This window comes from Mixophyes fleayi, chromosome 2 (assembly GCF_038048845.1).
Source record: "Mixophyes fleayi isolate aMixFle1 chromosome 2, aMixFle1.hap1, whole genome shotgun sequence".
Classification (NCBI taxonomy): Eukaryota; Metazoa; Chordata; class Amphibia; order Anura; family Limnodynastidae; genus Mixophyes; species Mixophyes fleayi.
Genome location: NC_134403.1, coordinates 17,452,721 through 17,524,809, shown reverse-complemented (window position 1 = coordinate 17,524,809; position 72,089 = coordinate 17,452,721). Strand labels below are relative to the sequence as shown.

Below are 72,089 nucleotides of genomic sequence, written 5' to 3'. Positions count from 1 at the left end.
GTAACACCATTTCTACAATATGCAGGTTTTTTCACAGTAGTAACTTCAAAAAGTCAAAATTACAAAGGTTTAACCTTGGATTTACGCTAACATATTAAATGAAATAGTACACTTATTTTAAACTAACACAAAATCTTGTTCATTCATATCTCCCTTTTTATAATTTATCACCTTCCATTGCCATTATCCCAAAATGTATAACTTTGTTCTATCAAACTACATATATGAATGTACCTTTAGGCCCATAGCAGTATTGGAAAGCAAAAAAAATAAAAAATTAAAAGACGATCGGATATTCCTTATCTAACAAGGTTCTATTCCAGCAGGCTTAGTTCAAGACACCAGTGTACTTATATTTCTCACTTTTTTTTCAGGAATAATATAACCCAAAAAAGATTCTTACCTTTTTACCAATAATATAATCCATCCTCTTAGTAGACTGACGTCTGTGATTCCATAGGTAGGGGCAAAAGGAAGACCGGACGAGCCCCCAATTAGTAAAGTGGATAAAAATGAATTGTTCGATAGAGTTACTTAAAGGGAAAATAAATACATTTATTAATACCACATTAGTTTAAATTTGGGATTACGCTGGTGCAGTCAAAGTTAACTTAAGAGTATTCAATGCTGAAATCTCTGTCTGTAGCAAGTCAGACCGAAGTTTCTTACTATTTCAACAATGGGATCAGTTCACTGTGAACTGATCCCATTGTTGAAATAGTAAGGAACTTACTGATTAACCAATAGGCTGATCAGGCTGCAGCGCAGCGTCGCCGAGATTAATTTTTTTCCCCTGCCATTTCTTCTTTTTATTATGGCAGCGACGTGGCTGGAATCATCAGGACCGCCCCTTGTCTAAAGGGGGGCGGCCCGACTGTCACTACTACATGACAGGCAGTCATTAGGACTTACCTGTTTTTCCTAGGCAACAGTCTTCTCTCCAGCGCATGACAGGCAGTCTGGCAGCGATCGCTGCTAGCTGCCTTTCAGTGTGGCCGCGGGCGCTACTTACTGTCGTCACGTGAGATAGGACTTCCACACCTCAAGTGACCAGAGTAAGAAGCGCCTGCAGCCACACTAACAGGCACCTATCAGCGATCGCTGCCAGGCTGCCTGTCATGCATAGCGCTGGAGAGAAGACTGTTGCCTAGGAAAAACAGGTAAGTCCTAATGTCTGAGGGCAGAGGGGCTGGTAACAATGCTAAAGGGGAAGGTGAAAAGGCTAATGCGGGCAGGTAGCAATGCTAATGGGGGCAGGTAACAATGCTAATGGGGCAGATAATAGTGCTAATGGGGGCAGATAAGAATGCTAATGGGGGCAGGAGAAGAGGCTAATGCGGGCAGGTAACTATGCTAATGGAGGCAGATAATTCTAAAGGGCCAGGTGACAATGCTAATAGTGGAAGATAACAATGCTAATGGGGGCAGGTGAAGAGGCTAAAGAGGCAGCTGACAATGCTAAAGGGGCAGGTGAAGAGGCTGAATGTGGATGAAGAAATGGTTGAGGGGACTATTTAAAAAAAATAGAGCAGCTTTGGGGGGAGGGCATAATCTTTGCATTGTGTGGTGGTTATGAGGATGGTCTCTGTGGTCCGTGGGTCATTAGAATGCTAAATTTTAGTCAGGTGGGGCTGGTAGAGGTTTACATTTCATTATAGCTCTTTAACAACAATTTTCATGCATTTATTGCCTACATATGCCTGTGCTATGGGGTAGTTTGATCTGGCCACAATGGACTGTTGTGTTTTGTAGCCTAATCATTCAGGATTTGTTAACATTTAACATTATAACACAATTGCTGCATATTTTCAAAACAGGACCCCAAGTTTCCAGAAGCCAGCTAGAAGACAACAAAGCTGCAAGAACAAGGAACAAATAAGAGCAAGAACAGGTAAGAGAGAATGCACAATCTGTCTAAATTTGAATGCTGGCGAATTCTCCTGAAAATGCATATTCAGGAGTATTCCTATATGCTTATATTGGGAGGGGGGGCACTGTGGCTGTAATAGCCTAGGGTGGCTAGAACCCTTAATCGGGCCCTGATCATCATATACTTGTTCTTTCAGACAGTGGTACAAGTGTGGAGATGTGCCCCGCGGTGCCCACAAAGAGGGCGAAGATGGATCCCGCTGCTGTGCCCGTGAAGAGGGTGAAGAAAGAGGGAAAGTTTACTTACCATTCCAGCGCCGGTGAGTACTTCACTTCTTTTTTCACCACAGGTCCTGGCAGCAGAGGGCAGGTGAGCCGATCAGGGCTCACCTCCCCCTGCTGGCCAATCGGCGGCCGGATGAGTGAGCCAATCCTGGCTCACCTCCGGCCGTTTAAATTATTGGCGACGCGGCGAGCCAATGAGCGCTCGCGGCGGTGCCAAGTGGTGACGTCGCACCGGCGGTTATTTAAGCCGCCGGGTGGCGCCATCTTGCCAGAAGTTTGCCAGCGGAGAGAGGAGAGGACGTCATGGGACGTCTGGAGTGAAGAAGTCAGAAGACACCGGCAGAAGTGGCAGGGTGCCCTTGTCAAGGAGCTACCCTGCTACTGAAGATCAGCGCCAGAGCCGTCGGTGGGGAGCCCTTGTAAGGGCTAGGAGTGCCTCCCACCCAGAAGAGATCCGGAAGACAGCGCCGGAGATGCTGGCAGGGAGCCCTTGTAAAGGCTGAGAGCGCCCCGTCCAGAGAACCACTGGAACCCCTGCGCCGAGCGGGAGAAGCCGCGCCGCCGGCTGGAGGGTCTGGAAGACCCGGAGAAGATGTCAGGGACAAGCTGAGTATCCTGCACGGAGCAGGTAATTATACTTCGCTGTTAGGTGGGGCACAAGGCCTGGGGGCATTGCCTGGCACTAGGCCCGTGGCTGCAGTTAGGGGCACAAGGCCCTAGTGTTAATTGGACACTAGGCCCTTTAGGTAGTGAGTTATGCTTTAAGCACAGTGACAGCAAAGGGTACAAGGCCCTAGTTAGTGGGCTAAAGTCCATAGTCAGGAAGGCCACAAGGCCAAGTTAGTGGGGCTTAAAGCCCATAGTTAGAAGGGCACTAGGCCCTAGTTAGTGTCAGAGGGGGCAAAAGGTCCATAGTCAGGGTACTAGGCCCTGTAGGTAGCGGCGTGAGAGCCCTAAGCTAGTGTAGTTTGCAGTCCCAGAGCGGTGTTGTGTGAATCTAGGTGATAGTCCTAGCAGAGGTGTGTACTCTGTGATCAGCCTTCTATATACAGTAGCTAAGTCTTATTGTAGCTGTGTGGTGAATACGGTATTGTGCATTGTATTTGGTTGTGCTGTGTGTGTTTATTTACAGGTGCAAGATGTCAGGCCCCTTTTAAAGGTAAGCTCTTGTTTCCTTACTGTACTCCTGTGATAATCTGTGTCTGTGGGGACAAGAGGTAGTTAGGAGCACACATACAGTTATGGAAGAACACACGGTAGTCTTCCCATCCCGTAGGTCCCTGGGGTTACACAGGTTTCCTAAGGCAGTGATTGGGCACCTCACTTGCAGTGTAGCACAACCCTTTTGAGTTCCAGGGGTGCGTCCCCTGGTTCCAATTGGGTGTTCCAGTCTAAGTTCCGGCAAGGTCCCTGGTGGTTCCAGATTGGGGCGGTGTCCACTTGGGTGAAGGAGGCCGTTACGAGTTCCGGTAGTGACAACTGGCGGTTCCATGCGGAAGCTGACACTCCGGTGGCGCGTTGCTCCAGTGAGCCCCGGTCGTGCAGGTGGCAACTGGTCCTTGGGATTCCATGAGTGACCCCTTAGTGAGAAGATAGTCTTCTTGGTATGACCTGGGTTAGGGTTTTAGAATCAGCCCTCCAGAGTAGAACGTGAACACTGGCTGGTGTTCCCCATAGGTAGAGGGAGGAGGCTAAGGGAGTACACTACACCCAGTTTTATAGCGAAGTTGCGCTCCTGACCATTAGTTAGTTGTTTGTTTTAGGGTCGGGCCGCCTGTTGTTAGCTAGTGTTAGTTGTGTGGGTTGTACATATTAGCCTTACTTGTAGAGCAGAGGGAGGATGTGTTGTTTCTGTCTTACACAGGTGATGGAGAGGAGCAGGAGAGCAGGGACCGGAAGTTGGAGTGCCCGGGTGAGTATAGCTCTCTATTCCCACTTCTGGTTAGGCCCTCACAGAAGGGTGAGTAGAGTATTTGGGGCGGGATTGTTCCTGGTCCCAAATACTCGTAGCCCCGCGCCCTTGGCAAGAGCAAAACGAGATGCAGACAGTGCTTTCCTGGTAGGCACGGCCTTTATTTCTGTTTCTTCCTTAGAGGGATGTGGAGTGAGGTGACAGAGGTTCGGTTGCTGGTCTGCTGGGATAGGAGAGCGGGTGGGGTGACTCAGAACTCAGAAGCGGACGGGAGATGGTCGTCGTTTGGAAGGTAAGTTATCTGTGTGCGTCTGTCCTGTTCTCTGCAGGCGTTACACAAGCACTTTATGGCCATCACAGGACTTTTATTTTGTCCTCAGGCTGAAATTAAGATATTAGGAATGGGATTACCTGCCACTGATATTGTTTATGCAAACCCCTGCAAACAGCCGTCCCACATCAGATATGCAGCCAAGCATGGAGTCAACAGGATGACGTTTGACTGGGAGAACGCACTGGTTGCAAAGTATCATCCAGCTGGCGAGTAAGTGAAGGACCACAGTCTAGAGAACCTGCTTTTTTAGAATATGTCCCATACTCCAAGAAGACGCACCCCACACTTTTATATTTTTCTGCCTTGACTAATGTACTTCCCTTCTATTTAAATAACAAGACTATCCCCATTCCAGATATCTACTCATCATGGGATTCCTTATCTGCTTCTCCATCCTGTTAGTCCTTCCTTTGGGTTTCCACACTCCTGTCTCTCCAAACAAATTACTAACCCCCCCTACCTTTCTATAATATAATACTTTGATGTGGATCTCTTACCTGGGACCCCACCATTAACAGCATTTAGCAGGGTCCCCACATTCACAGATAGCCGCAACCTCTGCCGATCCCCTTTGGTGATATTTTGATTTCACTACAGTAGGAGTCATGTGACCAATGTCCTCTAAATGAATGCCTAAGAGCTGCTGTACCGGATCTCTCCTGCTTATGAGAGAGCTGAGCCATGCTGATGGTGGTTGGCAGAGGTCTCGGCTATATGTGAGTGTAACACCCCTTTTCCCAGCTAGGAGGTGTGTACAGGTATATGTGTGTGTATTTTTATTTTTTGAGTATTCACCTTTTATCTTGATGTCTTCTACACAGTGCCTCCACCATAGTCAGGGTTCAGTAAGAACTTCGTTGGGTAATGTTGATGGAATAATAACACCAGAGAGAGACTAAAGAACCTAATTAGGACAACAGACACACAAATGCAAAATCAATACACCAAAAGGATCTTTAGAAGACACACAAGCTCAAATATTGGTGGGTATGGACTCCTAAAGTTATTTATAAGTTTTTACTATCAAATATTATATAACTCTAGTTCAAAGGAGCAATTGGGGGTAGTTTGTAAGCCTAGAGTAAAGAGCAATTATTTACAATGGTATATTTCTAAACTGTAGAAACATAGCTGTCAGGCAATATTCACAGTTAATTTTTATACAAATCACAATCCTCTATATTTCTAAGAGGTACCGCTTTCTCACTTATCCTAGCCAACTACTAATCTACAATTTTACTATAATCTCTAAACATGTTTAATATAAATAATCACATATCATAAACTAGCATTGACATCATAAACATATAATAGCAAGTATATTTTTCAAACTTGACTTTAAATATAATTCTCTATTTTGCTTCCTCAGAAACGACTCGAATCCACTGGTCAGAATCCACAGAATAATGGCATAGTCCTCTGACTCTCTCAAGTGGGCACAAATTGCAACTCCTTAATCATTTATTGTACAAATCCCACCTGTAATATTTTTCCTTCAATTAAAAACTTAGTCGCAAGATCCTATCTCCATTGTCAAAAGCTACAAATCTCATTTCAAACATAACATTCATTTACAGTTTCCATTCAATCCATTCAAATACACTATAATCCATTTTCACAAACTAGCTGATCCCTAATATAAATGGTCTTCGAGGCCACCTCTCACACACACAAACCTCCATTCCATTCAACTTACAGTTTCCGTCTGCTTTGAGCTGTATGTCCTATTATGGTGGGAGCAGAAAAGAAAGAGCTTATTTTCCTTGTGTTACATAAGATAATACCTTTCTTCTGGGTGGAGTCAGCCTTCCGCAGGAAGTGGCTCACGGCGTTTGATATGCAAATGCAACCAGTTTAAAAATTAAAAAACAAAACAAACAACGCTCAACCCCTCAAATAAAATCGGCACCAACGCTCTTAGTCTGGGCGATTTACAGCTCATCTAGGGGGTGTGGAAGTTGTATAATTGGATGAAAGAAAATATATTGATTAATATTGTTTTACCGTTCGATTGCGATCAGTACGCCACGTGTTACGTGTCATGGCGCGATCGCACAATAAAACACGCACGCATACACTTGCACTTTCACATTCATTTATTTATATATTTCATATTCATAATGGTTCCATTCCACAGTCATTTATGAGCAGATGGTATTTGGTTTATAGTTATATATATTATAAGGTTATATGTACACTTTTGTGATATTTAAGGTTTAGGTTACAGGAAACATATCATGTTTAGTATCATTCTAATACCCACACATTGTGTATGGGAGTTATAGATTGTAGGGAATAAATGATTAGAATGATATTGTCTGTGTAGTGTAAATAGACTATAGTTTAAACTGGATTCTGGGCGGGAAAATCGGAGTGCAGCCCCTGGAGAGCTGACCCCCACCTTTGGATATTTTCGTTTGACCTGCATTACACTGGACCCTCCTGAAGCCTGGACCTATAGAAGCAAGCACATCATCTGTATTGTTTTCTCTGTATCACTGAGTGTATATATACAACTCCCTGAGACCAGCTAAAACAGTTATCACTGACCACAGTCTTCTGGACTGAAGGACTGTTTAGCGGGGTCCAGCAGAGAGCGCAGCATATGTATGTTTGTATTTGGTATCGGCTGTATTGTACTTGTTTATTGAACTACTAAACCTTTTAGCTTTTTGCTAAATAAATTGCTTGTGCTTTGGAACCACATAAATTGCTTAGACAATGCTCATTGGAAAACAATGAAAATACTTTAATAATTTGGGGGCTCACAGTTGGTGGTTACGCTACCGGATGCAAACGGATTTCTGTTCCTCAACAAAGGGTGGAGACGCGTCATATACGGGAAAGAACGCAATGTGTTCAAAACCCGTTGTTCATTCTGTGTTGTGAAACCGAACGTCCGTTGTTGCATAATCTAAGGAGCACTAACTTGAATCTAGGGACAAGAAAGAAAACTGTTTTTTTGTATTGTCGTTTTGCGTTTTAAATGTATTGCATTGCATAGCGTATGTGTACTTCCTGCATTTGCGCATGGATACTTCCGGTGTTGTTGCCACGTGTTTAAACAGTCATTTTGATAGTTTGTTATATGTATGGTATAATGACTTGCTAAAGTCTCTGAAACGTTATTACTATTGTTTGGAAAATTGATTTTATGCGTAGAAAAGGTGTATATTGTGTGATTTTGTGATTTTGTGATTTGGATACACATAGAGTTGATTTACTGTTGAAAAGAGACAGAGACAAAGGTACTGGTTGAAAAAAGAACAGGGTATTGTAGTAGTATACGGTGTGGTTTTTAGCAGTATACGGTATAAGTAGTATACAGTATTTATTAGTAGTATACAGTGTGGTTTTTAGTAGTATATGGTGGTTATTAGTAGTATACAGTGTGTTGGTAGTGTACAGTGTTTATTAGTAGTATACGGTGTGGTTTTTGGTAGTATACAGTGTTGATAAGTAGTAATACGGTGAATTGAAGAAGTATACGGTTTGAATAAGTAGTATACAAGGTATACGGTGAAAACAGGTTTCTAAGCAAATGTTAGAAATGGTTGATGAGGTTAAGGAAGAGCCGATTGGTTCAGCGAGGTTCCTTATGTTTAAGAAATATGGTGCGTACGCAATGGCGTATTGCAACAAATGGGTCAAGATGACCAAGGATTGTGAGAGAACTTTTCCATAGATCGGTAGTTTCAATTCAGAGGAGTTGAATAATGTTACAGATAATGTACAGTTGATTAAATCAACAAAAACGAGAATTGAACATAATGTCTGTCTAAAATTGTGGCAACGAGGAGGGTACACGAGGCAAGGGAGCGCGTACACAGTGGAAGAAGGCATGGCGCAAAGCGCGCACACAGCAGAAGTAGCCATGGAGAACGTAGTGCAACCGCGCCCCCGCTGCCAAATGCGGTTGAGGTGGTAAGTACAGCTGATACCAAAAATTTAAAAAATTTAACCAGTAACTTGTATCCTATAATAAGGTATGTTAAGGATAATGTATCAAGAGAAGAAGGTGAACCCACCATCATTTCAGCCATTGCCCATGCTAGTAACATGCAAGAGGCACCACATGGACAAGGAAAGGGAACGGTCCCACCAGCAGGAGCAGCGGCTGAAATTGGTGAGAATAATGTAGAAATTAATAGAAAGGGGGACATCCATTATACTGCAACAGCAATTCCAGCAACTAGTTCAGAATGTAGTGATTTGGTAGGTTTACATCCTGTCCGCACAATAGCCGTTCCCAATGGGAAGGCGGACAAAGATGGTGTAGTTCCCATAAGACATGTAGAAATGCATTGTCCGTGGACTAGATCTGAACTGCGTTCAATTATGTCTGATTTCCCAGATCCTAGGAAATTTGTTAGATTTAGGTTCTGCACATGAGCCAACTAATAAAGATTGGCGAGTGGTGTTTAGGGCCTGTCTTCCTTCCGGTACTGATATACAAAAGTTTATTTAGCATTATATGTTGGAGGAAGAGAAGTCTTCAACAGATGATGATAATCAGGAAAATATTAAACGCATAATCTCTCAGTTGGCCATATACTTTCCTGTGGTAGTGCACTGGAGTAAAATTTTCACGATCAAATAACAGGATAGTGAAAATGCAGCAGACTATTTTTCTAGAGCTCTGATAGCAATGGCCAAATACACTGGGTTATCAGACATAAAGGATGATGTGCACTACAGGGAGGTAGCTGTTTCAGTCTTAATGGATGGCCTCAGGGAAAATTTGAAAATCAGGGTGCAAACTTCCATACTGAACTGGAGAGGAATCACTGTAGATGCTCTCAGGGAGTCAGCTATAGAACACGATAGAAATATAAATAAACAGAAAGAGACACTAAGTGATAGGTTAATGATGGTAAGTATCCAAGCACTAGAGGGACTGCACACACGACCACAGTATAATAACACCTGGTTTAAAGAAAAGAAACAACATGAGTTGAGGAAGTGTTTTAGATGCACTAAAACAGGACACCTAGTAAAGGACTGTACAATGACAAGAGAGGAAGCAAAGACACTTGGACCATCTAAGGGGAAATCACATAGATACCCACAGAGAAGGCGCACACAAGTCTCAGTGGTTTCTTAACAGTTGCCCGCACACCTCATAGCAGCAAATGCTTTGAGGGAGAACTATAGCCAACTCTAGAGGTCAGGTCATGCCTGTGGTTCTACAACCAGGCGGGGTAAATGTTAATCTGTGGTAAGTATCAGTGTGCAGGTTTAGAAAGAAATTGATTTAAAAGTATACTTTGATGTTATTGCTTGTTTGCTTTATGTTGTCTTGTGTTTGCTTTCCTGATCGCTGGCTGAGGGTAAGGAATGAAAATACTTGTTTTCTTTGTTGTTTGAAAATAACTATCTTGTTCTTCTCTTTTCATAGATAAGGACAAACAAAAGAAATATATGCTTAGTGATTAAGGGATTGGATAGAGAAGTACAAAATATTTCTCTTGAAAGACAAATTAACAATGGGTCATTGTAACACTCTGTTAGTTGCAGTGACTCATGATAATTGAAATGGCTGAGAGTCATTATTCAAAACAAGGTATGAGTAACTAAGAGTTAATTTTGCACTTCCCTATTGTAGTCAGGAAGTCTGTCACTAAGGTAATATAGTTATGATGATACCGAGTTCCATATGAGCTTAAGACGAACGACACTGTATTGGACGGGTGACGTAAGACCCCCCAGTTAAGTATAGGGAGGGGTCATAGTTTAGTGAATAGCTACAGGGATTAGTGGAATAAGTAGAGCCATTTTCCCATAGTGTCCAATCCAGCTGTCATGTTTGCTGTAAAATCTCCTTTTCTGCTTTTCTGTTTGTTTTCAAATCCTTATGTTCTTATTATTTCTTTGCTTTCCTATTTCACAGTCTTTACATCCCTTGTCAGTATCTCACTCTTTTCTTGTAAAGAAGATACCAAAACACATACACATGGTCTCATTCATTGGGCTAAGACATTTGTGACATGAGACAGTCAGGCATACACACACTAGATTGACATAAGTCATGGAAGCAGCTAGGGTTTTGTTTTTATGTGTATAGAAGCTGATGATTTTAAGCAGAGGTTTTTGTTGGGGAAAAATAATTCATATTTTATAGATTACATTTCTGCCTTTTTGTCTCCAGTGCAAAGTGTACCTTTATATATATGCACAAAGGGTGGGGACAGGAGACTAACTGAAGGTAAATTAAGTAGTCATACAGATATGCATTTCTGTGTAGGACATTGGAGTAGGATTTTTGCAACAAGACCTGACATAATGTGAAACTCTAAAAAATGTTTCCATGTTTTATATTTTTTCACTGTTAGACAGACATGTACTGGATACTGTTATATTTGAAGAAAGTGTTACAGACATAGACCCATTTGCCCTTCTCATTTAGCCAAGTAGCTGAATGTGTGGGATTAAAAATGGCATTTGAGTTGGCAGAGGGAAAATCAATTGATATACATTGGTCTTCAGTATTTTTCTAGTCTAGGGGGTGATATTGAGGCGACTGAAGAACTTTTTATAGCAATGGCAGTACATAAGTCGGACATTACATGGATGACTTGTGACAGTGACACAGTTACCAACTGAAGTAGCTGTTAGTAAAGTCCACACTTACACACGACTGTACATGACTGTCACAACAGGGCGGACATGGCTGTCAAATAGACAGCAGGGTTTTATGTGACAGCTGACAAATCTATGTTTTGTTTTGTTTTTCATTGTATTGTTTTAAAATGTGTACACACATGCACGCACACACAAATTAGTTAATATATTAGATTTGTGTTACCTGAAGAATAAACAGTCTGGAAGGTGAAGGGATGTGGTCAGGAGTCTTCTGGACCCTGGAAAGATGGACAAGCTTGACCAGTAGCTTCCAGAGTGTATCTTCCAGACCTAGCGGAGGCAGCACATGTTCTGGCTCAGCTGGGTACAGAAGGTATGTGCTAGCTGGTAAGAGTATATTGGGGTGCAGCAGACGTTTATTCTCAAGCTAGTAGGAAGGCAATGTCCTGTCTTGATTGAGAGAGTGTCAGGAAGATGATACCAATAGAGCCATCTCATACCCCTCCTACAGAAGTACTTTCTCCAGGTAAAACAAATCCACGTCATCCAATTATCACCTTGCAGGTTCCTCAAATATGTACTAGTGTACCGATGAAATATATCTGGGTAAAGGTGTATTGAAATGTTTCTAATGTATTACTGTGTCATACTCAGGACTTTTGTTATTCGATGTGGTATCCCTAGAGTTACAAAAGGTGATGGGGGTATTCATGTTTATGGTAATAACTGTATAACGTATGAGCAGTGATAGTGACATACATACTTTTGATTAGCCACCAACCAGTGGTAAAATAAAGTAACGGTACTAGCTAGAACGAATTGAATAGAATGAGGGTTGAAACTTGATTGGAGTAGCTGGTAGCTTTGGCCACTAGTCCTCCCAACTATCAAAATCACTCTTAAACTGCCTCTTAACCTGTTGTCTTTTGAAATGTTTTTGACTTTTTCTTGTGATGAGTTTGTAATGGAGAGACTGTTCTAGACCTTGAGAGGAAAAGCAAATACTGAGACAGCAACCAAGAACGTTCGAAACACTGTCTCCTGAGGTGTTACACTAGCTGTCAGGATGTTGGACTGGGAGAGCAAGTTGTGAAACTGTAATTTCCCATACTCAGGTTGTTTGACAGACAGGTACCAAGTGTTGACGACCAGCATCATGTATTTAGGGGTAGCAGAGAGACAGTGGTACCCATTCCATCCACTGCAGAGGAGCCAACACCCAGAGAAGGTTCCAATTACACTTGTGAATCTGTTCTGGGGGACCCCAATTGCAGTTAACAACATCTGAGCCAAGGACTTTGCAAAGGCTGTTGTCCAGCATGAAGTAGTAGTTATTCCTGTTTTTCCTGTTCTGTGTTTCTCTCTCTCATTCTCTTTTCAAGACAGTCAATTCTTTCAATTATGAACGAGTGACAGAGGCTAGTTCAGGTAGTGATATTGAGGAGTTGGGGATGAAGGAGAAGGTGTTAGCACAATCAATCCAACCAATTACTCTATTCAATTCAGGGGTAAAGAAAAATTTGGAAACTTTGGAGCTTGGAGAAAGTGCGAGGGGCTATTGTCTGAGGAGTATTACGCTCGTAAGTACGTTGACCCCATAGTTAAAGAGAGGTATAGCCAGCGATGCCAGTCCAGTTATATTCAGACTTGAGCAGGCATCCGTGAGAATGATCATTCTTGGGTGGGTAAGGTTGTAGACCAAACGGTGCTGGGTGTGCTCTCAAGTGCCTCAGAGATTATATCAAGTAGGACTAGTTCTCTTTCCACTAAAATATTCCTGAGGTACCCGAATTATGGGATGGGCGGTCACTAGGGGAAAGGTAAAAAAAACAGCTAGGTCCTTTAGTTTGAAGTCTCCCAATATTTGGCAGGCCAATCACTGTTTCACGTACAAAGAAACTTGAGTATTGGGAGACTGGGAAGACCGAACAGACAATATCCCGCCCCACAAGTGTTGATGAAAAGAACTGTTAATATTATTAGAGTGTATATACTAACCCAAGCTGATGGAGATTGTGTCACGTTACCAGAGAGACTTCAACTGGATCCTGATAGTTCAGCCGAGATTGACGTTACTTCAGCGAGGGGCGCGGAGTCTAACAAGTGAAAGGTGTTCACCAGGGATTCCCGCAAGGGAATATGGGCTTTTGCGGCTCCCACTTGCAGGTCGCGGTCCCCTGGAGAAGTTCTCAGCGAACACAGCAGACGGAGCGTAGAATCAGGTAGAAGCAGCGCTGTCACTTGATAGCGGTGTCACTCGAGAGAGAAAATATAACTGAGATGTTCAGCGAAGTAGTCACTAGGGAGCTGGTTAGCAGGAAAAGATAGTGTCGCCACTTGGAAGTGCTTTACCGGAATGCTAGCAGCGTAGTCACCTGGAGGTGAGTTCCCCGGAGAGACGTAGCTTGGAAGCTTGAGGGAATAGCAAAGACACAGGAGCTGTTTCCAATATTAAAGTCAGGGATTGACTGAAAGAACCAGCATTGAGTTCTGGTCAGAGGAAGTAGATATAGTGCAGTTCCAATTGACCAGCCAATAGAGGGCAGTGAGAACACATAAAGCAGTTAGACGGTTCTGCGCATGCGCAGAACCACTGAGCGCTGAACGGAAGAAGGGGAGAGACAGCGCTGGAGAGTTGCAGCAGCGTGGACCAGGTAAGTGAAAGAAATAGCGGGTCTTGGTGGGGATGGCCTCTGTAGTTAGCGGGTACACCCGCCGGCTCCCGGGGAGGCAGCGGGAGTCCGGTGCGTGACAGTACCTCCCCCTTTAGAGGTGGGCACCGAACACCTAGGACCTGGTTTCTTCGGGAATTTGGAATGAAATTTTTTCAGCAGAAGAGGAGCACGGATGTCTGCAGCCCGTACCCAGGAGCGCTCTTCGGGACTGTACCCCTTCCAATCCACTAAATACTTGATTGTTCCTCTAGAATTTTTGGAATCCAGAATATGGCTGATCTCGAATTCATCAGTTTGTTGGAGAGAAAGGGGAGTGGTAGATGTGACAGGAACCGAGAACCGATTAATGATGAGTGGTCTCAATAAGGAGATATGAAAGGCATTGGCAATACGTAGAGTGGGTGGTAGCCGTAGCTTAAAACACACGGGACTGATTACTTGAATGATCCTGTAAGGACCAATGTAGCGAGGAGCAAGTTTCATGCAGGGCACTTTAAGACGGATGTTCTTTGTAGATAACCACACCTTGTCGCCAACCTTCAAAAGAGGAATAGCTCTGCGTTTTTTATCTGCTGCCAGCTTGTAGCGAGTAGAGGATTTCTGAAGGGCCTTTCGAACTCGAGACCAGATGGATAGAAAGTCCTGTCGAAGAGTGTTAACTGCTGGAACTTGGGTGGGAGGGAGGGCTGAACACTCTGGCATACGCGGATGGCCTCCAAATACCACGGAGAACGGAGTGGTTGATGTGGATTCGTGAAAGGAATTGTTATGTACGAACTCTGCCCAGGGTAGCAAATCCACCCAATTACTCTGGTTGGCTGAAGAAAATATCCTGAGAAACGTCTCCAGATCCTGATTGACCCTTTCTGTCTGGCCGTTGGTCTGGGGATGATATGCGGAGGAGAATTTCAGACGGATACCCAGAAGATGACAAAGGGATCTCCAGAATTTTGAGACAAATTGTACCCCACGATCCGAGACAATTTCAGCGGGGCAGCCATGTAGTCGGAAGATTTCCTTAATGAAATGTTGAGCTAGACATGCTGAGGATGGAAGGCCGATGAGTGGAACGAAGTGTGCCATTTTCGAGAAACGGTCCACAATAACCCAGATGGTATTAAATTTATTAGCTGGAGGTAGATCAGTGATGAAGTCCATGCTAAGATGGGTCCATGGCTTGGTAGGTAGTGGAAGAGGTTGAAGTAACCCTTGTGGAACCTGGCGAGGAATTTTGTTTTGGGCACAGATAGGGCAGGCAGCCACGAAATCTTTAACTTCGGAGTGGAATTTGGGCCACCAGTACTGTCGAGAGAGTAGTTCGAATGTTTTACGAGAGCCAAGATGACCTGAAAATCGTGAAGAATGACACCAGTGAAGAAGGCTCTTCCGTAGATGAGGAGGAACAAATGTTTTTCCCTGGGGGGGAATGGGGTTTGAGGAAGTTGAGAATAATTTAATGCATTTGGAGTCCAGGATGGGACGTTCCAGCAAGGTGTCTGATCCCAAATTTTCTGGGAAAGCCCGGGATAATGCATCCGCTTTCCTATTTTTGATACCGGGTTTGAAGGTGACCCGCAGATCAAAGCGGGTAAAAAAGAGGGACCAGCGGGCTTGACGTGGGTTCAGGCATTGGGCTGACTGGAGATAGAGTAGATTCTTATGATCCGTGAAGATCGTAACCGGGTGACGAGCCCCCTCTAGAAGATAACGCCACTCAGTTAGAGCCAACTTCATGGCCAGGAGTTCTTTATCCCCAATGGCGTAATTACTCTCTGCTGGCAGGAACTTGCGGGAGAAGAAAGCGCAGGGATGGAACTTGCCTTGAATATTTTTTTGCGAAAGAACTGCTCCTACACCGGTGGAAGATGCATCCACCTCTAGGAAAAAAGGAAGGGAGACATCGGGTTGCTGGAGGATAGGTGCCGATGAAAAGGCTTTTTTGAGAAATTGGAACGCTTCCAATGCTGCGGTCCAATGTTGCGGGTTTGCCCCTTTTCGGGTGAGAGCTGTCAGAGGTGCCACCACAGATGAGTAACCAGCAATAAAGCGCCTGTAATAATTGGAGAAACCCAAAAAACGTTGAATGGATTTGAGTGTAGTTGGTTGGGGCCAGTTGATTATAGCATGGACTTTTCCCGGGTCCATTTGTAGACCGGAGCCAGAAACCAAATAGCCCAGGAAAGGCAACTTAGGGACCTCAAATATGCATTTCTCCAATTTGCAGAACAAATGGTTGGTACGTAATCTGGAAAGGACTTCAGCCACATGTAAACGATGATTGGGAAGGTCTTTGGAGAAGATTAAGATGTCATCCAGATATACTACGACATTGGAATATAGCAGATCGCGAAAGATTTCATTCACAAACCCCTGGAAAACGGCTGGGGCGTTACATAAGCCAAACGGCATCACTAGATATTCGTAATGGCCGTCCCGTGTATTAAAAGCCGTCTTCCACTCATCCCCAGAGCGAATCCGGATCAGGTTGTAAGCTCCGCGTAGATCGAGTTTAGTGAAGATTCTCGCACCTTTAATGCGATCGAAGAGTTCGGTGATTAATGGAATGGGATAGCGGTTTTTAATAGTGATGGAGTTCAGGCCTCTGTAGTCGATACACGGACGGAGAGCTCCATCTTTTTTTTTCACAAAGAAAAACCCGGCCCCGGCGGGTGAGGAGGAAGGTCTGATGAAACCACGTTGCAGATTTTCCTTGATGTAGAGTGTAGTAGCCTCTGTCTCGGGCAGTGAGAGCGGATAGACTCGACCTCGTGGAGGAGTTTTCCCCGGAATGAGATCGATGGGGCAATCCCAAGCTCGATGGGGTGGTAGACGCTCAGAGGAGGCTTTAGAGAAGACATCCGAAAAGGAAGAATACTGGTGCGGTAACATAACTGTGGTGGGTTCTGAAGGAATCTGTGTGAAGCCGAGAGGTTTGACTGGTGTTAGGCATTGGCGAGGGCAGGCAGGACCCCACGCAATGATTTGTGATGAAGGCCAATCCAGATGGGGTGAATGTAGATGAAGCCATGGTAGACCTAGGATGATTGGGCTGATGGTTAGTGGGAGAACGAGAAAGGAAATCTTTTCCCAGTGGAGAGCCCCAACTTGCATGGAGATGGGTTTTGTTCGTTTAAGAATACTTCCATTAGGGAGACGGGAACCGTCAATGCCCGTAGTAGCCAAGGGCTTTTTCAGCGGAACAGTGGGCAGCGCTAGCCTAGTAACCAGAGATTGTGACATAAAGTTCCCGGCTGCTCCAGAATCCAACAAGGCCTTGGACGACTGGGGCCCTGAAAGCAAATGTAAGGTGACAGGGAAAGAACACGTTAGATCTGGAAAAGAAGTTGGAGAGGAAGTAAGAGTCCCTAGACTGACCTCTCCAGTGCAGGCTAGGGTTTGTCGTTTCCCGAACGCCGGGTACATGAAGCCAGGAGGTGACCAGGATCTCCACAATATAGGCATAGTTTATTCTTCATTCTTCTCTCTCTTTCATCCGGAGATAAACGGGAGCGCCCCAGTTGCATAGGCTCATCCGTAGATGTAGGTGGTTGAAAACGAGGAGCTAGACGAAAGGTAGACCGTCTAGGAAGGTCTTTCTCGGACGATCTTTCCCGAAGCCGAAGATCTACCCGGTTGCAGAGAGAAATTAGGGCATCCAAGGTGGGTGGCAATTCTTGAGAAGAGAGGGCATCCTTGATTTTATCTGACAGCCCTTGCCAGAAGGCAGCAACAAGAGCCTCATCGTTCCACTGGAGCTCGGAAGCTAGGGTCTGAAACTCAATAACGTATTGAGCCACAGAACGGGAATTTTGACGTAGTCTTAGGATGCTAGTAGCAGCGGACGTCACTCGTCCCGGCTCATCAAAAATCCTCCTGAATGCCGAAGTGAAGGCGGAAACATCATTGAGAAGATTGTCATTACGTTCCCAAAGGGGCGAGGCCCATGCCAGGGCTTTCCCGGATAGGAGGGAGACCATATAAGCGACTTTTGACCTGGGAGTAGGAAAATTCTGAGGTAATAACTCAAATTGAATGGAGCACTGATTTAAAAAGCCTCGGCAAGAGGTAGGATCACCATCAAATTTGGAGGGTGTAGGCAAACGCAGAGAGGAAGCGGCTGCAGCAGGGACTTCGACTGCTTGTGGTTGAGCAGCCGGCTGAGGCGGGGTCTCCTGTAAGGCGTCTAAACGGGATGCAAGAGTTTGCAAACCTTGCAGAAGTTGCATCTGAACTGCATCCTGACGCTCCACTCTTCCAACCAGGTGTTGAAGCATGTCCTTGGCGGAAGGTTCTCTATCAGGATCTGACATGGCTGGTTCTTAATGTCACGTTACCAAAGAGACTTCAACTGGATCCTGATAGTTCAGCCGAGATTGACGTTACTTCAGCGAGGGGCGCGGAGTCTAACAAGTGAAAGGTGTTCACCAGAGATTCCCGCAAGGGAATATGGGCTTTTGCGGCTTCCACTTGCAGGTCGCGGTCCCCTGGAGAAGTTCTCAGCGAACACAGCAGACGGAGCGTAGAATCAGGTAGAAGCAGCGCTGTCACTTGATAGCGGTGTCACTCGAGAGAGAAAATATAACTGAGATGTTCAGCGAAGTAGTCACTAGGGAGCTGGTTAGCAGGAAAAGATAGTGTCGCCACTTGGAAGTGCTTTACCGGAATGCTAGCAGCGTAGTCACCTGGAGGTGAGTTCCCCGGAGAGACGTAGCTTGGAAGCTTGAGGGAATAGCAAAGACACAGGAGCTGTTTCCAATCTTAAAGTCAGGGATTGACTGAAAGAACCAGCATTGAGTTCTGGTCAGAGGAAGTAGATATAGTGCAGTTCCAATTGACCAGCCAATAGAGGGCAGTGAGAACACATAAAGCAGTTAGACGGTTCTGCGCATGCGCAGAACCACTGAGCGCTGAACGGAAGAAGGGGAGAGACAGCGCTGGAGAGTTGCAGCAGCGTGGACCAGGTAAGTGAAAGAAATAGCGGGTCTTGGTGGGGATGGCCTCTGTAGTTAGCGGGTACACCCGCCGGCTCCCGGGGAGGCAGCGGGAGTCCGGTGCGTGACAGATTGTATATGACATTGTTGATAGGCTTAGGATGATGTTATTGGTGAATATGCATTATTTAAATGTTGTCTGAGCTAAAAGACATGCCTTGGACAGATGAACATGTTAGGCATGAAGAACTGTTGTAGGATATTCTATATTGTTGATACATGTTCTATTGCACCCTTGAAGGGCATACAAAAGGTTATCTCCAAGCTCCAGAGTATATGTTCTATAGTAAAAGTAAAATTGTTTCTAGCATTATGACTCTCTTTTATGGTAACCTGTCTGGGATCTACAGAAAGCATGGTCATACACCAAGGGGGACTTACATTACAGAACATTGAAATGTGGTACTGATATCCTGCATATTAAATCTTTAAGGTGATAGTTTATTGTACTATCAAAGGGTGGAGCTGTCGAAGTTGTATAATTGGATGAAAGAAAGTATATTGATTAATATTGTTTTACCGTGCGATTGCGATCCGTATGCCACGTGTAACGTGTCATGGCACGATCGCAATATAAAACACACATGCATACACTCGCACTTTCACATTAATTTATTTATATATTTCATATTCATATTGGTTCCATTCCACAGTCGTTTATGAGCAGATGGTATTTGGTTTATCGTTATATATATATATATACATATATATATATATATATATTATAAGGCTATATGTACATTTTAGTGATATTTAAGGTTTAGGTTACAGGAAACATATCATGTTTAGTATCATTCTAATCCCCAATTTATTTGCAGACATTCGGTGCAATCACCAAATAGAACGCACATTGCGTATGGTAGTTATAGATTGTGGGGAATAAATGATTAGATTGATATTGTCTGTGTAGTGTAAATAGACTAGTTTAAACTGGATTCTGGGCGGGAAAATCGGAGTGCAGCCCCTGGAGAGCTGACCCCCACCTTTGGATATTTTCGTTTGAACTGGCCTATGACCTGTATTAAACTGGACCCTCCTGAAGTATAGACCTATAGAAGCAAGCCACATCATCTGTATTGTTTTTTCTGTATCTGTGTGTATATACAGCTCCCTGGGACCAGCTATAACAGTCATCACTGACCACAGTCTTCTGGACTGAAGGACTGTCTAGCTGGATCCAGCAGAAAGCGCAGCGTATGTATGTATTTGGTATCGGCTGTATTGTACTTGTTTATTGAACTGCTAAACCTTTTAGCTGTTTGCCAAATAAATTGCTTGTGCTTTGGAACCAGAGAGGGAGAGTAGGGGGACAGAGGCAGAAGATAAGGTAGGAAGTTAAGTGGGAGACAGAAAGGCTTTAAGAAAAAGGTGGGTTTTTAGGGCCCGTTTGAAGCTGGACAGATTAGGGGAAGTTCTGATGATGGCTTAGACAATGCTCATTGGAAAACGATGAAAATACTTTAATAGGGGACAAACAATATGTGGAGAAACCTCGTCCAACACCAGGCTATGGCAGATTGGGCTTGTCACACTACTACAGGGAGACCAGCAGCATGTGGGACGAAACCCATTGTGGGACGAAACCCAGCCTGGTCAACAGGAGGCTGAATTCCTTAGGGGAATTGTGCTTGCAAAAACTATGGTCTCCCCAGGAAAATTAGCGCTGTGATGAGCAGCATGGGGGTTCTTAGAATGTGAAAATATTTAAGTCTGTGGAACTACTAGTTCCAGCAAGCTAGGGCAGCCATTCCCAGATTTTCATTTTTCCATTGGATTCATCTTGGATTATTTCAAGACAGAAGATGAGAAGTCTATACACAGTAAAACAAAACAAAATTTTAAGTCTAAGAGTTTGACTTATATTTAACTATAAATCAGGCACTGAATCCAGAAAAAAATTCACCAGCTAGTAAAGCATTACGCCTGGCCAGGTGTATTACCTATAGAAGAATTGATACGCTATATTGAATAAACTCATTTACAACATACAGCTGTGTTCCACCTTCTTTTAACAGAAGATATTCACATGCTCATAGCTTACAGTACTGTGGAACAATAGGTATAATTCCACAAAGAACAAATAATTACATCTCACCCAATTAAATGCTTAATTGCTCGGTAGTAAGATGGAAACAGCTATGGAGAGTAGGAAAACCAACTAGAATACAACGTATCTTGTTAGAGATCATTAGTGTAAGATATGGATCAGCAGCTTCTGTTTTATAGAGGTTAGATAATACTTGAACAATGCCCTCTATAAATGAACTCTCCGCTAATGCTAATGTAGTAAGAACCTTCTTATAAAAAGATGGGGCGTGGAGTGTGGAGATTTATCCAAGTGTAGCATTCACAAAAGCTTCACCATCTCATAACTTTCTTCTAGTGATGATGGACTTAATCTTGACCAGTGCACTGGTCAAGTATAATAACAGTGTATTGATTAGCAGGGGGTCACTAATCAGTAACTGAGGGAAAATAGCATTTAGGAGCAAACATAAATGGACAGGATGTTCAGGTTAGGAGATTATTCAGAGATGGATGGATTATGTGCATAGTAAGACTGATATAGTAACTAATGGAAGGAGTCAAACAGGACAGGACAGGATAGAGAGTCCATCCCACTTATTCATATAGCAAAGCACTAAAATCATAACAGGTAGTCAGCCAGGCAAGGGTGACAGGACCGGAAGAGAGGTAAAAGGGAAGGTAGTAACTACAATAGGACTAGGACTTTTCCTCTTCTGCTCCTGCTGCCCTCAGTGTGCCCTGCTGTAGATCAAGCTTCCTCTGCTGTCCAATTCCTAGGGGCATTTGTGTGCCTGGCAACCCCACAAATGACATGGGCAACATACATATGGGTGGAGAGGAAGATAAAATGGATGGTGTCAATAGGGAGAGGACGATAAAATATACAGTGACAATAGGGGGAGAAGTGGACAAGATGGAGAGAGACAATAGGGGGAAGGATGAGGACAAGATGGACTGTAGCAACAGGAGGAAGGATGAGGACAAGATGGACCATATCAAAAGGGGGAAGGATGAGGACAAGATGGACCATATCAAAAGGGGGAAGGATGAGGACAATATGTACAGTAGTAACAGGGGGAAGGATGAGGAGAAGATGAACTATATCAACAGGGAAAGATTGAGGACAACATGGACAGTAGCAACAGGAGGCAGGATGAGAACAAGATGGACTGTGGCAACAGGGGGAAGGATGAGGACAAGATGGACAGTGGAAACAGGAGGAAGGAGGAGGACAAGATGGACTGTGGCAACAGAGGGAAGGATGAGGACAAGATGGACGGTATCAAAAGGGGGGAGGAATATAGTGGAAACTGGGAGGCCGGATGATTGTCTTGCACACAGAGCTTGCTCTAATCCTGTATACTGGATGTTAGGAGGAGGAATGCTGGACTGAATTCCGTACTGAAATAGATGACTGGAATCTGGACCTGATGGACTGGAACCTAAACGTGGGAACAGGGAGGACCTGAACACACGACCAGAGACTCAGTACCTCCAAGAACTCAGAAACTCAGACAAATATAGTACCAGAACTGTAACTGGGACGACTCAGAACTCAGGCAGAGAATATACAGGGGTGGCAAACTCCTAAACAGAATAAGCCTGGAACTGGCACTACACAACTCAGAATCTGGGTTAGGCCTGGAACTAGAAGTCGGTACCCCGAGACACAGAGATGGCTCCAGAAAGTGGATGACTCAGAACAACAATCTACTTCCCCAGATAGCCAATAGGAGAGACAGGAATAGATTGGTGAGAGGAGGATCCACACAGAAGGTAACAGCTAAAATATGTACACGAGCAGATAGAATGAAGGTGGATCCAAACGAGGAATAAATAGCCAAAGTCTTTATTTTTAACAGGCAGACTGAAGCCAAACTCACACAAAGGGTTAATGGTTAAAGTTTGTCTCACAGCAAGCAGAGTGAAGCTGAATTCACACAAAGGGTTAATGGTTTGAAATCCATATAACATCAAACAGGATGAATCTGAATTCACTCAGAGAGTAAATGGTTGAAGTCCACATAACAGCAACAGGATGAATTGGAAATCACTTAGAGGGTAAATGGTTGAAGTCCATATAACAGCAACAGGATGAACCGGAATTCACTCAGAGGGTAAATGGTTGAAATCTGTATACAGCAGGTGGAATGAAGCAGCAAACAGGTTGAAGCTGAATTCACACGAAGTGTTAATGGTTGAGATTTGTATACAGCAGGCAGAATGAAGCAGCAAACGAACAGCAACTGTGGTAATCTGGAATCAGGAACTGGGAAGGTGTTGCACTGGCAATTGGCTGAGTTTAGGAGGAGACTTTTATAGTCTGCAGAGGAAGCTAACTGGTGGATGAGATCATGTTTTCAGACTCAGCAGGATGTTTAGCAAATGTCTCACCCAAGATGGCAGCCTCCGATACTGCAGACAGAAGTCACGCTTGTCCCAGGATAGAATGCTGCATTAGACCAGGAGGGAGATATACGGTGATATTATACCGCAGAGAGGACTTGTGACAGGATAATAATATTTAAATGGTTTAAAAACAATGTAACATAGTAACATTGACAATTTAAAAAGAAACAGATTAAATAATTTTAGATATTTTGCAAGTGATTTTTGCACAATTATAATACCCCTTGTGTGTGTGCTGTCCCAGTTTCTGCCTGTATTGATCAGCAATAGATATAATCACTTACCTTTTCCACTATTGGTTTTATGCTCTTCTGTTTTCCGAACATGTTTGAGTATAAATGTTTGAACTGGCAACAGGGGAAAACATGTTTGGCAACAGGGGAAAGGAGGATGACAAGATGGACAGTATCAAAAGGGGGAAGGATAAGGACTAGATGGACTGTGGCAACGGGGGGAAGAAGGAGGACACAATCGACATTGGCAACGGGGAGGGGTGGGGAGAGGAGGACTAGATGGACAGTGGCAACAGACAAACTCCAGACATATAGCACTCACGTTGGCATCGAATTCAAGGCCATTCTACCACTTTTAAATTTCCTTACCACCACTTTGATCACTGGCCACATTTAAAATATATAATAATGTCTCTTTATTAATAATGTTCAATAAAGTTTATTTTGGAACATAATAAGTAAATTAAAGGAGTATATTTAAGAATATATAATCAGTATATGTTATAGATAAGACCGATAACATGTGATGCACCACCACAGTGAAAAGCAAAAGCTAAATAATCTGCAATTAGAATTATAAATGAAAACTTAAAATTAAAAAAAAGCCTAGAGAGATATATTGCTCAACTTGTTACACAGTTTCTCAAATATCTTTTATTTTCATTGCTGAGAATGTACTGCACATTCGGAGGAAGATATCCATTAAAGATGGTTCTCAGCATCATGTGATAATCTCCCATATTTTGGAAAATGATCCAATCCCCCATTTCCAGCTCTGGTAGCTCAATTTCTTCAATGAGTATATCCTTTTCTGTGCAGCAGGGTCCCCAAAGTTTACTGGGGAAACGTTCTGCTGAAGGGAGGACGTCCTGTGGGGAGAGAGTTATAAAACATGGTTATATTTATTAGATTGGATTATTACAATAGCCGGGACCTTCTCTCTAGGAAGTAAATTACACAGATTGGTAAATCCAATAGTGATGAGATTTGAATGACCTATTCAGAGTCGGTGGTTCTCCTAATCAGACGGCTTCCTCCACTGACATATAATAATTGAATCAACAAAGTGTTAGAATAAATCTACACACCGAAGGCTGGAAGCAATAAACCTTATATGCTCATCAGAGTCCCATTGTTATGTTATGGCTCAGGGTGGTGATGGGTTTCAAAAAACATTTACTGTTAGTAAATAAAGAAACCACAAGAAAATCCCCAATTTTTTAAACCCCCCCCCTTGCCCATCACAATGCATCATGTTTCCAATTTTATACACCTAGCGTCTGCAAGATATAACGGAAAGGTCTACAAAGTCAGGGCAACCCAATATATGTATGTATGGCCGACCAAAGGATGCACAGTGGTGTGAATAGTCTTATTGCACATCTATGGGTGGGGTGCAATGATACGATACAGGTTTCCACTGCTGTGTGATGACGCGTTTCACATCATGATACATCAGTGGGTGGGTGGTGATACAGAGCCAGATCTACAGCTGTTTTATATCAGTTTGGGAGAGAATGGGGCCACAATAAATTTGTTTCCTTATTGCCAGCCCTGCTTATGGTGTTTTCCACCACAATGACAGCTGACATGTGTTTCTTACATGCTGAATTGGTAGATAATATCAAGGCCTGTTTAACATATAGGGAAACTGAGCACATGCCTAGGTAAGACCTATTCAGTGGGCAGCAAAACAAATAAATTTTAATTTGCTAATTTTCTTCCCAATCCATCTATTTTATCCAGTTAAAAAAAAAAAAAAAAAATTCAAGTTCAAGTTCAATGAACTGATGCAGAATGTGGGACATGTTCACTTATGGACAGCATCAAGTTTAAATATGGTCCTGCACAACATTCATATAAATATCATAAGCACATAGTAAGTGTATAGCTATACTCCTATCATACAACAATCAGTTACAGGTGTTTATAAACCTAACATAATCACTGAAAGAATGTTTGGCACTAGGATATCTGATGGCCTGCAAGAACAGAATGTCTGGCATATCAGTGGTCTATGACAATGACAGCCGGGAAGTTCACATTCATATTCAGCAATGTAGAGGATCGAGCAGTCTCATATACTAGAGGATCGCTAGACCATTGTGAATTCACCATGTAGAGCACCCTGGATATTGTACATTATAATCTCCCCAAGCAGGGGAAGAGGAAAAGAACTGGATTTCTGTCTGCACTGGGACCAGTGCCCCCAAAAGGTACAACCCTCAATTAAGGACACAAAAATATTAATATTTAAATGGTTTAAAAACAATGTAACATAGTAACATTGACAATTTAAAAAGAAACAGAATACATCATATTAGATATTTTGCAAGTGATTTTTGCACAATTATAATACTCCTTTGTGTGTGCTGTCCCAGTTTCTTCCTGTATTGATCAGCAATAGATATAATCACTTACCTTTTCCACAATTGGTTTTATGCTCTTCTGTTTTCCGAACATGTTTGAGTATAAAAATGACCCAAACAACCCATCATTTAGATAATAGGAGAGTTTTCTTATTTCTTTCCCGTCAGCTCCTATAAGATGAAGATCATTGGTTATGGCTCTATATTTATATTACATGGGATGACAAATTGTGTAATAGAAGGATATTAGAGGTCTCTGAGAAGTTCCATGACCAAATAAAAATACAAGTCTACAGAAGCCAGTTTTTTTTTTCAGGGCATCAAACTGTGGGGTAAATATACTGTTATTAAAATATGGTAAGGTATACTTAAATTTGTGCTTAATTGTGTTATGTTGGTTTTAATGAAAGCATGGAAAGCTGCTAGACAGAATCGTATCACGAAACACAGTTGTTTAATTTGGTGACCAGCTGCTTGGCATGGGGTTGGGCATAATGTGGGCAGTGTAATCTCTAGCCAACTTAATGAACTGAAGAAGTGAGGAAAGAAACGCAGATGCCATAATTATTGTATAAAACCAGTGAATGAATATGTGCTAAGTATATTGATATCTTTGTCACATAAAGCAGACTATAGCGCAGACATTGTAGAAGTACATACTAATGACTACTTCTTGCTAAGTAAATGTACTCATTAGAGAATGGGGAAGGGGCAAATGTACTCATTGAAAAATGGGGAGAGTGGGGGTAAATGTACTCAATGGAGAATGGGGGTAAATGTGATCATAGGAGATTGGGGAAGGTAAAATGTACTCATTGGAGAATGGGGAGATGGCGTAAATGTATTCATTGGAGAATGGGAGATATATATATTTACTGGGGGGTAAATATATATAAATAGACAATCTGGTCACATGCCTATGTACGACCTATTCAGCAAAAAATTTAAATAAAATGAATAATGATAAACTTACTCATTTTCAGCATCTTGGTCTCCACGAACCACCTGTATTATCTAGTTAAAATAGGTTTATAGTTAAAGGGACTGAGGAAGTGCTGAGAATGTTGGACATATTCACTTATGGGCAGCGTCAAGTGTAAACATGACCCTGTGTGATATACATAAAATACAGACCTATAAATACCATAATAAGTTTACAGACTATGCTCATCCTATCCTACAACAATGGGGAATATGGAGTTGAACATCAATTCCAAATATACAATCCTAAATTACTTTGCTTTTTGATATATAAATAATATAATTGATATAATTATGGTTCGTACATTTTTGCAAGTAAGTTAAATTGTTTTGTTTTTTTTAGAATTTCTATATATGTGTTTGAGCATTAAAATTAAAATGACAAAATTACAGCTGGGATTGTCAGAATTATTCTTAAAATCATACCAACATGATGTTCACAGAGTTATTTACACTGGAATGGTAAAAATAGTAAAAAAATAAAAGGGTTATTCAGACCAATTTGTATTTTAAATGAAAATTAAAAATTGTGTTATTGTAAAACCATCTATCCGCATTTATATAATTATGTTGAAAGAAGCCCTTAAACAAGTTTTAAAAAAATTGTACATAAATTGTTTTCTGAATTAATTGCAAACACATTTCTAAATTGACTTTCATGTTGGAAATGCATTAATTTGTAATTCTTTATTAAATTAAAAATTGTTAAAACATAAATGAAAAACCCACTCACAATAACTATGTGAGTTCCACATTAAAGGGGTTTCCACTTTCAAGCCTTGACACTTCCCATATCCCCACACTAATACTTTGGTGGGCTCCTGTCATAGTCACCGATAAGGACCTCTTGGTGTCATAGAGTCTGGTATATTGCTATATAGGAGAGTTGGCCTGATTAAATAATTGTGGCTATTTAATAATATTATTAAATAAATAATTGATTCAATAACTCCCAAACAGGACGGATACTTCTAGTAGTGTGGATTTCACCCTTCTCCGACACTAAGAGATCATTATGTAGGCTTTCCACAGAACATATGAGTAACTGTAAGTACCAGAAATGGTAGTTGTTCCATGGAAATCATTAAACTCAAGCAAAGAGAAGACAAATATCATCAAAGTGGGTTTCAGATGAATGGTGAAAGTATAACTTGAGTGAATACTCAGTATATACACACATACACGCACACATACTAATTCTACTTACTGACCTTTCCCATAAATCTCTTTCTTTGTGATTATATTGACGGCAAGAGTAAAAGCAGAGCACACATAATATCTCCCGGGCTCTGCAATGATTTCTACGTCCTCTTTACTGGGAAAATACTGATCCAATGATTCAACTATCACAGCTGTAAACTGGTAAAAGAAAAGGAAATGTGATCTAAACCATGAACTTCTGAGCTGCCAACATACACTATAACTATATACACTACATGGCCAACAGTATGTGGACACCCGAACATCACATCCATATGTGCTTGTTGAACATCTCATTACAAAACCATGGGCATTAATATGTAGTTTGTCGTCTCTTAGCTGATATATCAGTCTCTAATCTTTGGAAAGCCTTTCAACTAGATCTTGGAACTTGGCTGCAGAGGTTTGCACCCATTCAGCCACTAGTGATTAGGCACCAATGTTAGGTGATAAGGCTTGGCTCACTGTAAGCGTTGCAAATCATTCCATAGGTGTTTGATGAAGTCAGGGCTCTCTGCAGGCCGGTCAAGTTATTCCACACCAAACTTGGGAACCTAATTTTTGATGGACCTCACTTTGTGGATGGGGGTATTGTCATGCTGAAACAGGAAAGTGCCTTCTCCAAACTTTTGCCACAAAGTTGGAAGCATGCAATTTTTTAGAATGTCACTGTAAATGTATCTTTACTGGAACTAAGGAACCGAAGCCAAATCATGAAAAAGAGCCCCAGACCATTATTCCTCCTCCAGTAAACATTACAGTTGGCAGAACGCATTTGTGTAGGTAGCGTATGCCTGGAATCCCCCATGTCAATATACAACTGTCTGCCAGATGGTGAAACGTGATTCATCACTCCAGAAGACTCCATATCCAATGCCCTAGAGTCCAATGTTGTGTACTTTGCACCAGTCCAGATGACTTTTGGCATAGCACATCATCATCATCATCATTATCATCACCATTTATTTATATAGCGCCACTGATTCTGCAGCGCTGTACAGAGAACTCATTCACATCAGTCCCTGCCCCATTGGAGCTTACAGTCTAAATTCCCTAACACACAAACACAGACTGAGAGAGACAGACTATGGTCAATTTTGATAGCAGCCAATTAACCTACCAGTATGTTTTGGAGTGTGGGAGGATACCGGAGCACCTGGAGGAAACCCACGCAAACACGGGGAGACCATACAAACTCCACACAGATGGTCGGGAATTAAACTCATGACCCCATGGTCAAGAATTGAACTCATGATCCCAGCGCTGTGAGGCAGAAGTGCTAACAACTTAGCCACCGTGCTGCCCCATGGTAATCTGAGGCTTGTGTGCAGCTGCTCACCCATGGAAATGGAATCCATGGAGCTCCCAATGAATAGTTCCTGTGCCAGAAGCAGTATGGAACTCGGTAGTGAGTGCTGCAGCCAAGGACAGACAATTTCTACACATTTCAGCACTCAAGAGTCTCGTTATGTAAGTATGTGTGGCCTACAGGTTCAATGTGCCTGTACTAGCGAGGTTAAGTGGGTCAGAAGTACCTCTTAATACATGGTTCACAAGGGGGTAATTGTGCCAATTGTGTTCAGTGTCTTTTAATATTTAAAGTGTTACTCTCATCCTACCCCTACCTCTTAAATATTGGTTGATATACAGAAATATATTTTGATAGTAAAACTAAGAAAAGCTTTAGCAGACCACGTCTTTACTAATAAATGTGGCTTCTAAAGACTAATCTGGTGTGGTAATATATTATTTGTGGGTGCCTGTGGTCTAGAATATGGGGGGGGGGGTGCAGCGTTCCTTGGTCTCTACAGCTGATAAAACTGCCTAACAAAGACCCTATCACACCAAGACCAAGATGGAGACACTGTACGATACGGAATACAAGGTAAAGATTTAATTCGCAGATAGGACACAAAAACTGATACATACACCCTAGCCGGAGAAGAGGGTGTTACATGTATAAATGTATATCTGTGTAAACTTATGTATGTAAATGTAACATACATGTAATATGACAAAAGTGTCACAAGTCAGATATATTTATTGATTTTGTACATTAAAAATCAGTATAGAAAAACGGCAATATATTACTTTTATTTTGCCACTTGGTAGGAAATAAGTTGAAGAAAATCTACAAATTTTTAAGAAAAATTATGTTTAAAGAGAGATTAGGTCACCTGTGCTGATAGAAATGGTGTTATTGCGGGGTAATGTTAATGGTAGAGGTAGGAAGTTCCGGGTCCTATTACTTTGTAGTACTTGAGGTTTCTGGGGCACAGGTTGGGGTCTTCTCATTTACACAGACCACAACCTCTGGTACGGAAACCTCAAAATTATTTTTAAACCAAGTTTAAAAATGCTAAATTAACAATTATTAAATTGCTAGAAAATGCCTATCTGTCTGTGGAGTAAGGCTGGGTTCATACAACAGGGTTTTCAGCCAATTATCGTACCAATGACACGATAAATGACTGTTCGGCTCGATATCGTTTTAGTGTGTACACTGCATCGTTGAAATATTATAGTTCCAAAGCTCATTATATTGTTTCATTTAGAATTTTTGAACCGTGCTAAGAATCTCGTTCAACGATGGAATGATCTCGTTCCAATTCTGCAATTTTTATGCACTCACGACCAATGGTGTCCATAGATCTCCACGGAGTGTGCAGAGTGACAATCATTTCAACCGATGATTATGACAGATGAAGAGCACAGATCTGAAGGTATGTTTTGTAAAACATATATAGAGTGTACTATATGTACAATATGTGTATCGCCATGATGATGGGTAATTTATCTTTTCAGTTGTTGGTAAAATACAATGGGAGAACTTTTCTGTAATGTGTACTCTGTCTAAGAACCGAATTGGACCAATTAAGTATAGTTACAGACCTTAAAAATGCACAAATATGTTTTCTAAAGATTCCACAAAAAAACAAGTAACTGTACATCTTCAAATAAATATGCCTTACTGTTCTCTTTTCATACCTATCAATTTACATTGATCAATATCTTTTAATCTCACCTCCTCAAATCTTGGTCGGAAATCAGGATCACCAGGAAACCCACCTCCAATATCCAAGACTTTCATCTTGTGTCCCAATGAGTTTCCAATCTCAAACAGACGTCTGGCATTCCCAATACACTGATGAAAACTCTGGGGGTTACTGGAGCTAGAACCAATATGGAAACTGCAGAAAGATGAATATACCACAGAAGGTAGTGAGACACGCACTTTTCTTTCATTGCTTAACTAGCTCTGGATCAATTAGTATTATCCTTTATTTACAGGACACCACAAATGGTCCGCAGAGCCGTGCAGAGGACAAACTACAAAACAGTACATGGTATTACAGAACAATACAGTAAACAAATAACAATACAATTCTTAACAAAGCTAATAAAAGCCTAAATGGCCAATGGGGTGCAAGGCGTCTATTCAATGAAACCTGTGCCCTTGAGCGTGGGTATGAAAAACCGTATCAGAGCCACTGATAGAGGCTCCAGTGGAGGAGTGAGGTCAAGGGCAGAGAGCCCAAGGAGGAGGTGCAAAATGTACCTGGTCAGCAGAAGTCATAGATAATGAAAAGAGGAGGAACAGGAGAGAAATGCTACCTGCTCATGAGAGCTTATAATCTAAAGCTAAATTGTTAGCTAAAGATAATTTCTGCTAAATTTCTATGTTGCACATAACTTTTACACCTTGTTTACACATGTAAGTATAAAAACTATATACACCACTTTGTAGCTCAATTAAGGTATGAGGAAAGTGATGGGGGATGTAGGGCTTTCGTAAATAAGGTGCAGCTCGTTAGAAGCCTTGGGCATGTGATTTGTCAACATTTATAAATGAATAATTCTTGGATGTCTCAACGCTTCCTTATACTCAATATTTCCTTATACTCAATATGTCTCAACGCTTCCTTATACTTCCTATAGTCTTTGCCCCTGCTGGGACTCTCCCACCTCCCCCCTCTCTATTTCTGTTAATAACACTACCCTCGTTTCTGTCCCCCAAGTCTGATGCCTTGGGGTCATCCTTGATTCCTCCCTCTCATTCAAGCGTCACATTCCGTCCCTCTCAAAATCCTGCTACTTCTACCTTCGGAATATATCTAAGATACGTCCCTTTCTCACCACGGAAGCCACGAAAACCCTTGTTCACTTGCTTGTTATCTCTCGCCTTGACTACTGTAACCTCCTTCTCTCTGGCATACCTGATTCTTGCCTTGACCCTCTTAAGTCTATCCTCAATGCTGCTGCCCGTCTCATTTTTCTCTCCCGCCGCTCTGTATCTGCTGTCTCCCTCAAACAGTCACTACATTGGCTCCCCATACCCTACAGATTTAAATTTAAACTCCTCACCCTCACCTTTAAAGCTCTTAGTCAATCTTCCCCTCTCTACATCTCTAATCTCATCTCTACCTACACTCCTACCTGCTCCCTCCGCTCTGCCTCTGACCGCCGCCTCACTACTTCACTGATCACCTCCTCTCACTCTCGTCTTCAGGACTTTGCCCGGGCTGCTCCCCTGCTGTGGAACGATCTTCCACGTTCCATCAGGTTAGCATCTACTCTCAAAGGCTTCAAGCGTGCCCTTAAAGACTCATTTCTTTATTCAAGTCTATCAGTTCTCCTCCTAACTTCCTTGTCCTGGCTCTCTCCCCCAATTAGTACCACCCTTTTTGTGTCTCCCCCTTCCCTTTAGGATGTAAGCTCTCATGAGCAGGGCCCTCTTTCCTTGTGTGCTCCTTCTACTTTTCCTTCACCCTCTGTACCTCTTGGCCTGCTTCGCTAGCCCTGTGTTCCCTGTTTTCCTAAGCCTTGGCCTTCTTCTCGCTGATTTCTACCATCCCTTTCACTATCTGTCCCAGAGTTGATCTGCTTTGCTTTACCCTGTCATCTGTGTTTGTATATATTTTTGAATCATGTTGTGTCCTGGTTCTGTTTTCTGTATATGTACTGTACGGCGCTGCGGACCCTTTGTGGCGCCTTATAAGTCAAAGATAATAATAAATAATAATAATTGATATATGTCCTGTTAGATCAACAATTTGTTTCTATAGAGAGCCATATACTGTATATTGGTAGAATAGGCAAGGGGGAAGCTGAAAAAAATTCTAATCTAAAGAGTTTGAATAGCCATAGATGATTTTAGCTGGACAGTCCCGAACTCCCATGGTAAAACGGGTGGGGCCAGACCAATTTGGAAGTGTCGAAAAATCATGGGCGGGGCATGAGCAGCAGATGGACATGATATTGTCCTGATCTTTGATATAGGATTATTGGGAGGCATAATAGTAACCTATTTCTATTAATTTACCAAAAGTAAAATTACACCAGTTGGGTAAGTGGTAACTCTTACTCTTTGTTAAATTGTGCTAATTGATGAAACACAAAAGTTCACATGTGGAAGGCTTTATATAATGTAATATATTTCTGTAGTGACAATCATTTTACACAGCACTGTACAGAGAATATGTGCTCATTCACATCACTCTCTGCCCTATTGGGGCTTATTGAAGATGATTATGAAAACACAGGAAATAAATCTATTGCGAATAGTTGAATATTTTCACATTTATTTAAGGTAAATATACATTTGAAATGTTTATTTAAAATGAAAACATGTGACCCATTAACATGTTCAAAGGGCAGGGACTTCAAATGCCTTTCATTTTATGGAACAGAGATATACCCATTTACAACATCTATGGAGAACAGTTATATAACATTGCTAATTGCTGCCTACATGTTAGCCATACTAGATGAGATCCACAAATCTACGGGTTTACCAGAGGATTATAACAAACTTGGGGCAGCAAAAGGTGAGCTAAATTTGCCGATTTCCACTAAAGCAGAGAACTCTCTTAAGTATTTAATCCAAACCTTCTATGAATAAGGTGACAGGTTACAATCTTCCAGGTAGAGGTCAAAATTATCCCAGAGCAATGTCCTTCAGATTAAATCACTTTCTGGTAAAACTACACATGGCCCTAATTAGATTACAGAGTTCAGACGATTTCACAGTAGTCTCTATAACATCTCACAAAAGATGGACCCCTCCCCTTCTTCGATAGAGTCATCTTGAGACTTCCTCTCACAGTGTAATTTGCCCACACTCTCTATTAGTACACTTGAGGTGCTGGATTCGGACTTGCCCACTCAAGAAATCTCTGATGTTATTTAAAAAAATTCTAATGAAGCACCAGGCCCTGATGGATTCACAGCCACATATTCTAAAACGTTTAACTTGCTGCTCTCACCCTATCTTGCTGATGTGTTCAACAGTGTTTGTTCAAAAGAGACCCTGGATCATTTTTATTCCAAAAGAGGGCAAACACTGTGCACATTACAGACCTATTTCACTCTTGAACATGGACTACAAGGTCTATGCGAAGGTACTTGTGGAACGCCTTAACATAATGCTGCCCCAATTGATCCGCGATGACCAAGTAGGCTTTTTACTGGATAGACAAGCCTGAATAATACCGGACAAATTATTAGCCTTGTTCAGAGTATCAACTCTCTCTACTTATGGAACCCTCTTGGGATATAAAGTTACATTTTCTAAAACAGAAGCCTTTCATCTCCATTTGCCACCCCACACTGAGGGACTCCTTAAGAGCAGCTTTAACTTTTCCTGGCAGCATTTTAAAATCAAATATTTGGGGGTTTATTTCACCTCAAGGTATGAATCTGTTTATGTGGAAATTTTTCCCTGAATTGTCAAACTAATTAAGTTGGATCTGCTCAGATGGCAAAAATGAATTACCTCCTGGATGGGTAGGATTGTCTCTCTTAAGATGAATGTCCTGCCTTGCCTGCTGTATCTCTTTCAGACACTCCAGTGAAGGTTACTTCTAATCTAATTTAATTACACTGCTGGTTCTCCCAATTTGTGTAGAAAAATAAGTCCTGAGCACCAGTTTGTCTACTCTGTGCAGAGCTACCTTTAATGGAGGCAGGGGCTTTCCAGATGTTTGCCTTTATTACTTTGCTACTCACCAGAGCCAGGCTGTAGCATTGTTTGCAGGTGGCTGTGGTCTGAGATGAATAGCTCTGGAAACCTCTTTCTGTAAATTGTCCTTTTTGTGTTATGGCTGATGGTAGGCCTTCTTTCGGTGAGGTTGCATTCCGTTACCCCTTTACCTGTCAAATCTGGGAACACAGTAAATTTTATCTTGAGACCACTTCAGTCCCATTTTGGAACAACCCTGAATCCTCTCCAGGGCAATGTCTCTCTCGCTTTCTGCACTGGCAGGAGAGAAGTATCAGGTTGGTTGGGATGTCTTACTTTTGTCTAATGCAATCCATGGGTGATCCTATAGGAGCAATTTCATTTCTCGACCATCAGTCAATTTGCATACCTGCAGGTGAAGTACTTTGTCATTTCCCTTTCTAAGCCCAATATTGTGAGATCTCTAGATCCACACAAGTCTCTCTGCATTCACAACCTTCTTCAGAAGTGCATTATCTCCATCTTTTTTAATCGCCTCATCTCCTCTAAACAAACTTCTACCCCTGTACATGAAGGGACCCTGATAAATGGCAGACCACCAGAGGAGGACACTTGCACCACAATGAGAGAAAGGGTCTCCAAAAGCTCTATGTCACTCACCGGACTGTGAGTGCTTCTTCCCGGACATTTAGGAACCGTGGCCGTCCTCCATCCTGAGGGACTGCGCATGCGCAGCCCTTTCTATACCTCCAGTGTATGTTCCTTTAACTTAATTGGCAGATCAGGCAACCTCCCTATATTAAGCACCTGTGGTCAACACCACGTTGCCTGATCTTGGAGTCTCATTCCCCATGAGCCTCTGAAGGTGTTCCTGTGTTTCCTTGTTTATTCAGCCCTGCTGATTCCTGTGGTTTCCAAACCACTTCTACCTCTGTGGTTTCCAAACCACTTCTACTACTGTGGTTCCCATACCACTTCTACCATCTACTGTATCATCGTGACTGTGAGCTGATTCCTATCCGCTGCCTCCGTGCACTACAGTCTTCTAATCACTTCAACTCTACCATTTATCATTGGGACTGTTAGCTGATGCCTATCCGCTGCCTCCGTGCACTACAGGCTTCAACCACATCCACTCACCTGTTCATGATTGTGACTGCCAGCTGATTCCTATCCGCTGCCTCCGTGCACTACAGGCTTCAACCTGCAACTCGTCTGTGTTTCATCATCGTGACTGTTTGGCTGATTCCTATCCGCTGCCTCCGTGCACTACAGTCTTCAACCTGCAACTCGTCTGTGTTTCATCATCGTGACTGCTAGCTGATTCCTATCCGCTGCCTCTGTGCGCTTCAGTCTTCAGTCCTTGTCAACTCTACCGTGTTTCCTTGAGTCTGCTGCCACTATTGCTACCCGCTACTCTCCGTGATCATCTGTTCCAGTTCAACTCTGCTCCGGGGTCCCATCGTTACTGCACCTGCTGGTTGCTATTGGTTACCTCCGTGTTCCCGCAGAGACCCGCTGCTGTTACTTCTCAGCGCTACTCATCCATCTACTGCTGATCCGCTCTCCACGCCTTCCTGTGCTCCCTGCTGGTCTACCTACCTGTGCGCTGCACCTGCTAGACCCCCGCTTCACCCATCCAGGGACTTGTATCCTGCTGGCCTCCTGCCCTTCAGGTATCTCTGCACTCCTGTCTGACTGCCTTCTCCTGAACCACGGTATGCATACTTCCCATTGACTGTGCTGTGTATTGCATACCTTGCTGGACTGTGTTGGTTCTCCTCTGGAGTGTACTATCTGCTGACTCTACTGCCATCATTGACTGTGTTATCTCATGCTGGATTACTTCAAGAGACTTTCTATATTGGCAGTGTTGTTCAGTCATTTATACATTTATATTGTGCATATTACTGTGGATCAAAGTCAAGGTGCCCGTGTATATATTGTGTTGCAGTCTCTCCCCGTGCACCTCCTCACATATATATTCAGTGGTACAACTTGCTAGTGGCAGACCACTGACTCCTGTTTACAGTTTCACCTGTTCCAGTATCCTCTCACATAGCAGTGGTACAACTTGCTAACGCAGACCACTGACTCCCCGGATACCTCCACTTGGATTCCATTCCTTCACTCAGACAGCGGTACAACTTGCTATCCGCAGACCGCTGACTCTCATCACCTCCTCGTTTCTGTTGGACATTCCTCCTCACTATAGCAGTGGTACAACTTGCTACCGCAGACCACTGACTACCTTCACGTGTCCTTTGTCCATACAGTTCCTCGTGTATTACTACCTCCATATTGCCAGTGCTGCTAGTCATAGACTTTCCTGAGCATCTCATCATCTGCTATTTCCTGTTCCGTGATCACCCTGCTACCAGAGTACCATATTACCACCTATACTGCTCTGGTAAGCCTATCACCTGGTGATCCCTGGGTAAAGACTCCTAGTGCCCGTGACAGTAAGATCAGGCCATGACAGACCCAGATACGGAACCTACCGCTAAAGAGATGCTGCAGCATCTGGTCAGCCGTGTGGAGCAACAGGATGCTCGCCAACAGCTGTTACTTCAATGTTACCAATCGTTAACCTCCCAAGGAACATCTGGACAGACTGTTACAGCTAGTATTGAAGCTCCTGTGCTTTCCTCCGTTTCCCCAGTGCCATCCCAGGTGTCTACAGCTCCTACGCTTCACCTGCCTACTCCGTCAAAATATGACGGGGACCCCAAAACTTGTAGAGGTTTCCTTAACCAATGTTCAGTCCATTTTGAACTCCAACCTCAAAATTTTTCTACCCATCGTTCCAGAGTGGCCTATCTTATCTCATTGTTTTCTGGACAAGCCCTGGCTTGGGCCTCCCCTCTGTGGGAAAGAAACGATCCAATTCTACAAGATAGTGCCAAATTCATTTCCACGTTCCGAAGTGTGTTCGATGAACCAGGTCGTGTGACCTCCGCTGCTTCCAGCATTCTTCGTTTGCGACAAGGCTCCCATACAGTAGGACAGTATGTCATTCAATTTAGGATCTTAGCCTCTGAACTTCAGTGGAATACTGAAGCATTAGTTGCCGCCTTCTGGCAGGGGCTCTCCGATAAAATTAAAGATGCACTGACTACCCAAGAGCTTCCTTCGTCACTAGAAGATTTGATCTCTCTTTGCCATCGTGTAGACATGAGATTTCGTGAAAGAGAATCTGAGAAAACAACTTCTGCTAAAGCACCTCTTCGTTTAAACCCTCAATTTCGTCCAGTTTCACCTTCTGTGATTCCCATGGAGATAGGACGTTCCAAATTATCTTTAGAAGAGAGGAAACGAAGAGTAAAGAATAGACTCTGTATCTATTGTGCTGATTCCACACATATGCTCAGTTCTTGCCCTAAGAAATCGGGAAATGCCAGGCCCTAACTAGTTCAGGAGAGGTGAAGTTAGGGTCCCTGGAGTCCTCTCCATTGTCTATGAAATCTAAAGTCTGCGCTTTCGATGTTACGATTTCCTTTGCTACCAAATCCTTTGAGTCACAGGCATTGATTGATTCCGGAGCAGCAGGAAATTTCATTTCTAAATCACTAGTGAATCAATGGTCCCTACCAGTGATCACTTTAAAAACACCCATTACTGTGACGGCTATAGATGGATCACGTCTCATCAATGGTCTCATCACCCAGAGTACGTCTCCAGTAACCCTTCAGATTGGTGTACTACACCATGAAGAAATTTCGTTTTTAATTCTTCCAGTTACGACAAGTCCGATTGTCTTAGGCCTTCCATGGCTTCAATGTCACTCTCCCCAGATTGACTGGGGCACCCCTCAAGTTACGTCTTGGGGGTCTGAATGTCACCATCGTTGTCTCTCTCAAGTTATTCCTCTTAAAGTACAGCAATCTTCCATCTCATCTTCCTCCCCGGGACTCCCTCCTCAGTATGCTTCATTTGCCGATGTGTTTGATAAAGCTCAGTCTGAACGTCTTCCTCCTCATCGTTCTTGGGATTGTCCGATCGACCTTCTACCTGGCAAGACTCCTCCCAGGGGTCGGGTCTATCCTCTCTCGTTACCTGAAACTCAAGCCACATCTGAGTACATACAGGAGAATCTCCAGCGTGGGTTCATTCGACCTTCCACCTCTCCCGCTGGAGCTGGGTTCTTCTTCGTCAAAAAGAAGGATGGATCATTACGCCCTTGTATAGATTTTCGTGGACTCAACGCCATTACTATCAAGAATCGGTATCCCATTCCGCTGATCACTGAGCTATTTGATCGCATCAAGGGAGCTCGGATATTTACTAAGTTGGATCTTCGTGGTGCCTACAATTTAATTAGAATCCGTTCCGGTGACGAATGGAAGACCGCGTTTAACACCAGAGATGGGCATTACGAATATTTAGTAATGCCCTTCGGGCTGTGTAATGCCCCCGCGGTTTTCCAGGGTTTCATCAATGAGATCTTTCGGGACTTATTATATGTATGTGTCGTTGTCTACCTGGACGACATATTGATCTTCTCACAGGACCTGCCTTCTCATCACCAACATGTGGCAGAGGTCCTCTCCAGACTACGGAAAAACTCGTTGTTCTGTAAATTGGAGAAATGTTCATTCGAGTTACCCCAGATTCCATTCTTGGGGTATATAGTTTCCGGAGTTGGCCTGAAGATGGATCCAGACAAAGTAAATGCTGTACTACATTGGCCTCAGCCAACTACTCTTCGTGCCATCCAGCGTTTTTTAGGTTTTGCCAATTACTATAGACGCTTCATTCAAGACTTCTCATCCATTGCATCTCCCATTGTGGCCTTAACTCGGAAAGGGGCTAATACTAAGCAATGGTCATCTGAGGCTCTCCAAGCCTTTCAAATCCTCAAAGAGTCCTTCTCGTCTGCTCCCATTCTGCGACAACCTGATGTGACACTCCCCTTCTTCCTAGAAGTAGATGCCTCTAATGTGGGCTTAGGAGCTATTCTCTCCCAACGCTCGGAGCAACAAAAATTACATCCTTGTGCCTTCTACTCTCGGGGTCTTCTGCCCGCAGAGAAAAACTATACTATCGGGGACAAGGAGTTGCTGGCCATCAAAGCTGCATTAGAGGAATGGAGATACTTGTTGGAAGGAGCTCGCCATCCGGTGACGATCTTCACGGATCATAAGAACTTGTCATATTTGCAATCTGCTCAATGCTTGAACCCTCGTCAAGCAAGATGGTCTCTTTTCTTTTCCCGTTTTGAATTAATTATAACCTTCAAACCAGCTGCTAAGAACAAGAAAGCTGACGCTCTATCTCGAGCTTTTGTGACGTCCTCTGATGTAGAAGAGGTTCCCAAACATGCTATTCTAGACCCCAAATGTATTTCTCTGGCTGCTTCATCCACCAAAATGCTACCATTTGGGAAGACCCTCGTGCCTCCTACTCTGAGGCGGAAAATCCTTTCGTGGTTCCATGCCTCTCGTTTTTCTGGACACGCCGGTGAACATAAGACCTTTGAGATTCTCTCTCGTAGTTACTGGTGGCCTTCAATGAGGAGAGACGTCAAAGAGTTTATTGCTTCCTGTGATTTATGTTCTCAGTTCAAATCCTCCCGCAGAACTCCAGCAGGGTTGCTGCGACCACTACCCATTCCGTCCAAGCCTTGGACCCATATTAGTATGGATTTCATTACTGATTTGCCACCAAGTAAGAATCACAATACTATTTGGGTAGTGGTAGACAGATTTTCGAAGATGGCTCATTTCGTCCCTCTGTCCGGTTTACCTTCCTCGTCTACTCTGGCTGAACATTTCATTAAAGAAATCTTCCGCATCCATGGATGTCCGTCTGAGATTGTGTCAGATAGAGGAGTACAATTCGTTTCCAGATTCTGGCGGGCCCTTTGTAAAACCTTGGGCATACGATTAGCACTCTCATCGTCTTACCATCCGCAATCTAACGGACAAACGGAACGAGTCAATCAAGATCTTGAGACTTTTATTAGGATGTTCTCTTCAGCCAACCAAGACAACTGGGTAGAATTGCTCCCTTGGGCTGAATTCGCCCATAACAACATGTACCATGAGTCATCATCCAAAACTCCATTCTTTGTGGTCTACGGTCACCATCCGTCTTTTCCGGAATTTCCTGCCCTCCCGCCCACCCAAGTTCCTGCTGTGGAGACTGCTTGTCAGACCTTCAAAAATATCTGGTCTCAGGTCAAAACCTGTTTAAAGAAGACATCTAACAAATATAAGTCTTTCGCAGATAAGAAGAGGCGGGCTATTCCACCACTAAAAATTGGAGATCGTGTCTGGTTATCTACCAAAAATATTCGTTTGAAGGTTCCATCTATGAAATTCGCCCCTCGTTTTATTGGTCCATATAGGATCATTCAAGTTATCAATCCAGTATGTGTTAAACTTCTTCTTCCTAAGAATCTTCGGATTTCCAATGCCTTCCATGTGTCCTTGCTCAAACCTCTCATCATCAACCGTTTCTCGACTCCTTCCTCAGCACCGCAGCCAGTTCAAGTTCATCAGGAGGAGGATTTTGAGATTACTGAGGTATTGGATGCAAAAATTTCGCGAGGAGTCCTCCGTTTCCTCGTTCATTGGAAGGGCTTTGGTCCTGAAGAGCGTTCATGGATCAAAGCTGAAGATCTTAATGCTCCTGCCCTTCTGAAGAAGTTTTATTCCAAAAATCCGGACAAGCCCGGTTCCAGGCGTTCTGTGCCCACCTTTAAAAGGGGGGGTACTGTCACTCACCGGACTGTGAGTGCTTCTTCCCGGACATTTAGGAACCGTGGCCGTCCTCCATCCTGAGGGACTGCGCATGCGCAGCCCTTTCTATACCTCCAGTGTATGTTCCTTTAACTTAATTGGCAGATCAGGCAACCTCCCTATATTAAGCACCTGTGGTCAACACCACGTTGCCTGATCTTGGAGTCTCATTCCCCATGAGCCTCTGAAGGTGTTCCTGTGTTTCCTTGTTTATTCAGCCCTGCTGATTCCTGTGGTTTCCAAACCACTTCTACCTCTGTGGTTTCCAAACCACTTCTACTACTGTGGTTCCCATACCACTTCTACCATCTACTGTATCATCGTGACTGTGAGCTGATTCCTATCCGCTGCCTCCGTGCACTACAGTCTTCTAATCACTTCAACTCTACCATTTATCATTGGGACTGTTAGCTGATGCCTATCCGCTGCCTCCGTGCACTACAGGCTTCAACCACATCCACTCACCTGTTCATGATTGTGACTGCCAGCTGATTCCTATCCGCTGCCTCCGTGCACTACAGGCTTCAACCTGCAACTCGTCTGTGTTTCATCATCGTGACTGTTTGGCTGATTCCTATCCGCTGCCTCCGTGCACTACAGTCTTCAACCTGCAACTCGTCTGTGTTTCATCATCGTGACTGCTAGCTGATTCCTATCCGCTGCCTCTGTGCGCTTCAGTCTTCAGTCCTTGTCAACTCTACCGTGTTTCCTTGAGTCTGCTGCCACTATTGCTACCCGCTACTCTCCGTGATCATCTGTTCCAGTTCAACTCTGCTCCGGGGTCCCATCGTTACTGCACCTGCTGGTTGCTATTGGTTACCTCCGTGTTCCCGCAGAGACCCGCTGCTGTTACTTCTCAGCGCTACTCATCCATCTACTGCTGATCCGCTCTCCACGCCTTCCTGTGCTCCCTGCTGGTCTACCTACCTGTGCGCTGCACCTGCTAGACCCCCGCTTCACCCATCCAGGGACTTGTATCCTGCTGGCCTCCTGCCCTTCAGGTATCTCTGCACTCCTGTCTGACTGCCTTCTCCTGAACCACGGTATGCATACTTCCCATTGACTGTGCTGTGTATTGCATACCTTGCTGGACTGTGTTGGTTCTCCTCTGGAGTGTACTATCTGCTGACTCTACTGCCATCATTGACTGTGTTATCTCATGCTGGATTACTTCAAGAGACTTTCTATATTGGCAGTGTTGTTCAGTCATTTATACATTTATATTGTGCATATTACTGTGGATCAAAGTCAAGGTGCCCGTGTATATATTGTGTTGCAGTCTCTCCCCGTGCACCTCCTCACATATATATTCAGTGGTACAACTTGCTAGTGGCAGACCACTGACTCCTGTTTACAGTTTCACCTGTTCCAGTATCCTCTCACATAGCAGTGGTACAACTTGCTAACGCAGACCACTGACTCCCCGGATACCTCCACTTGGATTCCATTCCTTCACTCAGACAGCGGTACAACTTGCTATCCGCAGACCGCTGACTCTCATCACCTCCTCGTTTCTGTTGGACATTCCTCCTCACTATAGCAGTGGTACAACTTGCTACCGCAGACCACTGACTACCTTCACGTGTCCTTTGTCCATACAGTTCCTCGTGTATTACTACCTCCATATTGCCAGTGCTGCTAGTCATAGACTTTCCTGAGCATCTCATCATCTGCTATTTCCTGTTCCGTGATCACCCTGCTACCAGAGTACCATATTACCACCTATACTGCTCTGGTAAGCCTATCACCTGGTGATCCCTGGGTAAAGACTCCTAGTGCCCGTGACACTCTATTTCTTCCCTTGTAAAGGAGAATGCCTTATAAAATATACTTTAGGTGGTATCTGATCTGGTTCCTACACTGTTGAATAGGATCTACAGTATGTCCTCTGAGCAATGTTGGAGAGGATGTGGTCGGTTAGAGTCTTTCCTTTATATTTGGTGGTCTTGCCCAAAGATTGCTCTGTTTGGGGTGATCACTAATGTTCCGATTTCTAAATGTCCATGGTCTTTTCTCCTCGGTGCCCCTATGGAGGTACTTTATAAATATTCAGAGAAACTCTCTGTGCAGATCGTTAATGCAGCCAGTTTCTTGGTGGCAAAACACTGGAAAAATCCTTATTCCTCCCTCCAGACAGCAACTTTCAATAAAATGTGGTATTTGTCGTCCATGGGAAAAATCTCTGCATATTTGAATAACAATACCCACAAATTTTCCCAAATCTGGTGCGACTGTTTATTGGTTTATATATACACTAAAACACAGTTGACACCCGAGTTTCTGCCTATCCAAGCAAGAAACTATGGGCACATAAATATCTAAAATTATCAAACAAAATGTATTGGGTTTTTTTTAACCAAGGAACTTTTTTTTCCACAAAGGACCTACAAAAAGGAAAATGTCAATGTAATTTGCTCAACCCTAAATCAGTCTATCTTAGCAACACAGACATACAGGATATTCACTGTCTTTCCCTTCTTATACCTTAAGGTCACTTCATTTTAGACTAGTTATTGCTCATCCACTGCCCTCTCCACCATCAGAACAATGTTATATACATCTTACCTGACTCCAGTTACCATTACATGCAGACTCTTGGCTACTTCCAGGAGCTGTTCACATATCTCTAAAGGGGCACCAAACTTCTTGCTGAGACAACCCATTGCTCCAATATCATCAGTGCTGATGCGAAGGACCATCCTGGACAGGAAGGACATTAACAAATTGAACAGTCTTCTGGGCTGCAAGAGCAAAGTATTACTTAAGGGAATGTCTAAGCTAAATTGAATTCTACCTAATGATTAACCACCCCTATCAAGACAAAACTAATATGTTATTAAAATGACTTCCATGTAGATCCTGCTGCATCATCCAGCTCTGTCTATTCCTTGCAAGCCTCACTGTTTTCAGCCTCGACATCTATCTATGTGCAGTTTTTGACACACCTCTTCCTTAATGTACTGTTTTTACCAGCCCAACAAGGATAGTCAACTGTAATACAGGAAGGAAGTGGGCTTGTGTGATACCAGCACCACTGAAATAATTGACGACTTAAGTGGAGGACTGAAGTATACAGTTGTGTATAGGGAAATATATATAAATATATAAATATAAATATATACACAGTAAAGAAAAATTATATCTAACAGTTTATCAGTTATTTATTTTAACATAATGTTATTAAAATACTTTTAGATCCGACGGCATCGTCCAGCTCTGTCTAGTCCTCATAAAAACTCTGTTTTCAGCCTCTACATCTCCATACTGTTGTTTACTGGTACCCTTATTACCCTTATCCATATTGTATTATGACTTGCTGGCCCAACCTGGAAATTCAGCTGTAGAAAGGAAGTGGGCAGGGGTGGGAAGGGCACCATGGAGATGGTTAATTAAATAAGGAGACGGAAGACTGAAGTAGAAAGAAACCGTGGGCAAATTCAGATCTATAATTCAGTAGTAATTTTGAATAAAATTTGCTACACCTTCAAACAAACCACTAACTTTCCTTTCCAGTAGTAGTACTTTGGTTGCGGTTCCTCAACATTTGCACTATTCACTGAAGTTCAAAGTTCTCAGAACCAGGACCCCTGCCAATCATGTATGGTACTGCTCAGCTCTTTCTGTAGCAGGAGAGATCCAACACAAACGCCCTTAGGCTTTCAAGTAGAGGAGATGTGTCAGATCTCTCCTACTATAGTGAGAACCAAAGGGAAGTTCTGGCTCTATGTGAATGTGTAGGCCCTGATAAATGGTGTTACCGGTGGGGTCACAGGAGAGACACCCACACCAAAGTACTATAAGTAGGAAGGGAAGATGAGAGTTAGTAATTTATTTGATGAAGTTTGAGAGCTCCGTCAATTTGTTGTTAATGTGGTGGAGGTCACAAAAATGTGTGACAGGAGATCTGGTGGGATTTGGAGGCAAGGCTCAACACTGAAATCTATTGTCGAAGTTATATGAAGCCAATATAAAGACTAAAATAAAACATCCGCAGATGAGGAATCCCATGTCGTGTAAATGATTTGAGCATTGATAATCTTTCTATTGGGTTAAAATGAATATTCATTTATCAAGATTATTATTTTATAGGTGGGGGTGGCATCTTGTGCGAGGATGGGACATCTTCCAAAAAAGCTGTTTCTAGACTGTCACTTACTCAGCAGCTGGATGATTGTTTGCGACTTTCACCAGTTCACTCTCACAGTCAAATGTCATCCTGTTGACTCCATGCTTGGCTGCATATCTGATGTGGGACGGCTGTTTGCAGGTGTGTGCGTAGATAATGTCAGTGGCAGGTACTCCCATTCCCAATATCATCTTTATCTCAGCCTGAGGACAAAATAATGTGATGGTCAATAAGTGCCTGTAGAACTGTAAGGTAGAACAAGAACATAACGTTAACTCTATGGTGGATTATTTGAAAGTAATAAAAGTTATAAAAATATTAAAATTTTAGAGGCTGAAAACATCATTGCTCTAGAGAGGTCTGGTTGTCGACCAAATGCTTGAAATGTTACAATTTGTTTTTTAGGCCCCTCAAAGGCAGAGATCGAGCATCAGAGCCACAATTTCAGTTAGGCGCATTTTCCTCCCTCCAGGTGTACTTTATGTGGAAAATTCACTTACATTTCAACCAACGTATAAATATAATATATAAAATTAGTAATTAAAAAGACAGACCCAAGGTTCCTTCTCTCACTTTAGAAATCAATAATACTTGCCTACTTTTTTGGACTTACGCTCCAGGGGATCCCGGAGGGCAAGATCCAAGTGGCAAGTATGGGGGATGTCATGATGTGATTCGAGTCTTCATAGCCCTGCCTCCCACTGTGTATTGACGCAATTGGAGTCATCACATAGTAGGGGGGATGAGACCATAATGAAACGATTCCCATTATCAGGTCCCGCCCACTACGGCAATCACGCAAATCACATCCTCACACACCAGAGCCGGGGCCTGATGACTCAAATCATCTCACCACAGCCTGAGCCACATCACAACAAAGAAGCTGCATCCGGGAGGGTGACCCACTCTGCCAGGAGTCTATGAGGACTCCCCAAAATTATCACGCTACACATATCCAGCAGGGCCAAAAATTGCAAAGGAGCAAAATCGGTTACTTTATGTTTGCAGAAATTGGTGAGCCCTGAATATAATAGCTCAATATAGCAAATCCGGCCACGAATCATGAGTAGATTCAATTGTCTCTGTCCAAAATATATATATATATATATTTTTTTTTTAAATAGCCCATGGTGATTATACAGGTCAGATTTTCAGCACAATTAGTTCAGCAAAAATTTCCGATTTAGTTATTAAAGACCTGATTTAGAGCTAGATCTTAGCAAGTCCAACTGTGGGCCGCAAATAACCACTTTTTGTTAGAGCACATGAGCAATATTGGATATTAATTTTTATGTAACAAACCTGTGGCTCCTAAGCCCTGGAGAAGCAGATCATGGTTGTGGCGAGTGTCCGTATTGTACAGTATGTAAGTGTAGAATGCAGCCCGGAGATCCGACCTAGATAGACTTGTGTGGGGGAGCTATGTATTGATATAATACTTTACTAACTAGCTGTGTATCTGCTCGGTGTACACAACTAGAACTCTGGTCACTATAGAGATTATTGCTCTGAATGATAAATGCAGCCATTGTATTCAATAAAGAGCAGAGCGCCCATTGTACAGTACATGCTTCATTTGCAATGTACCCTGCTCTTTAGCATGTATGGATGTTGCCATTACCAAAAATTTCTATGATCTCTATCAAGCCTGGACAACCGTTGTTTCTCCAGGAAACTGGAAATCCCTCCACATTCTTCCAGCTATCACCTGTCTATTGGTTGGCAAAGCATGCTGGGTCTTGTAGTTTCGCAGCACCTGGAGAGTTACAGGTTGTCCATGCATGATTTCTATAATATTACCCTGACTCCTGTTCCAAGCCAGATAATACTTTACCACCACCCCCTCCCACCCCCCACAACTGTTAACCTGGGTTGATTTGCATTATTATCCCATCGTAGAAAGGAGTTGGGTATGTACTTTAGTTATAACCACGTCTGTACGAGAACCAATACACCTCCATAAACTTTAGGTGAGAAGATCCCGCTAATCACTACCAGTATTTATACCAGCCCACTTTTGCTTTTCCCCCTTTTTTTTCATATTTGTAACAATCTGTCTGTAATTAATTAATTGATGTAAAAATGAAAGAAATCCATCCCAGGTTACTGCAACTAGAAAACAAGTGGATAATGCAGAAACAGAGGGTTATAGTGCTGTGATAATGATTATAGCTGGCAGGTGTGTGGTCAGTGAGTATTCTCACATCAGCCACTGTCTTATTACTCTTATCATTGTGACAGTTTCATGTAGAACTGATAAGAACATGAGCTGTCTGCTGCGCAGTGTGAATGTGTTACGTATTCTAGGCTGCCATTACCTGGCTGGCACAGTCAAATCCTGTACCCAGGGCTGCGAGCACCTGAAGAATCTCATCACTGCTGTTACACTTCACAGCATAGAACGGCCTCACCCGGGGCAATTCCTGGAGAAATCGCAGATGTTTCTGTATCACGTCGTTTAGATCAGCCACAAAGAAAGCGTCTTCGTCGCCCTGCTACAGAAAGGGACACGATATTCCAAAAAGAAACAGAAATGACTTTCAAACTTTGAGGGGTTTATGTTCTATTTTCTTACAATGGGAAACACCTAGGGGTAAATGTATCAAGGTCCGATTTTGCAAATCCAGCGATTTTCTCGGGAGAGTTGAAACTCGCAGATGTATGAAACTGAGATTTCATGCAAAATCACCAGAGTTGTGCTTCTGTCAAAATCGCTTTTTGCAATATCGCTAGAGATCAAACTCCCAACTGTTTGCCACTGCAGCTATAATGTATGAAGCTGCGATTAAGCAAACTCAGGAGAGTTTGCTTTCAAACACGCCAGATACAACACGCTGCTTGCTATAAACACATCACTGTTACACTGCCTGTCATACAGCTGCCGTAAAAACTGTAAAGAATAGATAAAAGTATAAAAAAAAATAAGCGTGGGGTCCCCCGTCTATTCATGCTTAACCCTAGTGCTGCCTGACCACTGCTGGTTCTGTGAAAATCGGGGAAATATTTAGCGTGGGGTCCCTCCGATTTTCATGGAACCAGCACTAGGCAAACCAGCCGGGGTTGGAGGCACTATATCAGGGGGGGGACACACAGCAGGGGTCCCCCTGCCATAATGACTAACCAACCCCAGGCTGTTCAGCACTGGGCTGGATTCCCTAGGGAGCGGGGTCCGCCGAAAAAAACAAGCGGGCCTTCCCCCCTACCCTAGGGACACCCAGCCCAGTGCTGATAGCACTAGGGCTCTTCCTACACCCCTGGGCGGTGGGTGTAGGGTAATAACGGTGCATAAATGGTTAAAAAAACAAACGGACGTCATTGTGTAATGTGGAACTACAAGTCCCAGCCAGCCAGGTTGCCTAAAATATTGTGGGCATGCTGCTACTTGTATAACTACAAGCACCAGCATACCCACGGCAGCCAGGGCATGTGGGCACTTGGAGAACCACAAGTGCCAACATGCCCTGACACCCACGGCTGGCTTTGACCACAAAAGAAAATGTTTACAAAACCACCACACCCTCATTAAAACAACTAGGATTTTTTAGAAATAATAAACCCACAATAAACACAGTAAACACCCTCATTTACACCATATTCTTTTTTATTAAAAATAATAAATTCCCTGATACTCACCAATGAAGTTTTCTCCTTTTGTCAGCAGCTTTCAATCCAAAAATGGCTGTAAACCAAATCTAAAATAAATTTGTATCCAAAGTCTGGCTTGCCCCTGTCCCAAAGTAATTTGTACTTCCAAAAGTCCATGCTTGACAAAGTCCAAAACACATTTGTAATTCCAAAAGTCTGGCTTGCCCCTGTCCCAAAGTAATTTGTACTTCCAAAAGTCCATGCTTGTAGTTGTCCAAAATAAATTTGTATTTCCAAATGTCCTTGCTTGTAATCTGTTCACTTCTTCACCCAGGAGGGGTCCATATTTGTAATTCCCACAAATCTTCTGTCTTGATTGCAGAAAAATAACAAATGGGAGGAGCCGCCGCAAACAGCTCCTAGCTAGCTAGGAACTCTGCATTGCGCTATGTCTTTTTACAGTATTAGGTTATTTTCCCACGCTAGTGGGAAAATCCCTTAATACTATAAATAAACCTAATGCAATGAACTACGTTCATTGCGTAGCGGAGTTCCTACTAGCTAAGAGCTCCAATGAGCAATGAGCTTAGCTTGTTGCGGTTGTTCTATTTATAGTATTAGGAGATTTCCCCAATAGCAAACACTCCCGTGTTTGGCAAACTCTCCTGTGTTGTAGCAGCGAGTTGTAAACACATCACTGTTACACTGCCCTGTCATACATCGCTGGAGCTCCGGCAGCTGTAAAAACTGTAAGGAATAAATAAATGACCAGCGATTTTGCAGATCAAAATCGCAGCTTGATACATTTGATGAGTTTGGGACTAAAATCGCGGGTTAACACCCGCGATTTGCCGCGATTTTAACACGCTGGCAAAATCGGACCATGATACATTTAGTATCAACCTATAGTGAACAGGTTACAGTTATTTAGCACCAAAAACAGCCACAGTGACAGAAAAATATGAACACATGGAGCCCAATGTGAAACCTACATTTACAGAGAGACTGTAGATTTTCTTCTTCATGAACTGCAGAGCGGACGTCTCCTCTTCCACTATAGTCACACTGCTCTCCCTCATTCTCTTCCACTTACCGTCCTCACAGCTGTTATCCACTAAGGGAGTCTCCTTGCCTGTAAATGTAACCACTGATATGGATAATCAATTCACACAAATGGAAGTTGAATTAAAGCTGGTTATAAAATAAAGTTAGGATGCTTAAGAGTTAAGAAGCTACATGCATAACAAATATATTGACAAATTAAGCTGTTTTACTGTTATAGACATATTGCTTAAGGCATGTCGAGAAACATGTCTAAAAAGTATTGCAAAAGTAACGTATCTAAAGGAAATGTGCCCTCCATATTACAGGAATAGGGAAGTTGTTGTACAGTAAGGTACAGTAAGTTAACACCTGATAAGATGTGGCAAGATTAATTTGGATTAATGCCTATATCTGGGGGGCGAGGGGGAGATATTGATAGTTCCTGAGATGTGGAGTGATATTATTGGTCTAAAGTATTTTATGATGCTTTTATTTACGTATTAATCTATGGTTTTAGGTGTGGTCTTGGATATAAAATGCTTGCAAAAGTGATATGAAATTGCCATTATTCTATTTGAATTGAATGGTCTGTATTGCACATACATAAATAAAAGACAATATTCTGAAGAGACTTAGTTTTTGGATTGATTCTACAAAGATCATTAACATTTGGAGGTCCCACCGAGATATAATCCATAATACCTGACACGACGCACAGAGGAGGACTGGCTTTGGGTACTTGAATCAACGGTGCACCAAGGAAAGACATTTCTTATTCTGTTTCAAGTACTTATTTGCTGGTTCCCTACTGTTGTGTGAGGCTTTGTGGTATATATTTTCACGTAAGTCTCTTCATTATTTTACATATTCAGAGTGCTCATGTTATGGGGTGTATAAATGTCAGAAAATAATCTTTATTGTTCAGAGTGTAAATGTGTTGTTATAATTCAAAAGACAAAGATGTCACAAACTCAATTGATAGCAGTGGTAGAAACTGACACTGAGTGTTCAGTGACATATGGTAGACGTAAAGACGGAATTTGTAATCCTACAATATTTACAGCAATAATTGGAAGTCATAGTTGTCCCGCCTATCTAAAAACCCAAATAGGATTGGGATGGTGGCAGATATATCATTTCTTACCAGAAAACATTTGTAGGATAGGGCCACATGTCCATTAATAAATAAAATATCTCGAAAATATATACCCAAATTGGTTAGGCAATCCATATCCATGCAATCAGACTTTCATCGTTGCAATGTTTAAATGGATAGTATACATTTGTTGTTCCATCTCTTTTAAGTACTATGTGAGAATATGATGGTTGTGTGAAACTGTTTAGACCCGTATAACAATTGGTTCTATTGAGGGTCCAAGCGGAAACTCAGAAACTCCTTTGACTTAAGTGTCAGGGATACCTCTCAGAATTCAAGAAGCTGTATTGTGGTTGTTGAAGCTGTATCATCAGACGTGGTGACTGAGGAGGGTGCTGGAGGTGATAGCGCCCAAACTCCCAAAGAGAATTCCAGACTTGACATTGCGAGTACGCTGGGTCTGAAGTAAATATAGCGACTCGCTATGGGGGGAAGCTCCTCGGTAGGTGATAAACAGAATCTGTTTATACCTTATGGCTGCCCAGGAAGTTTGATGTTAAGAAAGTATGGAAATGAGAGTGTGCAGTATTTGAAGAAATGGAATAAGAAATGTCCAGGTATCCCTTTGACTGGTACCTTTGATAGAAATGTGTTAATGTAATTAAAAAGACATGTGGGTAAGGCAGAACCAGAACAAAAAGCATTTAATTAATGGGTTATGGAAGCAAGTAGCAGTGCACCGCCTGCATATACAGAACAGGCTATGACCTTAAAGGCTTTACAGACAAAAGGTCCGGACCACGACAGGGAACATGACAGGAATTGTGACTTGTCTAGGGACACAGAAACAGACGCTATGGCAGCAGTAATTGCTGCAGCATCAGGATTGAAAGTAGATGGGTCTGAAGTCAAGAGAAAACATGTCAGTGATCAGACAGAACAGGGAGCGAAAAGTAAAAGAGATGTTCCAGTATACATGGGCAGGAATGCTAAACCAATATTAGTGGGTGAGTGTGTGGAATATTATGATTCAGACACAGATACTGAAAGGGAAGTCATTGCAATAGACAAAACAGGAACAGAATTCAATCACTTAGATGACACAGAGCTGGAAATATATAAAATAAATGTTATTTTATGTGAAGATAAGATGTGGATTTGGAATTCATATAAAGGAAGCTGGGAGGCACATGATATGCCCCCAACTAAATTGGTCAGACAACCTCTTATTACAAAAGACTATTGCAATGTAAGTGAGAGCAATATAAAGTCATTTAAGAGTGGGCAGCCAAGCACGTCAGATTTGATAAACACATCTGTTGTTAAAACGTTTCCTATGAGAGAAATTACCACGGGGGGCGGTGGAAAGTGGACTATGCATGTCCCGTGGAGTAATATGGAATAAGGACAAATCGTAGAAGAGTGCTCTAATTACCAAATGAATCCAGGATATGTTTTGAATAAGTTAGACAAAACTTATAAGACCTTGCATCCAACGTATAGAGAACTAGTTCAGTTATTCACTGTGCTAGTTACAGCCACAGAGAGTAAGACATTTTTTGAGGAAGTTAAGGAAGAACTGTCAAACGAGCCCGCAGATAACGATAGGGCGAACATCGATAAGGCATGGAATATTTTTCAAACGCAGTTTAAAAAGTTATTTCCTTGTCAACCAGATTGGACTCGCATACAGTCAGTTAGACAAGAATGCAATGAGTCAGTGAGAAAATATTATGAGCGGTTTTGTCAAGAGGCTGAACATTAAGGTGGTTTGACAGCAATTTTAAAAGAAAATAGTGCACTACAATCTTTGATGTTGCACACATTTTTAGACGGTCTTAGACCAAGCATTAAAACTCGTGTAACCACGAGTGTGCCAATGTGGAGAAAGCAAGGATTACATGAAATTGTCCAGGAGGCATAGGCACATGAAGATAATTTGAATGCAAAAGAAAAATGTAGCAGCACAAAATAAATTAATGAATATGCAATTGAGGGATGGTGAGAGGGCTACAAATGTGCAGAATTACAGACCCAGATTTGACAAGTCTGCAATTGTTTGCTACAATTGCCAAAAGAACGGCCACTTGTGAGGGAATGTACTAAACCAAAAAGGAAAAGATATCCTCAGAGTAAGTCTCATCAAAATGAGCAAACTGAGGAAGAGGGGACGCAATGACCACCAAAAGTCACACCTGTGTCACAAATGCTGCTTATACAATGTAAACCCCAATAGCACATATTTAAATTGGTAATACAGGGAAAGGAGCAACCCTTTTTATTTGACACATGTGCTGCAAGATCTTTGATATCGGGAAGACAAAGATATCCACTAACTGAAAATGTAATACATGCTGTTGGTGTAGCAAATAAGGTAATATCACTAAGCGAAACAAAAAGGTTACCTATTACTATAGGACCATTTACAAGTGAACATTCTTTTCTGTTAGCTGCAGATGCTCCTACAAATTTATTGGGCAGGGACCTGCTTTGCAAATTGGGTTGCACAGAATTTTGTACAGCTGATGGAGTATATTTACAAGTACCAGATAGTACATTGCAGGATGATCCTGGTAGAATTACTAGTGCATTATTAGTAGTCAACATAGCACCAGAAGTATCTCAAATGCTTGACCAGATACCTGAAAAGCTATGGGCAACTAGCTCCCAAGATGTAGGGAAAATGTTGACAGTCACTCCGGTACAGGTGAAACTAAAACCAGGAGCAGTCATAGCTAGCAAACCACAATACCCTTTGTCCCTTGAGGCAGATAAGGGTATCTTCCCTGTAATTCAAGAGCTGCTAGGGAAGCAAGTATTGATTAAGACTCAGATCCCGGCCAATTCGCCCATCTTTCCTGTACGCAAACATGGTGGGCGTGGATTCTGCTTAGTTCAAGATTTGAGGGCAATTAGTTCTATTGTAGAACCATTGCACCCAGTTGTTCCAAATCCAGCCACGATTCTGATGCAGATTCCATGTGAAAATACACACTTCACAGTGATAAATTTGTGTGCAGCTTTTTTCAGCATACCTACACATCCAGACAGTCAGTATCTCTTTTCATTCACATACCGAACCACACAGTACACGTGGACCCGCACACCACAAGGGTGGTCAAATTCACCTTTGATTTATAGTCAAAATCTAGCCGATAACTTGCAGTCACTTATTCTGCCAGGTGGATCAATACTCATCCAATATGTAGATGACTTGCTGCTATGTTCACCTGATTACACTACATCACTTATAGACACTAAAGCACTGCTTGTTTTTCTGGCAGAAAATGGACACAAAGTATCAAAAGACAAAATGCAATTATGCAAAGAGAGAGTTACATACATTGGACATTGTCTCACACAAGAGACATCTCTCTCCAGAAAAGTTGAGAGCAATACAAGAGATCAGATTACCAATCAACAAAAGAAAAATAAGAGGGTTTCTTGGTTTAGTTTCATTCTGTCGCCAATAGGTTGCGAATTTTTCGTGAATAGCAGCACCATTGTATGAGTTAACAAAGGGTGGTGTCCCAGAGCCGTTTGTTCACACAGAGGAAACAAGAGCATCATTTGAAGCATTAAAAGAAGCATTGCTCAGTGCTCCTGCACTGGGTATACCAAAATATGACATGCCCTTTTTGTTGTTTTGTCATGAATGTGAAGGACACGCTACAGGAATGTTAGTCCAGAAACATGGAAGTGATCCCAAACCCATAGCTTATTATAGCACACAGCTAGATCCAGTTGCAGAAAGGTTTTCTAGTTGTTTAAAAGCTATTGCAGCCGCAGCAGTTATGGTGGAGTAATCAGCAGACATTGTTTTGGGCTGCCCCTTGAAAGTTCATGTCCCTCATGCAGTAGCTATACTATTAAACTGTGAGAAAACCAGACATGTAACCTCTGCTCGAATCACAAAGTGGGAGTTGGCCTTAATATTGCCTCAAAATATAGAACTGATAAGATGCAATATGTTGAATCCAGCTTCCTTATTGCCAGTAAATGAAACTGGAGAGTTTCAGAGGGAGGAGTGGGGAAATAATGTCAGCACAAATGACCATGATTGTTTGAAGCATGTTGATGAGCAGACTCTGCCAACACTTGATTTAAGTGAAGTTCCTCTTCATAATCCTGATTTAACCTTTTATGTGGCAGCTGTCACAAACAGACTGAGACAGGCACAGTCCAGTCAGGTTATGCTGTAGTTGATGATGTCCAAACTGTATTTTCAGCACCACTTCCAATACCTCACTCTGCGCAGCTGGCTGAACTAAGAGGTCTTTTTAAAGCATGTCAGCTTGCAGAAAACAAAAGAGTTAATGTATATACGGACTCCCATTATGCATTTGGCGTTTGTCATGATTTTGGGGAGATTTGGAAACAGAGACATTTTCTAACTGCAACGGGTTCACCCATTGCTCATGCAGAAGCAGTAAAAGAATTAATAACACCCATACAGTTGCCCTCACAAATTGCTGTTTTAAAGTGTCAAGCACATATGACAGAACATGATGAACTTACCAAGGGCAACCATAGAGCAGACATTACAGCTAAAGCATCTGCTCAAATGCAAACTGATCACACAGAACAAACATATGAAATACAGAATGTTGTTTGTTTACCTGATGTACAAACATTAATTGATATGCAAAAAGTTTGTGATTCACAGGAAAAGGCCAAGTGGGAGGACGTAGGATGCTCACAGGATGAGCTTGGCATGTGGCACAGTAAGGAAGGTAAGCCTGTCACCCCAAGATCACTCTTGTCCACATTGGCACAAATGTCCCATGGATTGACCCATGCAGGTAAGATGGCCATGATTAGTCTGATACAGACATATTGGCATGCGCCTGGATTTACACCAGTAGCGGCCAAGTACTGTGCATTTTGCATTATATGTTTAAAAAGCAATGCAGGAAGACCAGCAAGAGCGATACCTTCACATCTTCCACAAACTGATGGTTCTTTTCAAATTATACAGATCGACTTTATTCATCTTCCAAAAGTTAGGATGTTGCAATATGTGTTAATTTGTGTATATCAATCCAGTGGTTGGGTTGAAGGCTATGCAGTTGCCACAAATACGGCTTCAATCACAGCAAAAAAGCTAAGTACAGGAATTTGTATGTAGATATGGTATACCTTACGTCACATCCTCAGACCAGGGTTCTCATTTCACAGGATAGGTGTTTCAGACAATGTGTGAACTAATGGGAATTGATCAGCAACTTCACACCCCGTATCACCCCCAGAGCAGTGGAAAAGTAGAATGGTACAATGGGACAATTAAAAAGAAACTTTCAAAGATATGCAAGGAAACCAGATTATTATGGCCTGAGGCTCTACCCATAGTGCTACATTCCATTAGAATAACACCCAGAGGACCTTTGAACATTTCCCCATATGAGATCTTATTTGGAAGATTGCCCCATGTTGTTGCTTCTCCCGCACATGAACTAAGTGCTACAAATGACCTAACTGTGAATTATTTGATTTCACTCAGCAAACAGATAAAAAGATTCAAGCATCTGTGACAGGCACACAGCCGATACCAACGGATAAGGCTTGTCGTGACCTTCGAGCTGGTGAGGAAGTAATGATCAGAAGGTTCCTGAGATCTGGTTCGTTGACTGACCGATAGGAAGGACCTTATTTTATTCTGCAGACCATGCCAACAGCAATAAAGGTGAAGGAGATGTCTGCATGGATTCACGCCTCTCATTGTAAGAAGGTAAATTCTCCTAAAGATACTGTGGCCACAGAATATTTGTTGGAAGACTTGTACATCTTGCACGGCAAAGGAGCAGCCAGCAAGTAATTCTATCTACAAGTGAGTGATATTGATATATTTTACTACGATCATAATAAAATCGTAGCACTCACCAACAGCAGAGACTCTGATAAATTGGTTGGAACAACCTAAGGACGAGCTTTGCGAAGACAAGAATTGATATATACATCCAGATAACAACATGGCTGGGAGAGAGAACCCAAAGGAGAAAATGTGTATAATCATATGTGCTTGGGCTATAATTGCTATAATATTGTTTGTCGCTATTGATGTCACTGTTATAGTATTACGTAACAGACTGGCAAATAATTCAAACGTTGAGGAAGTAGAAGAAGTTCCAGAGCAGTCATTGATGAGAAGGTAGAGAGAGGAAAAAGGAAATTGTTATGAGCTTCCCCACGTATCTAAAGGAAATGTGCCCTCCATATTACAGGAATAGGGAAGTTGTTGTACAGTAAGGCAGTGTCGGACTGGCCTGCCGGGGAGCCGGGGTATCCCCCGGGAGGCCCTGTTGCCTGATAACCCCGCCCTCTTTGTTGGTGAGGCAGAGCAGAGAATTACCGAGTTGCGGTCAGTCTACATATGAAACGGACACTGTCAAACTAATCCCTGCCTACAGCCAGCACGTGAGAACACTTCCTGCTCCTGAGACAGAGAGAGGCAGAAATGCTTCACAGTGACACAGATCTCAGATTACTCCTTCTGCTGTAGTTGCAGGCGTCCTGTAGTCATAAAGTTGCCATCCTAACTGCAGTGTGAGTCCGTGTAATCAGTAAGTAATAAATCGTGCAAACTTCTCTAGAGCTCTCCACTGTGTGACCTCGGAGGGAGGGAGATAAATTAGAATGGCTTCATTGCAATATACGTCTTCAGTGCCTCTATAAAAGGATCCTATTGCAGCTGACCAATGAATGGATTCCTAATAAACTAGTAACCAAATTCACTGTTTATATCATGTTCCATGTTTATTTGTTTTCAATCAATTGTGGGACTCTATTCCCTATAGAAGCATATCTTAATCAGAATAAAACACATTCAGACAGTTAGGTCCTTATAGGATTGCATCTGCTATATGCTTTAATATTAATGTTTTGCTTTTGTCCTTTGTAGTGGCATTGGATTATTATTGAGTGTACATTTTGTGGGTAGATCATTTTTTAGAGTCCTGTTTTTATTTGCCAGTGTCTAGAGTGTAATTAGATTTATGTAATATTTTAAATGTGCATATATTTTTATGCTAATAATTTTGTGGTCTCCATAGTGCTTCATGGATATATTAATTTTTAGTCTATACCCTTATATTGTGGTTTTCATATGATGAACGGTTGATCTCTAGTACTGTAGTATAGCATTTGTTTTCTGTGTACACTATGAGGGGAGAGAACACTAACCACAAAGAATGGACAGCACACAAATAGCTGATGATGATTGATTGTATTCAATTCATCCCTCCCCTTTCCCTGTCTCCCCTGTTTCACACAGTGCCCTCCATGCTGCATTTGCTCCCCTTCACTTACTTTCCTATTGACTTCTTTCTTCTCTTCTGTCTTTTCCTTCGCGGCTCCTCACTGCAAATGTCCTCTTTTTCTTTATGGAACATACTAAGGTGCTATACGTTGTCCTCCATGGCCTGACCCCATCCCCTTTAATGACTGACCACAACCCCTCTTACAGTTGGCCACACCCCATTGTAGTGGGCCCCTACCGCTGCATTTCCCCCGGTGGGCCCTTCATGTCCCAGTCCGACACTGCAGTAAGGTACAGTAAGTTAGTGCCTGATAAGATGTGGCAAGATTAATTTGGATTAATGCCTATATCTGGGGGGCGAGGGGGAGATATTGATAGTTCCTGAGATGTGGAGTGATATTATTGGTCTAAAGTATTTTATGATGCTTTTATTTACGTATTAATCTGTGGTTTTGGATATAAAATGCTTGCAAAAGTGATATGAAATTGCCATTATTCTATTTGAATTGAATGGTCTGTATTGCGCATACATAAATAAAAGACAGTTTTCTGAAGAGACTTCTTTTTGGGATTGATTCTACAAAGATCATTTACACCACAAAACACAAAAAGACTGAAAAGGTCATTAACTTATGGTAGCGCAAATGCTGTTTTTATGCCGGACCTGATTTGTTTCAGGTGGCGTCAGTGAGGGGGGCATAATTCTATGTTTTCCAATGTTGAGTGTAGTCATGAAGCCTAGCATTGCAAATTATTATTATTATTATTACTATTATTATTATTATTATTATTATTATTAATTATTATTTGTAAGAAAACATAGTGCTCCGCAGTGCCGGACAATGGGGAAAATAGAGCATATGAAAAACAGGGACATACAAGTTAGATAGAATAAATACAGACATAAAGACAAAGGGCAAGGGTAACAAAACAACATTAAAAATGTTAGTGAGGTCCTTGCTTACGAAAGAGATTATATATGGAGAGAATGTATAGAGAGTATAAATATATATATATATATATATATATATATATATATATATTATATACAGATATATATATATATATATATATATATATATATATATTATATACAGATATATATATATATATATATATATATATGTAGATATATATTTATAAATATATATATACATAGATATATAAAGATATATATAGATATATATACACAAATTATATAATTACCTTACTCTTAATATCTCTGCAATATTCCCTTTCAGTCTAGTCCCCTGTACACCTCTTGTCTCTGCTCTCTGAACAATCCTCCAACTAACACCCAGCTTTTACTAGGTACAGCATAAGCAATATTTCTAGCTGGGAGGCTGTTCTTGTGTTTAGCAAAAAGAAAACTATCTGGTTTTCCAGCATCTGGGTGAAGTTGTCTATTTGTATAGACAAGTGTTAGAACATTTATGAGGATTCCAAGTAAAACCAGTTTTACTTGTTTTAGGGATTTGAATCAGCTGTGTGACTTTAAAATGATTCACTGTTAGCCTAAAATAAATATATCTATATATCAAACACTAGTTCTGATCCCTGCAGCCATTTCCCAGCCCCGATGCCAAGTAACGCCTGAAAGACGGCACCAATTCATTCTATAAGTTCTGCAGGCACCAAGCACACCATGCTCAGCTGGAGCCTGGAATGTTTAATAAATAAATATATTTTCCCCTAATCAACCCATACATTAAATTAATAGCATTCACATTTAATGAATACACCTTTTTCCCCCCAACCAGCCCTGACATTAAGGGCATGATTCATGATCAGACATAAGTCCATTTGCATGCCAGGGGCAAACGTAGGATTTGTAGAGGGGGTTTTCCACACCACGCCACCAGTGGGCGTGACCAGCATACATGGGAGTGTGGCTATAATATTAGACAGTGTTTGGCTGCTCTCCAACTCTTCCTATCCCCATAATATAAATGGACAATGCTACGTGCACTACTGTTAGATGCACATAGCTCTCCCTTTTCAAGCAGAGCCGTATGAAGCGGGGGCAGGGTCCAGCCACCTCAAGTATACAGTGCCACAGGCTTGGAGGGGGGTTCCCAGCCACTAGGAACCCCTCCCTCGGTTTGCCTATGCATGCCTTATATTGTTTAGAAATGGAGCTTCTGCCAATGAATGCAATTGCATGCAATTCATGTCTGAATACAAATGACGCTAAGTATAGTACACCTGGCTGTAGTTTTTTTTGTGTCTCTTGCTCCAGCTACAGATCTAGTCTAACTGCTCATTACTAGTGATGATGCTTGAGTGTGTTTGTGAAAATATGTGTTTGCAATGAGGATTAACTGTACAATGTATTTTATGTACAGTACACATTAACTACATCCTAATGAATGCATTTCATGGAGGGAAGTAATGATAAAAAATAAAAACTTTTTTTTAATTTTTTTTAAATATACTCTTTTGTCATTAATGATTCATTAAGGATCTTAACTGAAAAAACGTATTATTTCAGACTCCTGGACAAAACCATGTTACAATGCAAGGGGTGCAAATTAGTATTCTGTTTTGCACATAAGTTAAATACTGACGGTTTTTTCATGTAGCACACAAATACTTGATAGCTTATTTGTACACTGAAATTTAAAGTTGATATTTGTGTGCTACATGAAAAAACAGTCAGTATTTAACTTATGTGCAAAACAGAATGCTAATTTGCACCCTTTGCATTGTAACATGGTTTTGTCCAGGAGACTGAAATAAGAAGTTTCTTCAGTTAAGATCATTAATGAATCAGGCCTTCTATTATTACCAGGTGACATAAACAGATTTTTTCTTCAGTTCTTTTGCGAATTTATCCTGCCGTGCCCTGACTACTAGAGCAGACCTACACCCGTTTTCAACAACACACTTATCTTCAGATCTGTTCCTTGCTGAATTCGGGTGAACGGATACCTGATTTACGTGCATTTTAAAACAAGCGCTCAGTATGTGTCTCTTAATGAATCAAGCCCATTGTATATACAGTACACAGCAAAAACATCTTGATTTATATATTTTATGCAAAAGAAAAACAATTTTAAAAACATTCTAGTGAACAGACACTCGTGAGTATACTGCAGTCTGTCCTGTCTGTCTACATACTGCAGGTAATGTTTAGGCAGAGTGCACAGACACCCACATCTCAAATGGAAAAGTATCTTGAGATACGCTTGGATTTGAACATGATCACAACTACACTCAAGATCCTCAAGGTGCTCATGTGTGAAAGGCAAGTTGTGTGAAGGCTGAATCCAAACATGAGTCAGACACTAAACTATTTATATTTAATAAATAACCCTCCTACTTCCCAAACTCATCACCACATTCAATGACTAGCCCCCAAACTACCCAACAGCAAGTGTGGGATTTGCAGAGTGATGCAGCAGATGTGGAGCGGTGCAGAGGGAAAGATTATCATACCGCAGCGTTTATGATGAATGGAAGTAGAAACAGCAGTACGAGTGGAGTGCCAGATAGGAGTAGCGTGCACTGTGGCGTCTGCGGGAGCGACAGACGCACACAAAGCACTTGAACGTAAAAACTGCTCCCAACCGCACCAAGTATTCAACATCCTCTGGAATTATCAGAAATAATATATCCACCCAAGGTATTAAGTATTCTGTACTTTGGGAGGTGCACCCACATGCGTATAAATGTACAAGATCCTTAGAGAACAGAAAGAAAAGAATGCTTTTTATTAGTGAACTCTACGATGCTCTGTATGATACAATTTATTAATCTTTATTCATTCTCATTAAAATATTCATAATTCCTGATTTTTTTAAGTATAGGGCAAATTTATAAAAAAAAAAATGGTGAACTACTAATGTGACTGTGCAATAAAGTGGATTAAAATTGCAGTTATAAACTGCTATGCTGATGTCTGTGTCTATAGTTTTTGAAAATAAACACTGTTATGTGTGCATCATTAATGGCTCCCTAAAAGTTTTCACTGCGACAAATACACTTGTCCTCCTAATATATGATTAATGATACATAACTCTCTATACTTAAATTCTATCAGACTAGTGATACGTTTACACTTAATCCCCAAACCTTCAAGCGTTCTCTGAAAACCCATCTCTTCAGACAAGCTTATGATATTCCTCAACCACCATCTTAATCTCCCCTATTACCACCCTCTACACAGCTAACACAAGACAACAACCCTCTGACCAACATTGGTACACACACAGCCCACTCAGTACTTTTACCTTTGCTTGTTTGTTCCCAATTGTAAAGCGCTACGGAATTTGCTGGCGCTATATAAATAAATGATGATGATGATGATGATGAATCTCCCTAATATGAGAATAATTTGGGAATCTCTATATTGAATTTCTATAGGGGGTGATGATAATAAGTAGACACAATTGTAATGTCCCTACAGCTCAATTGAAGGGATCTAAATTGTGAGTTTAATAGAATTACACTCACATTGACTATCATAAGAGCTGAGTTGTTATTCAAGCCTATCATGGGCCTAACATGGGCAGCAAGGTGGCTAAGTGATTAGCACTTCTGCTTCTCAGCACTGGGGTCATGAGTTTGATTCCTGACCATGGCCTTATCTGTGTGGAGCTTGTATGTTCTCCCCGTGTTTGCGTGGGTTTTCTCAGGGTGCTCCGGTTTCCAAAAACACACTGGTCGGTTAATTGGCTGCTATCAAATTGACCCTAGTCTGTGTGTGTGAGTTAGGGAATTTGCACTGTAAGCCCCAATGGGGCAGGGACTGATGTGAGTGAGTTCTGCGCTGCGGAATTAGTGGTGCTATATAAATAAATGATGATGAAGATGATGATAACAGGGGGAGAAAAAGTGCTTGATATCATATATCCCCATTCTACCTAATTTACATAAATTCAATTATTTAATCTGATGTTCAAAAATCATTTATAGAGTCCCAATTTCTATAATGTCGGGATATAAAGTATCAAACAGTGTGGATTTAAACACAATAAGGGAGAAATATCCATTTAGTTAGCCTAATAGCTGCAATATCATTAGGATACAATTCCACACTCCCATTTATAGTCATTGTGATTAGTATTATTGCCAGAGATGGTCACATGTCCATTGGTTTAATCTGATAATAGGAATCAGCTGTAGCCTTTTCCCCCAGTTATCCTTATAACCATAGTATCATTCAGTCTCACATTCACTCTTATTATGTAATAAATGCTGATTATATTGTTGCACTTTTCACCTAAGTGATGAATAACCACATAGTTAGCTTAATAGCTACAATGTTATTAGGATACAATCTCACTCTCTCATCTCTGATCAAAGGGTTATGATTTATTGTTGCAATTTGCACAGAGATCGTTACATATCCAATTATTTGGTCTAATGATGGAAATCAGCAATAGTCTCTTTCCCTAATTATCTATAGTACTATGGGATTCAATCTCACATTCACACTTATTACCCAGGAGATACTGATGATATAGTTGCACTTTTTACAGGGATTATTGCATGTTCACTGATTAAAGTTAGACATAAGGAATTCGCTATATTCAGCTATCCAATGTTATCTAATTAGATGGTGCCTGTTATTTACATATATACAGCCCAAGCTGGGTTAGATGTAAAGTATCTATAGTTATCGATCTCTGGATGATCTAAACTACTTAATATACAGAAAAGAGGCATACAAGTATTTATTTTCCATATAGTAAGCAGTTAATTTAGATCATCCAAAGTTTACAAGGTCATAACTATTGATACTTTACATTTAATCTAATTAGGATGTAAATATGTATACAGGCACCGTCTAATTAAATAACATTGGTTGGAGTCATCGAAGTGTGCTGAATCTCTATTTTCTTTGTGATTTATTCTAGGACTTTGGATTATCTTAAAAGTTCTAGCTGCCTATGCTATTAGTATAAACTATAGATAGCTAGATATCATTTTGAACAAAGTAGTATATTTAGTGGAGGAAAACAGTATGCTTTTGCTATATGACTGTTAGCAGCTGAAACTAAGAGAACAAAGAGATTTACTTCTTTTAAAATGTAAAGTTTTTCTAATGAAAGTAATCTTGTTCGGGTTAATGATATCTGAATATATTTTGAAAAAAACTGGGCTTTTGCGTATGAGGGTCGACGTAGCTGCACATCCCTAAAAAATGCTATGTATTCTAATCTTTTCTATTATTCAGTGCTTTTTAAATATGTAAGCGTCATTCAGTGACATCTATTTTAAAAAAAGGATGGGGTTTTATTCTGGACATTTTCAACATTCAGTGACCACATATAGAACATTGCAGCTGCTATTGCAAAAAATTGCATCTGTCATGCCAACAACTGAAACGCTACACTAAATTTGGAACATTACACAGCATGAACTGATGGAGAGTCAAGAGGCTGTAACAATCATATGTCGATAGATGGACAGAAGCATCAGTAGATATTTAGACAAGTAGATACTCAATTGTAAAGAGCTAGGTAATTTGCTCTCACTATATAAATAAGAAGATACTGATAGACGAAGGTGGCCTGCATCCATATTAAAAAAAAATCAAAGACACACACAAAACACACCTTGATGACAGAGCATTAATTGGTAGTCCTTTTATTCTTATTCAGTGTGGGTTCAGGTTTCCAATGTTCATTATGAATATCAGTTCTCATCTGTTTGTTCCTTTTATTACCAATTTATTAGATTTCAGTACCTAGTATCATAAGGGTTCATATTCTGCTTATACCTTTTGTTAGCTATTATATATAGGATTACATTATCATTTTTAGTCAATTGTATTTATCTTAACCTTGTATCTGTTATGTATGCTATTTTTAATGTCTCTATTTATTTAGTGTGAGTTAGTTTTTTAAATGTCCACTAGGGTTTTAGCTGTTATCTGCATGGACATTTATTATCTGTTTAGATATAAGCAATCATTTGTTTCTTTTATATATATATGGTTTGGAATATACTGGTACAAGTATATAGTGCATCCATCCCATTTTATTTCGATTTGTTTTATTAGTATGATGTTATTTTATATTTTGCTTTTTTAGACCACATATAATAAAAGTTATGTTTTAAATAGATGGCTTTAGCAAATATGATTACTAATAGAGGATTCTTGTGCACCTAATTTCAAGAAACGTTTGCTCTCTTTTTCCCTCATTCATTATCTACGCACACACACCTGCAAACTGCTGTCTGACAGTCTAGAAACAGCTTTTCTGGAATACGTCCCACACCTCACACAAGATGCCACACACACCTGTATTATTTTCTGCCTTGATTCATGTATCTTTCTTCTACCCAGTAACAAGATTGTGTAATGTAGCACCCCCTTTCCCATAGATTAGATGGGTTTCTATGTAAAGTGTATTGTGACCTGTGGTGTTTCCTTTACTTCTTTTCTCAGCGCAGTGCCTCCACCTTGGTTTGAGTGCAGCAGGCTCTTCGTTGGGTAGTGTTCTTGACAAGCAACACCAGAGGTAGACCCTGGATCCCTCTGTCCCCTACTAACAAAACTACAAGCACACACAGAAAGACATCAATAGGAAAATTGGTCTTTGAAAGCCACACATCCACTAACTTAACATGTTATACATCAATATATGCATATTTAGCAATAAACTGTATTTAAGTGGTCTTCTGAAGAAATTATTGACAAGCAAATGTCTCTCCACTTCTCTATCCCAGAAACGGTAGACTATGGTATAAAGGCTCCAAAATCAAGTCACTGCTGTCAGTTTTCCTTAGCTTTGTCAAACATAAATCTCTTTTAATGGTGACACTCTATGGTGTCCCTCAGTTTTCCAATACGCTCAATCTCTAGTCTGTCTTTATCCAGTCAGAATATGACTTGAAGTTATGCTTGTAAACCCTTTCCTCTTTGTCTCGTCCTATTGCACAGATCTAGTACTGCACTGAGCCATCTCTCCTCTGTACTTAACTGTAACTGTAAGGTCACTTGTCTGAGGTAAAGTTTGTTGTTTAGTGCAGATGTTAACAATATATCTCAGTCTCTGATCCCTAATTATCTTTCCCTATCACTACCCCTAATAATTTGTACACCCCTTTGCAGGACTGTGATAAACTATCTTCATTCCTTCCCACCAAGTCCCTACACAGTCCCATCAAATATAAAATAAACAGGGGTTACTCATCCATTTAGATTCCGTTTTCTCCCCAGACCTCTCACAGGAAATTTCTGTGGTTTCTTTCACAGAACAGGGTTGATAAGTCTGACCGGGCACTCCCTCCTGTCAGAGCTGGCACTCTTCTGTCCCTCCCGGCTGTTTCCTCCAGAGCTGACTTTCTTCAGAGACTCACAGGGCTTTTTTTCTGCTGACAACATGACAGGGTTCTTCCCTGACAGACTCACAGGTTTCTCTGCTGACAGAGATGGACCGCCACACTTCAACTGCCAGTTTAAAGTCATTCCTCTCACACCTAACTGTCACTTTTTCCTCCCTTTGTCTGTTATGTCACAAAGCTTTATCAATCCCTGACATTAGTGCACATATGTGGTCCATTATGTTCGCAGGCACTACAATAATATCCCCTTTCCAATCATCTACCTATCATGGCATTCTTTATCTGCTTCTCCTTCCTTTCAGTCTTTATTTGTCTTTCCATACTCCCGTCTTTCCAAACAACAAATAACTAACCCACCTTCCCTTCCAAGTTATAATACTTTGATGTGGGTCTCTCACCAGGGACCCCACTATTAACAGGGTACCCACATTCACAGATAGCCGTAACCTCTGCCGATTCCCTCTGGCGATATTTGTTTTTCACCACAGTAGGAGTCATCTGACCCATGTCCTCTAAATGAAGGCCTAAGAACTACTGTGCCTGATCTCTCCTGTTACAAAGAGAGCTGAGCCATGCTGACAGAGGTTGGCAGAGGTCCCGGTGTTATGTGAGCATCAGGAATTTCCTAAATATTGGGATCCAGGGGAGGGGCCCTAACCAAAATATAATTACTAGGAATGTAGGTTAGTGATTTGGTGGAGGCTGAAGCACCAACCTCTTCAGTAAATCTTGGGTCTCTTCAGCCAGCGATGGTTGTGTAGTTCACTATACACAACTCTATACTTCAGTCTCCCACTTAAGTCATCAATTATCTCCATGGTGCTGTTATCACATGTGCCTACTTCCTTCCTGTATTACAGTTTACTATCATTGTTGGGTTAGTTAAAATGATACAAAAAGGAAGAGGTGTGTCAAAAACTGCACATAGATAGATGTCGAGGCTGAAAACACTGAGGCTGGCAAGGAATAGACAGACCTGGATGATGCATAAGGATTTACATGGAAGTAATTTTAATAACATAATATTAGAACTTTGTTTTGATAGGGGTGGTAAATCATTAGGTAGTATTCCATATAGCTTAGACATTCCCTTACATAGTATCTTGCTCTTGCAGCCCAGGAGACTCTGTTTAATTTGTTAATGTCCTTGCTGTCCAGGATGATGATGGAGCAATAAATTCAGGGCCCCTTTACAGATATATGTGAATACCCCCTGAAGGTAGCGAAGAACCTGCATGTATTGGTAACTGGAGTCAGGTAAGATGTAACCTATTTCTTATATAACATTGTTCTGATGGTGGAGAGGACAGTGGATGAACAATAACCAGTACAGAATGAAGTGACCTTAAGGAACAAGAAGAGCTAGACAATGAATATTCTGCATGTTCTTGTGTTGCTAAGACTGGACTAATTTAGGATATATTAAATGTTGGCTATTGTGTATCCTTTGTGAAGAAACGCTCCTTGGTTAAAAAAAAATAATAATCTGGTTTTGATCATTTAGATGTGTCTGAGGCCAATGTTACTTACTCAGGTCAGCAGAGACCCCACGGTGTCTAAGGGTATTGTTGGGTATTTGGATAATACGGCAAAAACACAATAGAGAGAACCAGAGTCAAAAATTATAGATCGGGAAAAATAATTCAATCTGCTATATTTAATAATAATTTATTACACCTGCTTTAGCCATAGTGTTTTACACACATATGCAGCATTAAATCAAACAAATGTGTAGCGAATGGCACTGTGCTTAGCATTGCTGATTCACAGCACTGGGGTCGTGGGTTCAATTCCGAGCCAAAGACATTCTGGTAGGTTAATTGGATTATTACAAAATTAACGTGTGTGTGTGGTAAGGAATCTAGATTGTAAGCTCCACTGGAAATTGTTTTCTCTTGCCAAAACTTAACTTTAGTAGTTTCTAATGTCCCTTTTGGCACTCAAGGAATTTACTTTTAAACTTGTACTTCAACACTTATTTTAATTTTCTAGTTTTAGGGTCCCTGCCCCCCACTCAGCCCCTCAATACTCTGCCTAAACCACTCTTGCTAACATGTAGGCAGCATTTAGAAATGTTATATGCAACAGATATATCTTCATATAGAGAGAGCAGTGATATGATGTGATAAAATATTGTTGATCTAACAGGACATATTTTAAATGTTCATTTATAAATTATGACCAGTCACATGCCCAAGGCATCTAACAAGCTGCACATAAATTATGGCTCGCCCTACATCTCCCGTCACGCTCCACGTACCTTAATTGGGCTACAAGTTGGTGCATATTCTCACCTGCTTATTTCAAACATTTACACCTTGTTTGTACATGTATGTAATGTGCAGTAACAGCCGTATAATGTGCAACAAATAGAAACTGACCAGCAATTGAAGGATTGGCCCAGATCAATTTAGGCAAAGAAATAAAAGTTCCTGTCTTACTACCACCTGCTGTATATTCACCTTTCTGCAGTTTCCATATTGGTTCTGGCTCCGGTAACCCCCAGAGTTTTCACCAGTGTATTGGGGATGCCAGACGTCTGTTTGACTTTGGGACACAAGATGAAAGTCTTGGATATTGAAGATAGGTTTCCTGGTGATCCTGATTTCTGACCAAGATTTGAGGAGGTGAGATTAGAGATATTCAAAAATATAACCTGATAGGGAACAATGGGGCTAAATGAATTTTGAAATTTGAATATGTACAATTACTTTTTTTTTTAAAGTCCTGCTTTTTTTTACTCTTAACTGGTGCAAAATGGTTCTTGGGCCTCATACATACATACAGACAGACATTTTTAACAATTAAGTTTGTTTTCAGAAATTTGCCTTAAATATATTTATTTCCTACAAAGTGCCAAAAATTAAGCAATACTTTACCCTTATACTGTACTGAAATTTGATGGTACAAAATCAATTATTATATAAAAAATATAGGTATGTGACTCTTTGTCATGTTATATTTTCACGCATAAGATTGCACATATACATTTGCACAGATACATGCACTACATGGCCAATAGTAGGTGGATACCCTTTATAATTAGCGTATTTGGCCCTTCCAGCCAACCCGTTGCTGTCGGATACTTAACAATCAAGCATACAACCATGTAATCTAAATAGTTAAACATTATCAGTTGAAAAGGTCGTACTGAAGATATCGGTAAGTTTCAACGTGGCACTGTCATAGAATGTCCTTTCGTCAGCTCATCAAATTTATTGTGAGCTAGAGCTGCCCCGGCCAACTGTAAGTGCTGTTATTGGAAGTGTAAACATTTAGGAGCAACAGCTCAGCCAAGAAACTTTAAGCCACAGAAGCTTACAAAATGGGGCTGCCGAGTGAGGAAACAATACTCCCTACCAAGTTCCAAACAGCCTCTGGAAGTAATGCCGGAACAGGAACTATTCATTGGTAGGTTCATGGATTAAATGTCCATGGCCGAGGGGCTGCATACAAGGCTCAGATCCCCATGCACAATACCAAACGTCCACACTGCATTGGACTCTAGAGCAGTAGAAATGCGTTCTCTGGAGTGACGAATCATGCTTTACCATTTGGCAGTCTGACAGACAAATCTGAGTTTGGTGGATGCCAGGAGAACATGTATTGCCAGCTATAAAGTTTATTGGATGAGGAATAATGGTCTGGGGATGTTTATTATGGCTTAACTGACCCCTTAGTTCCAATGAAGTGAAGTGTTAATGCTACAAACAATGACATTATAGAGAATTGGGTGCTTCCAACTTTCTGGAAACATTTTAGAAAAGGCCATTTCCTGTTTCAGCAGAATAAAGCCCCTGTGCACTAAACGATGTACACCTACAATTGGTTCCCAAGTTTGGTGTGAAAGAACTTTTTACTGACCATCAAAAGCCCTGACCTCAACCATTGAATAACTTTTGGAATTTTCCCAGTAAGGAGGACGTAGAAATCATTGCAGAGCCCGGGAGATATTATGTGTGCTCTGCTTTTACTCTTGCCGTCAATATAATAACAAAGAAAGAGAATTATGGAAAAGGTCAGTAAGTAGAATTACTATGTGAGTGTATGAGATATTCACTCAAGTTATACTTTCACCGTTCACCTAAAATCCACTTTGATGGTTGTATTTGTTATCAATTATTTTTATTTATTTATTTACTTTTTAAATTGTATTTAATTATTTCCTTGGAACAAGCTGCCACTTTGAATACTAACAGTTAATCATATCCTCTTTGACAGCTTACGTAATGAGTTTTGAGTGTTGGAAAAGGGCGATATCTACACTACTAGAAATAACAGTCGGCTGCTGTTTGGGAGTTTTCCACAATCCTGTAGTCAAGCCAACTCTCTTATATAACACTGGACCAAACTTATACCGCTAAGAGGTCATTAAAGTTGAATATGGGAGGGTCCCCACCTAATATCTGAGTGGGGATAGACAAAGAGAGAGCTTGAAAAACCCATTTAATGTGTAATCCATAAAGCTATTTGTGTGTGTGTGTTCGGGGGGGTATATAACTTTTTAAGGAAAATTATTTTCCTTTAACAAAGAATGTGCTAATTTCCAACATGAAAGTCCATAAAGAAGCACTCATTCAAAGTTGACCTTAGCGTTAATGTTTTTACAAATATTTCATAGAACCATTTCAAAGGAAACTTTAAAAAAAAAAAGTTCCATAAAAATTACTAATTGGTATCCATTAACCTACCATCACCCCCACTCCCACCATTCTCTAATGAGTCCATTTACTCATCTAGGAGTCCTTATTAGTATGCACAGCTACAATGTTTGCACTCTTATCTGCTTTATGTGAATCTGCATGGACTAAAATTGTCCAATATAAACATGGCAAAAACGTCAACTCCCTTATGTACAACGGATATACTTATCTAGAGCGACTTCAGAATGTGCCAGATGACCATATCTTTCGTTTCATTTGGGGACAAACCTCATCTATGCCACAGAGTCACAAAGATAACAATATACTTGTTCATTCATTGGTTTTATACAATAACGATGGCATCTGTGTTTCTTTCCTCACTTCCTCCAGCTCATTAAGTTGGCTAGAGATTACACTGCCCACATTATATCCAACCCCATGCCAAGCAGCCGGTCACCGACTTAAACTGC

General features: G+C 41.6%; 1 protein-coding gene across 2 annotated transcripts; it reads right to left on the bottom strand.

Annotated features, from left to right (window-relative positions):
* Nucleotides 1-23,688: 23,688 nt before the first annotated feature.
* LOC142140740 (antizyme inhibitor 2-like) lies at nt 23,689-60,003 on the bottom strand. 2 transcript variants are annotated; one of them, XM_075198581.1, is made up of 9 exons: nt 59,885-60,003; nt 50,276-50,415; nt 48,017-48,193; nt 45,729-45,901; nt 44,138-44,272; nt 30,894-31,059; nt 27,880-28,027; nt 25,740-25,858; nt 23,689-24,187 (listed from the first exon to the last, which is right to left on the bottom strand). In XM_075198581.1, exons 2-9 carry the CDS (start codon nt 50,360-50,362, stop codon nt 23,942-23,944), a joined length of 1,251 nt encoding a protein of 416 aa, XP_075054682.1. In that variant the 5' UTR covers nt 50,363-50,415; nt 59,885-60,003; the 3' UTR covers nt 23,689-23,941. The 2 variants fall into 2 exon arrangements, with proteins under 2 accessions (XP_075054682.1, XP_075054683.1); XM_075198582.1 differs by having other exon boundaries at nt 59,890-60,003.
* Between the last annotated feature and the right edge of the window lie 12,086 nt (nt 60,004-72,089).

What these genes read in the sequence shown, in the direction of transcription:
- LOC142140740 (XM_075198581.1), bottom strand. Translation starts at nt 50,362, where the DNA reads ATGAGGGAGAGCAGTGTGACTATAGTGGAAGAGGAGACGTCCGCTCTG. An exon ending in TCTACAGTCTCTCTGTAAAT is followed by an intron (nt 48,194 to 50,275) that starts GTAGGTTTCACA and finishes CCCTTTCTGTAG; the next exon opens with CAGGGCGACGAAGACGCTTT. An exon ending in AACAATCATCCAGCTGCTGA is followed by an intron (nt 44,273 to 45,728) that starts GTAAGTGACAGT and finishes CTTCCTGTCCAG; the next exon opens with GATGGTCCTTCGCATCAGCA.